This window comes from Elephas maximus, chromosome 14, assembly GCF_024166365.1.
Source record: "Elephas maximus indicus isolate mEleMax1 chromosome 14, mEleMax1 primary haplotype, whole genome shotgun sequence".
NCBI classification, from domain to species: Eukaryota; Metazoa; Chordata; class Mammalia; order Proboscidea; family Elephantidae; genus Elephas; species Elephas maximus.
The window spans coordinates 15,559,774-15,630,008 of record NC_064832.1 but is presented as its reverse complement, the minus strand read 5'-3'; positions in this window follow the sequence as shown (position 1 = coordinate 15,630,008).

Genomic DNA, 70,235 nt, shown 5'->3' with positions numbered 1-70,235 from the left:
CGTCACGGTGCAGGGATCCTTCCAGAGGAGCAACGACATAGTTTTAGCCGGAAGGGCTTGGCAGAGCAGCCGGGGAGAAAAGGCCTCTTGCTATTCTCTTTTCTTTCTGCCCGAATGCGGTCAATTGGCACTTGCCAAAGCAAGGTTTCCCAGCACAAACTACAAAGCAGCAGCTCTCTCCTGGCAGAGGAAATCCCATGCAGTGTTGCCCTGGCGAGATAGTGTTGCTACAGTGAGGCCCAGGGAAAACACACTGCCTAGAGAAATCCTAGCAAAGCCCTGTGTTTCCCCACAGGAATGTATGTCCGTTTCAGTTCTTTGCCAGCAACGGAGCTCAGAGGCAACGTCAGATTGTGTGTATCTCAGTGAGAGAAAGAACACTGTGACTTCCCCCGTTCCTCTGACGAAAGCAGTTAGAGGGAGAAAAGCGTCCTTTGCTTTCGCTTTCCCGCAATGAGCTCGACAGATCTGCCCTTCGCGAAGGGCCGTTTTCCCCCGGAGAACTGCCTCGCGGTAGCCCTGTTCTGGAAGTGGAACGAGTATGCAGTGTTAGCGTTCAGCTAATGTGAAGGCTCGCTTTGGCCCAGGGCAAACGAAGCGCCGGGGGAAATCTTAGCAGAGCCCGGCCCCTTTCCACGGTTCAAAGCGTGGAACTGCAGACTCTTTTGCAAAGAAGAGAGCGCCCAGGCAACAGCAGCCTGCAATTTCTCAGTGAAAGGGTGAACTCCCTGACTTCATCCAGTCCTCTGAGCAAAGCAGGCAGAAGGAGAGAAACTTTCTTTCCTTCCTCTTTCCTGCAACGAATTCCTCTATTGCTCTTGCAAACGCAAGGCTTCTTCTGAAAAACTACGTCACGGTGCAGGGATTCTTCCAGAGGAGCAACGACATAGTTTTAGCTGGAAGGGCTTGGCAGAGCAGCCGGGGAGAAAAGGCCTCTTGCTATTCTCTTTTCTTTCTGCCCGAATGCGGTCAATTGGCACTTGCCAAAGCAAGGTTTCCCAGCACAAACTACAAAGCAGCAGCTCTCTCCTGGCAGAGGAAATCCCATGCAGTGTTGCCCTGGCGAGATAGTGTTGCTACAGTGAGGCCCAGGGAAAACACACTGCCTAGAGAAATCCTAGCAAAGCCCTGTGTTTCCCCACAGGAATGTATGTCCGTTTCAGTTCTTTGCCAGCAACGGAGCTCAGAGGCAACGTCAGATTGTGTGTATCTCAGTGAGAGAAAGAACACTGTGACTTCCCCCGTTCCTCTGACGAAAGCAGTTAGAGGGAGAAAAGCGTCCTTTGCTTTCGCTTTCCCGCAATGAGCTCGACAGATCTGCCCTTCGCGAAGGGCCGTTTTCCCCCGGAGAACTGCCTCGCGGTAGCCCTGTTCTGGAAGTGGAACGAGTATGCAGTGTTAGCGTTCAGCTAATGTGAAGGCTCGCTTTGGCCCAGGGCAAACGAAGCGCTGGGGAAATCTTAGCAGAGCCCGGCGCCTTTCCAAGGTTCAAAGCGTGGAACTGCAGACTCTTTTGCAAAGAAGAGAGCGCCCAGGCAACAGCAGCCTGCACGTTTCTCAGTGAAAGGGAGAACTCCCTGACTTCATCCAGTCCTCTGAGCAAAGCAGGCAGAAGGAGAGAAACTTTCTTTCCTTCCTCTTTCCTGCAACGAATTCCTCTATTGCTCTTGCAAACGCAAGGCTTCTTCTGAAAAACTACGTCACGGTGCAGGGATTCTTCCAGAGGAGCAACGACATAGTTTTAGCTGGAAGGGCTTGGCAGAGCAGCCGGGGAGAAAAGGCCTCTTGCTATTCTCTTTTCTTTCTGCCCGAATGCGGTCAATTGGCACTTGCCAAAGCAAGGTTTCCCAGCACAAACTACAAAGCAGCAGCTCTCTCCTGGCAGAGGAAATCCCATGCAGTGTTGCCCTGGCGAGATAGTGTTGCTACAGTGAGGCCCAGGGAAAACACACTGCCTAGAGAAATCCTAGCAAAGCCCTGTGTTTCCCCACAGGAATGTATGTCCGTTTCAGTTCTTTGCCAGCAACGGAGCTCAGAGGCAACGTCAGATTGTGTGTATCTCAGTGAGAGAAAGAACACTGTGACTTCCCCCGTTCCTCTGACGAAAGCAGTTAGAGGGAGAAAAGCGTCCTTTGCTTTCGCTTTCCCGCAATGAGCTCCACAGATCTGCCCTTCGCGAAGGGCCGTTTTCCCCCGGAGAACTGCCTCGCGGTAGCCCTGTTCTGGAAGTGGAACGAGTATGCAGTGTTAGCGTTCAGCTAATGTGAAGGCTCGCTTTGGCCCAGGGCAAACGAAGCGCCGGGGGAAATCTTAGCAGAGCCCGGCCCCTTTCCACGGTTCAAAGCGTGGAACTGCAGACTCTTTTGCAAAGAAGAGAGCGCCCAGGCAACAGCAGCCTGCAATTTCTCAGTGAAAGGGTGAACTCCCTGACTTCATCCAGTCCTCTGAGCAAAGCAGGCAGAAGGAGAGAAACTTTCTTTCCTTCCTCTTTCCTGCAACGAATTCCTCATTTGCTCTTGCAAACGCAAGGCTTCTTCTGAAAAACTACGTCACGGTGCAGGGATCCTTCCAGAGGAGCAACGACATAGTTTTAGCTGGAAGGGCTTGGCAGAGCAGCCGGGGAGAAAAGGCCTCTTGCTATTCTCTTTTCTTTCTGCCCGAATGCGGTCAATTGGCACTTGCCAAAGCAAGGTTTCCCAGCACAAACTACAAAGCAGCAGCTCTCTCCTGGCAGAGGAAATCCCATGCAGTGTTGCCCTGGCGAGATAGTGTTGCTACAGTGAGGCCCAGGGAAAACACACTGCCTAGAGAAATCCTAGCAAAGCCCTGTGTTTCCCCACAGGAATGTATGTCCGTTTCAGTTCTTTGCCAGCAACGGAGCTCAGAGGCAACGTCAGATTGTGTGTATCTCAGTGAGAGAAAGAACACTGTGACTTCCCCCGTTCCTCTGACGAAAGCAGTTAGAGGGAGAAAAGCGTCCTTTGCTTTCGCTTTCCCGCAATGAGCTCGACAGATCTGCCCTTCGCGAAGGGCCGTTTTCCCCCGGAGAACTGCCTCGCGGTAGCCCTGTTCTGGAAGTGGAACGAGTATGCAGTGTTAGCGTTCAGCTAATGTGAAGGCTCGCTTTGGCCCAGGGCAAACGAAGCGCCGGGGGAAATCTTAGCAGAGCCCGGCGCCTTTCCACGGTTCAAAGCGTGGAACTGCAGACTCTTTTGCAAAGAAGAGAGCGCCCAGGCAACAGCAGCCTGCAATTTCTCAGTGAAAGGGTGAACTCCCTGACTTCATCCAGTCCTCTGAGCAAAGCAGGCAGAAGGAGAGAAACTTTCTTTCCTTCCTCTTTCCTGCAACGAATTCCTCATTTGCTCTTGCAAACGCAAGGCTTCTTCTGAAAAACTACGTCACGGTGCAGGGATCCTTCCAGAGGAGCAACGACATAGTTTTAGCTGGAAGGGCTTGGCAGAGCAGCCGGGGAGAAAAGGCCTCTTGCTATTCTCTTTTCTTTCTGCCCGAATGCGGTCAATTGGCACTTGCCAAAGCAAGGTTTCCCAGCACAAACTACAAAGCAGCAGCTCTCTCCTGGCAGAGGAAATCCCATGCAGTGTTGCCCTGGCGAGATAGTGTTGCTACAGTGAGGCCCAGGGAAAACACACTGCCTAGAGAAATCCTAGCAAAGCCCTGTGTTTCCCCACAGGAATGTATGTCCGTTTCAGTTCTTTGCCAGCAACGGAGCTCAGAGGCAACGTCAGATTGTGTGTATCTCAGTGAGAGAAAGAACACTGTGACTTCCCCCGTTCCTCTGACGAAAGCAGTTAGAGGGAGAAAAGCGTCCTTTGCTTTCGCTTTCCCGCAATGAGCTCGACAGATCTGCCCTTCGCGAAGGGCCGTTTTCCCCCGGAGAACTGCCTCGCGGTAGCCCTGTTCTGGAAGTGGAACGAGTATGCAGTGTTAGCGTTCAGCTAATGTGAAGGCTCGCTTTGGCCCAGGGCAAACGAAGCGCCGGGGGAAATCTTAGCAGAGCCCGGCCCCTTTCCACGGTTCAAAGCGTGGAACTGCAGACTCTTTTGCAAAGAAGAGAGCGCCCAGGCAACAGCAGCCTGCAATTTCTCAGTGAAAGGGTGAACTCCCTGACTTCATCCAGTCCTCTGAGCAAAGCAGGCAGAAGGAGAGAAACTTTCTTTCCTTCCTCTTTCCTGCAACGAATTCCTCATTTGCTCTTGCAAACGCAAGGCTTCTTCTGAAAAACTACGTCACGGTGCAGGGATCCTTCCAGAGGAGCAACGACATAGTTTGAGCCGGAAGGGCTTGGCAGAGCAGCCGGGGAGAAAAGGCCTCTTGCTATTCTCTTTTGTTTCTGCCCGAATGCGGTCAATTGGCACTTGCCAAAGCAAGGTTTCCCAGCACAAACTACAAAGCAGCAGCTCTCTCCTGGCAGAGGAAATCCCATGCAGTGTTGCCCTGGCGAGATAGTGTTGCTACAGTGAGGCCCAGGGAAAACACACTGCCTAGAGAAATCCTAGCAAAGCCCTGTGTTTCCCCACAGGAATGTATGTCCGTTTCAGTTCTTTGCCAGCAACGGAGCTCAGAGGCAACGTCAGATTGTGTGTATCTCAGTGAGAGAAAGAACACTGTGACTTCCCCCGTTCCTCTGACGAAAGCAGTTAGAGGGAGAAAAGCGTCCTTTGCTTTCGCTTTCCCGCAATGAGCTCGACAGATCTGCCCTTCGCGAAGGGCCGTTTTCCCCCGGAGAACTGCCTCGCGGTAGCCCTGTTCTGGAAGTGGAACGAGTATGCAGTGTTAGCGTTCAGCTAATGTGAAGGCTCGCTTTGGCCCAGGGCAAACGAAGCGCCGGGGGAAATCTTAGCAGAGCCCGGCGCCTTTCCACGGTTCAAAGCGTGGAACTGCAGACTCTTTTGCAAAGAAGAGAGCGCCCAGGCAACAGCAGCCTGCACGTTTCTCAGTGAAAGGGAGAACTCCCTGACTTCATCCAGTCCTCTGAGCAAAGCAGGCAGAAGGAGAGAAACTTTCTTTCCTTCCTCTTTCCTGCAACGAATTCCTCATTTGCTCTTGCAAACGCAAGGCTTCTTCTGAAAAACTACGTCACGGTGCAGGGATCCTTCCAGAGGAGCAACGACATAGTTTTAGCCGGAAGGGCTTGGCAGAGCAGCCGGGGAGAAAAGGCCTCTTGCTATTCTCTTTTCTTTCTGCCCGAATGCGGTCAATTGGCACTTGCCAAAGCAAGGTTTCCCAGCACAAACTACAAAGCAGCAGCTCTCTCCTGGCAGAGGAAATCCCATGCAGTGTTGCCCTGGCGAGATAGTGTTGCTACAGTGAGGCCCAGGGAAAACACACTGCCTAGAGAAATCCTAGCAAAGCCCTGTGTTTCCCCACAGGAATGTATGTCCGTTTCAGTTCTTTGCCAGCAACGGAGCTCAGAGGCAACGTCAGATTGTGTGTATCTCAGTGAGAGAAAGAACACTGTGACTTCCCCCGTTCCTCTGACGAAAGCAGTTAGAGGGAGAAAAGCGTCCTTTGCTTTCGCTTTCCCGCAATGAGCTCGACAGATCTGCCCTTCGCGAAGGGCCGTTTTCCCCCGGAGAACTGCCTCGCGGTAGCCCTGTTCTGGAAGTGGAACGAGTATGCAGTGTTAGCGTTCAGCTAATGTGAAGGCTCGCTTTGGCCCAGGGCAAACGAAGCGCCGGGGGAAATCTTAGCAGAGCCCGGCCCCTTTCCACGGTTCAAAGCGTGGAACTGCAGACTCTTTTGCAAAGAAGAGAGCGCCCAGGCAACAGCAGCCTGCAATTTCTCAGTGAAAGGGTGAACTCCCTGACTTCATCCAGTCCTCTGAGCAAAGCAGGCAGAAGGAGAGAAACTTTCTTTCCTTCCTCTTTCCTGCAACGAATTCCTCTATTGCTCTTGCAAACGCAAGGCTTCTTCTGAAAAACTACGTCACGGTGCAGGGATTCTTCCAGAGGAGCAACGACATAGTTTTAGCTGGAAGGGCTTGGCAGAGCAGCCGGGGAGAAAAGGCCTCTTGCTATTCTCTTTTCTTTCTGCCCGAATGCGGTCAATTGGCACTTGCCAAAGCAAGGTTTCCCAGCACAAACTACAAAGCAGCAGCTCTCTCCTGGCAGAGGAAATCCCATGCAGTGTTGCCCTGGCGAGATAGTGTTGCTACAGTGAGGCCCAGGGAAAACACACTGCCTAGAGAAATCCTAGCAAAGCCCTGTGTTTCCCCACAGGAATGTATGTCCGTTTCAGTTCTTTGCCAGCAACGGAGCTCAGAGGCAACGTCAGATTGTGTGTATCTCAGTGAGAGAAAGAACACTGTGACTTCCCCCGTTCCTCTGACGAAAGCAGTTAGAGGGAGAAAAGCGTCCTTTGCTTTCGCTTTCCCGCAATGAGCTCGACAGATCTGCCCTTCGCGAAGGGCCGTTTTCCCCCGGAGAACTGCCTCGCGGTAGCCCTGTTCTGGAAGTGGAACGAGTATGCAGTGTTAGCGTTCAGCTAATGTGAAGGCTCGCTTTGGCCCAGGGCAAACGAAGCGCTGGGGAAATCTTAGCAGAGCCCGGCGCCTTTCCAAGGTTCAAAGCGTGGAACTGCAGACTCTTTTGCAAAGAAGAGAGCGCCCAGGCAACAGCAGCCTGCACGTTTCTCAGTGAAAGGGAGAACTCCCTGACTTCATCCAGTCCTCTGAGCAAAGCAGGCAGAAGGAGAGAAACTTTCTTTCCTTCCTCTTTCCTGCAACGAATTCCTCTATTGCTCTTGCAAACGCAAGGCTTCTTCTGAAAAACTACGTCACGGTGCAGGGATTCTTCCAGAGGAGCAACGACATAGTTTTAGCTGGAAGGGCTTGGCAGAGCAGCCGGGGAGAAAAGGCCTCTTGCTATTCTCTTTTCTTTCTGCCCGAATGCGGTCAATTGGCACTTGCCAAAGCAAGGTTTCCCAGCACAAACTACAAAGCAGCAGCTCTCTCCTGGCAGAGGAAATCCCATGCAGTGTTGCCCTGGCGAGATAGTGTTGCTACAGTGAGGCCCAGGGAAAACACACTGCCTAGAGAAATCCTAGCAAAGCCCTGTGTTTCCCCACAGGAATGTATGTCCGTTTCAGTTCTTTGCCAGCAACGGAGCTCAGAGGCAACGTCAGATTGTGTGTATCTCAGTGAGAGAAAGAACACTGTGACTTCCCCCGTTCCTCTGACGAAAGCAGTTAGAGGGAGAAAAGCGTCCTTTGCTTTCGCTTTCCCGCAATGAGCTCCACAGATCTGCCCTTCGCGAAGGGCCGTTTTCCCCCGGAGAACTGCCTCGCGGTAGCCCTGTTCTGGAAGTGGAACGAGTATGCAGTGTTAGCGTTCAGCTAATGTGAAGGCTCGCTTTGGCCCAGGGCAAACGAAGCGCCGGGGGAAATCTTAGCAGAGCCCGGCCCCTTTCCACGGTTCAAAGCGTGGAACTGCAGACTCTTTTGCAAAGAAGAGAGCGCCCAGGCAACAGCAGCCTGCAATTTCTCAGTGAAAGGGTGAACTCCCTGACTTCATCCAGTCCTCTGAGCAAAGCAGGCAGAAGGAGAGAAACTTTCTTTCCTTCCTCTTTCCTGCAACGAATTCCTCATTTGCTCTTGCAAACGCAAGGCTTCTTCTGAAAAACTACGTCACGGTGCAGGGATCCTTCCAGAGGAGCAACGACATAGTTTTAGCTGGAAGGGCTTGGCAGAGCAGCCGGGGAGAAAAGGCCTCTTGCTATTCTCTTTTCTTTCTGCCCGAATGCGGTCAATTGGCACTTGCCAAAGCAAGGTTTCCCAGCACAAACTACAAAGCAGCAGCTCTCTCCTGGCAGAGGAAATCCCATGCAGTGTTGCCCTGGCGAGATAGTGTTGCTACAGTGAGGCCCAGGGAAAACACACTGCCTAGAGAAATCCTAGCAAAGCCCTGTGTTTCCCCACAGGAATGTATGTCCGTTTCAGTTCTTTGCCAGCAACGGAGCTCAGAGGCAACGTCAGATTGTGTGTATCTCAGTGAGAGAAAGAACACTGTGACTTCCCCCGTTCCTCTGACGAAAGCAGTTAGAGGGAGAAAAGCGTCCTTTGCTTTCGCTTTCCCGCAATGAGCTCCACAGATCTGCCCTTCGCGAAGGGCCGTTTTCCCCCGGAGAACTGCCTCGCGGTAGCCCTGTTCTGGAAGTGGAACGAGTATGCAGTGTTAGCGTTCAGCTAATGTGAAGGCTCGCTTTGGCCCAGGGCAAACGAAGCGCTGGGGAAATCTTAGCAGAGCCCGGCGCCTTTCCACGGTTCAAAGCGTGGAACTGCAGACTCTTTTGCAAAGAAGAGAGCGCCCAGGCAACAGCAGCCTGCACGTTTCTCAGTGAAAGGGAGAACTCCCTGACTTCATCCAGTCCTCTGAGCAAAGCAGGCAGAAGGAGAGAAACTTTCTTTCCTTCCTCTTTCCTGCAACGAATTCCTCTATTGCTCTTGCAAACGCAAGGCTTCTTCTGAAAAACTACGTCACGGTGCAGGGATTCTTCCAGAGGAGCAACGACATAGTTTTAGCTGGAAGGGCTTGGCAGAGCAGCCGGGGAGAAAAGGCCTCTTGCTATTCTCTTTTCTTTCTGCCCGAATGCGGTCAATTGGCACTTGCCAAAGCAAGGTTTCCCAGCACAAACTACAAAGCAGCAGCTCTCTCCTGGCAGAGGAAATCCCATGCAGTGTTGCCCTGGCGAGATAGTGTTGCTACAGTGAGGCCCAGGGAAAACACACTGCCTAGAGAAATCCTAGCAAAGCCCTGTGTTTCCCCACAGGAATGTATGTCCGTTTCAGTTCTTTGCCAGCAACGGAGCTCAGAGGCAACGTCAGATTGTGTGTATCTCAGTGAGAGAAAGAACACTGTGACTTCCCCCGTTCCTCTGACGAAAGCAGTTAGAGGGAGAAAAGCGTCCTTTGCTTTCGCTTTCCCGCAATGAGCTCGACAGATCTGCCCTTCGCGAAGGGCCGTTTTCCCCCGGAGAACTGCCTCGCGGTAGCCCTGTTCTGGAAGTGGAACGAGTATGCAGTGTTAGCGTTCAGCTAATGTGAAGGCTCGCTTTGGCCCAGGGCAAACGAAGCGCCGGGGGAAATCTTAGCAGAGCCCGGCCCCTTTCCACGGTTCAAAGCGTGGAACTGCAGACTCTTTTGCAAAGAAGAGAGCGCCCAGGCAACAGCAGCCTGCAATTTCTCAGTGAAAGGGTGAACTCCCTGACTTCATCCAGTCCTCTGAGCAAAGCAGGCAGAAGGAGAGAAACTTTCTTTCCTTCCTCTTTCCTGCAACGAATTCCTCATTTGCTCTTGCAAACGCAAGGCTTCTTCTGAAAAACTACGTCACGGTGCAGGGATCCTTCCAGAGGAGCAACGACATAGTTTTAGCCGGAAGGGCTTGGCAGAGCAGCCGGGGAGAAAAGGCCTCTTGCTATTCTCTTTTGTTTCTGCCCGAATGCGGTCAATTGGCACTTGCCAAAGCAAGGTTTCCCAGCACAAACTACAAAGCAGCAGCTCTCTCCTGGCAGAGGAAATCCCATGCAGTGTTGCCCTGGCGAGATAGTGTTGCTACAGTGAGGCCCAGGGAAAACACACTGCCTAGAGAAATCCTAGCAAAGCCCTGTGTTTCCCCACAGGAATGTATGTCCGTTTCAGTTCTTTGCCAGCAACGGAGCTCAGAGGCAACGTCAGATTGTGTGTATCTCAGTGAGAGAAAGAACACTGTGACTTCCCCCGTTCCTCTGACGAAAGCAGTTAGAGGGAGAAAAGCGTCCTTTGCTTTCGCTTTCCCGCAATGAGCTCGACAGATCTGCCCTTCGCGAAGGGCCGTTTTCCCCCGGAGAACTGCCTCGCGGTAGCCCTGTTCTGGAAGTGGAACGAGTATGCAGTGTTAGCGTTCAGCTAATGTGAAGGCTCGCTTTGGCCCAGGGCAAACGAAGCGCCGGGGGAAATCTTAGCAGAGCCCGGCGCCTTTCCACGGTTCAAAGCGTGGAACTGCAGACTCTTTTGCAAAGAAGAGAGCGCCCAGGCAACAGCAGCCTGCAATTTCTCAGTGAAAGGGTGAACTCCCTGACTTCATCCAGTCCTCTGAGCAAAGCAGGCAGAAGGAGAGAAACTTTCTTTCCTTCCTCTTTCCTGCAACGAATTCCTCATTTGCTCTTGCAAACGCAAGGCTTCTTCTGAAAAACTACGTCACGGTGCAGGGATCCTTCCAGAGGAGCAACGACATAGTTTTAGCTGGAAGGGCTTGGCAGAGCAGCCGGGGAGAAAAGGCCTCTTGCTATTCTCTTTTCTTTCTGCCCGAATGCGGTCAATTGGCACTTGCCAAAGCAAGGTTTCCCAGCACAAACTACAAAGCAGCAGCTCTCTCCTGGCAGAGGAAATCCCATGCAGTGTTGCCCTGGCGAGATAGTGTTGCTACAGTGAGGCCCAGGGAAAACACACTGCCTAGAGAAATCCTAGCAAAGCCCTGTGTTTCCCCACAGGAATGTATGTCCGTTTCAGTTCTTTGCCAGCAACGGAGCTCAGAGGCAACGTCAGATTGTGTGTATCTCAGTGAGAGAAAGAACACTGTGACTTCCCCCGTTCCTCTGACGAAAGCAGTTAGAGGGAGAAAAGCGTCCTTTGCTTTCGCTTTCCCGCAATGAGCTCGACAGATCTGCCCTTCGCGAAGGGCCGTTTTCCCCCGGAGAACTGCCTCGCGGTAGCCCTGTTCTGGAAGTGGAACGAGTATGCAGTGTTAGCGTTCAGCTAATGTGAAGGCTCGCTTTGGCCCAGGGCAAACGAAGCGCTGGGGAAATCTTAGCAGAGCCCGGCGCCTTTCCAAGGTTCAAAGCGTGGAACTGCAGACTCTTTTGCAAAGAAGAGAGCGCCCAGGCAACAGCAGCCTGCACGTTTCTCAGTGAAAGGGAGAACTCCCTGACTTCATCCAGTCCTCTGAGCAAAGCAGGCAGAAGGAGAGAAACTTTCTTTCCTTCCTCTTTCCTGCAACGAATTCCTCTATTGCTCTTGCAAACGCAAGGCTTCTTCTGAAAAACTACGTCACGGTGCAGGGATTCTTCCAGAGGAGCAACGACATAGTTTTAGCTGGAAGGGCTTGGCAGAGCAGCCGGGGAGAAAAGGCCTCTTGCTATTCTCTTTTCTTTCTGCCCGAATGCGGTCAATTGGCACTTGCCAAAGCAAGGTTTCCCAGCACAAACTACAAAGCAGCAGCTCTCTCCTGGCAGAGGAAATCCCATGCAGTGTTGCCCTGGCGAGATAGTGTTGCTACAGTGAGGCCCAGGGAAAACACACTGCCTAGAGAAATCCTAGCAAAGCCCTGTGTTTCCCCACAGGAATGTATGTCCGTTTCAGTTCTTTGCCAGCAACGGAGCTCAGAGGCAACGTCAGATTGTGTGTATCTCAGTGAGAGAAAGAACACTGTGACTTCCCCCGTTCCTCTGACGAAAGCAGTTAGAGGGAGAAAAGCGTCCTTTGCTTTCGCTTTCCCGCAATGAGCTCGACAGATCTGCCCTTCGCGAAGGGCCGTTTTCCCCCGGAGAACTGCCTCGCGGTAGCCCTGTTCTGGAAGTGGAACGAGTATGCAGTGTTAGCGTTCAGCTAATGTGAAGGCTCGCTTTGGCCCAGGGCAAACGAAGCGCCGGGGGAAATCTTAGCAGAGCCCGGCCCCTTTCCACGGTTCAAAGCGTGGAACTGCAGACTCTTTTGCAAAGAAGAGAGCGCCCAGGCAACAGCAGCCTGCAATTTCTCAGTGAAAGGGTGAACTCCCTGACTTCATCCAGTCCTCTGAGCAAAGCAGGCAGAAGGAGAGAAACTTTCTTTCCTTCCTCTTTCCTGCAACGAATTCCTCATTTGCTCTTGCAAACGCAAGGCTTCTTCTGAAAAACTACGTCACGGTGCAGGGATCCTTCCAGAGGAGCAACGACATAGTTTTAGCCGGAAGGGCTTGGCAGAGCAGCCGGGGAGAAAAGGCCTCTTGCTATTCTCTTTTGTTTCTGCCCGAATGCGGTCAATTGGCACTTGCCAAAGCAAGGTTTCCCAGCACAAACTACAAAGCAGCAGCTCTCTCCTGGCAGAGGAAATCCCATGCAGTGTTGCCCTGGCGAGATAGTGTTGCTACAGTGAGGCCCAGGGAAAACACACTGCCTAGAGAAATCCTAGCAAAGCCCTGTGTTTCCCCACAGGAATGTATGTCCGTTTCAGTTCTTTGCCAGCAACGGAGCTCAGAGGCAACGTCAGATTGTGTGTATCTCAGTGAGAGAAAGAACACTGTGACTTCCCCCGTTCCTCTGACCAAAGCAGTTAGAGGGAGAAAAGCGTCCTTTGCTTTCGCTTTCCCGCAATGAGCTCGACAGATCTGCCCTTCGCGAAGGGCCGTTTTCCCCCGGAGAACTGCCTCGCGGTAGCCCTGTTCTGGAAGTGGAACGAGTATGCAGTGTTAGCGTTCAGCTAATGTGAAGGCTCGCTTTGGCCCAGGGCAAACGAAGCGCCGGGGGAAATCTTAGCAGAGCCCGGCGCCTTTCCACGGTTCAAAGCGTGGAACTGCAGACTCTTTTGCAAAGAAGAGAGCGCCCAGGCAACAGCAGCCTGCACGTTTCTCAGTGAAAGGGAGAACTCCCTGACTTCATCCAGTCCTCTGAGCAAAGCAGGCAGAAGGAGAGAAACTTTCTTTCCTTCCTCTTTCCTGCAACGAATTCCTCATTTGCTCTTGCAAACGCAAGGCTTCTTCTGAAAAACTACGTCACGGTGCAGGGATCCTTCCAGAGGAGCAACGACATAGTTTTAGCCGGAAGGGCTTGGCAGAGCAGCCGGGGAGAAAAGGCCTCTTGCTATTCTCTTTTGTTTCTGCCCGAATGCGGTCAATTGGCACTTGCCAAAGCAAGGTTTCCCAGCACAAACTACAAAGCAGCAGCTCTCTCCTGGCAGAGGAAATCCCATGCAGTGTTGCCCTGGCGAGATAGTGTTGCTACAGTGAGGCCCAGGGAAAACACACTGCCTAGAGAAATCCTAGCAAAGCCCTGTGTTTCCCCACAGGAATGTATGTCCGTTTCAGTTCTTTGCCAGCAACGGAGCTCAGAGGCAACGTCAGATTGTGTGTATCTCAGTGAGAGAAAGAACACTGTGACTTCCCCCGTTCCTCTGACGAAAGCAGTTAGAGGGAGAAAAGCGTCCTTTGCTTTCGCTTTCCCGCAATGAGCTCGACAGATCTGCCCTTCGCGAAGGGCCGTTTTCCCCCGGAGAACTGCCTCGCGGTAGCCCTGTTCTGGAAGTGGAACGAGTATGCAGTGTTAGCGTTCAGCTAATGTGAAGGCTCGCTTTGGCCCAGGGCAAACGAAGCGCTGGGGAAATCTTAGCAGAGCCCGGCGCCTTTCCAAGGTTCAAAGCGTGGAACTGCAGACTCTTTTGCAAAGAAGAGAGCGCCCAGGCAACAGCAGCCTGCACGTTTCTCAGTGAAAGGGTGAACTCCCTGACTTCATCCAGTCCTCTGAGCAAAGCAGGCAGAAGGAGAGAAACTTTCTTTCCTTCCTCTTTCCTGCAACGAATTCCTCATTTGCTCTTGCAAACGCAAGGCTTCTTCTGAAAAACTACGTCACGGTGCAGGGATCCTTCCAGAGGAGCAACGACATAGTTTTAGCTGGAAGGGCTTGGCAGAGCAGCCGGGGAGAAAAGGCCTCTTGCTATTCTCTTTTCTTTCTGCCCGAATGCGGTCAATTGGCACTTGCCAAAGCAAGGTTTCCCAGCACAAACTACAAAGCAGCAGCTCTCTCCTGGCAGAGGAAATCCCATGCAGTGTTGCCCTGGCGAGATAGTGTTGCTACAGTGAGGCCCAGGGAAAACACACTGCCTAGAGAAATCCTAGCAAAGCCCTGTGTTTCCCCACAGGAATGTATGTCCGTTTCAGTTCTTTGCCAGCAACGGAGCTCAGAGGCAACGTCAGATTGTGTGTATCTCAGTGAGAGAAAGAACACTGTGACTTCCCCCGTTCCTCTGACGAAAGCAGTTAGAGGGAGAAAAGCGTCCTTTGCTTTCGCTTTCCCGCAATGAGCTCGACAGATCTGCCCTTCGCGAAGGGCCGTTTTCCCCCGGAGAACTGCCTCGCGGTAGCCCTGTTCTGGAAGTGGAACGAGTATGCAGTGTTAGCGTTCAGCTAATGTGAAGGCTCGCTTTGGCCCAGGGCAAACGAAGCGCCGGGGGAAATCTTAGCAGAGCCCGGCCCCTTTCCACGGTTCAAAGCGTGGAACTGCAGACTCTTTTGCAAAGAAGAGAGCGCCCAGGCAACAGCAGCCTGCAATTTCTCAGTGAAAGGGTGAACTCCCTGACTTCATCCAGTCCTCTGAGCAAAGCAGGCAGAAGGAGAGAAACTTTCTTTCCTTCCTCTTTCCTGCAACGAATTCCTCATTTGCTCTTGCAAACGCAAGGCTTCTTCTGAAAAACTACGTCACGGTGCAGGGATCCTTCCAGAGGAGCAACGACATAGTTTTAGCCGGAAGGGCTTGGCAGAGCAGCCGGGGAGAAAAGGCCTCTTGCTATTCTCTTTTCTTTCTGCCCGAATGCGGTCAATTGGCACTTGCCAAAGCAAGGTTTCCCAGCACAAACTACAAAGCAGCAGCTCTCTCCTGGCAGAGGAAATCCCATGCAGTGTTGCCCTGGCGAGATAGTGTTGCTACAGTGAGGCCCAGGGAAAACACACTGCCTAGAGAAATCCTAGCAAAGCCCTGTGTTTCCCCACAGGAATGTATGTCCGTTTCAGTTCTTTGCCAGCAACGGAGCTCAGAGGCAACGTCAGATTGTGTGTATCTCAGTGAGAGAAAGAACACTGTGACTTCCCCCGTTCCTCTGACGAAAGCAGTTAGAGGGAGAAAAGCGTCCTTTGCTTTCGCTTTCCCGCAATGAGCTCGACAGATCTGCCCTTCGCGAAGGGCCGTTTTCCCCCGGAGAACTGCCTCGCGGTAGCCCTGTTCTGGAAGTGGAACGAGTATGCAGTGTTAGCGTTCAGCTAATGTGAAGGCTCGCTTTGGCCCAGGGCAAACGAAGCGCCGGGGGAAATCTTAGCAGAGCCCGGCGCCTTTCCACGGTTCAAAGCGTGGAACTGCAGACTCTTTTGCAAAGAAGAGAGTGCCCAGGCAACAGCAGCCTGCACGTTTCTCAGTGAAAGGGAGAACTCCCTGACTTCATCCAGTCCTCTGAGCAAAGCAGGCAGAAGGAGAGAAACTTTCTTTCCTTCCTCTTTCCTGCAACGAATTCCTCATTTGCTCTTGCAAACGCAAGGCTTCTTCTGAAAAACTACGTCACGGTGCAGGGATCCTTCCAGAGGAGCAACGACATAGTTTTAGCCGGAAGGGCTTGGCAGAGCAGCCGGGGAGAAAAGGCCTCTTGCTATTCTCTTTTCTTTCTGCCCGAATGCGGTCAATTGGCACTTGCCAAAGCAAGGTTTCCCAGCACAAACTACAAAGCAGCAGCTCTCTCCTGGCAGAGGAAATCCCATGCAGTGTTGCCCTGGCGAGATAGTGTTGCTACAGTGAGGCCCAGGGAAAACACACTGCCTAGAGAAATCCTAGCAAAGCCCTGTGTTTCCCCACAGGAATGTATGTCCGTTTCAGTTCTTTGCCAGCAACGGAGCTCAGAGGCAACGTCAGATTGTGTGTATCTCAGTGAGAGAAAGAACACTGTGACTTCCCCCGTTCCTCTGACGAAAGCAGTTAGAGGGAGAAAAGCGTCCTTTGCTTTCGCTTTCCCGCAATGAGCTCGACAGATCTGCCCTTCGCGAAGGGCCGTTTTCCCCCGGAGAACTGCCTCGCGGTAGCCCTGTTCTGGAAGTGGAACGAGTATGCAGTGTTAGCGTTCAGCTAATGTGAAGGCTCGCTTTGGCCCAGGGCAAACGAAGCGCTGGGGAAATCTTAGCAGAGCCCGGCGCCTTTCCAAGGTTCAAAGCGTGGAACTGCAGACTCTTTTGCAAAGAAGAGAGCGCCCAGGCAACAGCAGCCTGCACGTTTCTCAGTGAAAGGGTGAACTCCCTGACTTCATCCAGTCCTCTGAGCAAAGCAGGCAGAAGGAGAGAAACTTTCTTTCCTTCCTCTTTCCTGCAACGAATTCCTCATTTGCTCTTGCAAACGCAAGGCTTCTTCTGAAAAACTACGTCACGGTGCAGGGATTCTTCCAGAGGAGCAACGACATAGTTTTAGCTGGAAGGGCTTGGCAGAGCAGCCGGGGAGAAAAGGCCTCTTGCTATTCTCTTTTCTTTCTGCCCGAATGCGGTCAATTGGCACTTGCCAAAGCAAGGTTTCCCAGCACAAACTACAAAGCAGCAGCTCTCTCCTGGCAGAGGAAATCCCATGCAGTGTTGCCCTGGCGAGATAGTGTTGCTACAGTGAGGCCCAGGGAAAACACACTGCCTAGAGAAATCCTAGCAAAGCCCTGTGTTTCCCCACAGGAATGTATGTCCGTTTCAGTTCTTTGCCAGCAACGGAGCTCAGAGGCAACGTCAGATTGTGTGTATCTCAGTGAGAGAAAGAACACTGTGACTTCCCCCGTTCCTCTGACGAAAGCAGTTAGAGGGAGAAAAGCGTCCTTTGCTTTCGCTTTCCCGCAATGAGCTCGACAGATCTGCCCTTCGCGAAGGGCCGTTTTCCCCCGGAGAACTGCCTCGCGGTAGCCCTGTTCTGGAAGTGGAACGAGTATGCAGTGTTAGCGTTCAGCTAATGTGAAGGCTCGCTTTGGCCCAGGGCAAACGAAGCGCCGGGGGAAATCTTAGCAGAGCCCGGCCCCTTTCCACGGTTCAAAGCGTGGAACTGCAGACTCTTTTGCAAAGAAGAGAGCGCCCAGGCAACAGCAGCCTGCAATTTCTCAGTGAAAGGGTGAACTCCCTGACTTCATCCAGTCCTCTGAGCAAAGCAGGCAGAAGGAGAGAAACTTTCTTTCCTTCCTCTTTCCTGCAACGAATTCCTCATTTGCTCTTGCAAACGCAAGGCTTCTTCTGAAAAACTACGTCACGGTGCAGGGATCCTTCCAGAGGAGCAACGACATAGTTTTAGCCGGAAGGGCTTGGCAGAGCAGCCGGGGAGAAAAGGCCTCTTGCTATTCTCTTTTGTTTCTGCCCGAATGCGGTCAATTGGCACTTGCCAAAGCAAGGTTTCCCAGCACAAACTACAAAGCAGCAGCTCTCTCCTGGCAGAGGAAATCCCATGCAGTGTTGCCCTGGCGAGATAGTGTTGCTACAGTGAGGCCCAGGGAAAACACACTGCCTAGAGAAATCCTAGCAAAGCCCTGTGTTTCCCCACAGGAATGTATGTCCGTTTCAGTTCTTTGCCAGCAACGGAGCTCAGAGGCAACGTCAGATTGTGTGTATCTCAGTGAGAGAAAGAACACTGTGACTTCCCCCGTTCCTCTGACGAAAGCAGTTAGAGGGAGAAAAGCGTCCTTTGCTTTCGCTTTCCCGCAATGAGCTCCACAGATCTGCCCTTCGCGAAGGGCCGTTTTCCCCCGGAGAACTGCCTCGCGGTAGCCCTGTTCTGGAAGTGGAACGAGTATGCAGTGTTAGCGTTCAGCTAATGTGAAGGCTCGCTTTGGCCCAGGGCAAACGAAGCGCCGGGGGAAATCTTAGCAGAGCCCGGCGCCTTTCCACGGTTCAAAGCGTGGAACTGCAGACTCTTTTGCAAAGAAGAGAGCGCCCAGGCAACAGCAGCCTGCACGTTTCTCAGTGAAAGGGAGAACTCCCTGACTTCATCCAGTCCTCTGAGCAAAGCAGGCAGAAGGAGAGAAACTTTCTTTCCTTCCTCTTTCCTGCAACGAATTCCTCATTTGCTCTTGCAAACGCAAGGCTTCTTCTGAAAAACTACGTCACGGTGCAGGGATCCTTCCAGAGGAGCAACGACATAGTTTTAGCCGGAAGGGCTTGGCAGAGCAGCCGGGGAGAAAAGGCCTCTTGCTATTCTCTTTTCTTTCTGCCCGAATGCGGTCAATTGGCACTTGCCAAAGCAAGGTTTCCCAGCACAAACTACAAAGCAGCAGCTCTCTCCTGGCAGAGGAAATCCCATGCAGTGTTGCCCTGGCGAGATAGTGTTGCTACAGTGAGGCCCAGGGAAAACACACTGCCTAGAGAAATCCTAGCAAAGCCCTGTGTTTCCCCACAGGAATGTATGTCCGTTTCAGTTCTTTGCCAGCAACGGAGCTCAGAGGCAACGTCAGATTGTGTGTATCTCAGTGAGAGAAAGAACACTGTGACTTCCCCCGTTCCTCTGACGAAAGCAGTTAGAGGGAGAAAAGCGTCCTTTGCTTTCGCTTTCCCGCAATGAGCTCGACAGATCTGCCCTTCGCGAAGGGCCGTTTTCCCCCGGAGAACTGCCTCGCGGTAGCCCTGTTCTGGAAGTGGAACGAGTATGCAGTGTTAGCGTTCAGCTAATGTGAAGGCTCGCTTTGGCCCAGGGCAAACGAAGCGCTGGGGAAATCTTAGCAGAGCCCGGCGCCTTTCCAAGGTTCAAAGCGTGGAACTGCAGACTCTTTTGCAAAGAAGAGAGCGCCCAGGCAACAGCAGCCTGCACGTTTCTCAGTGAAAGGGTGAACTCCCTGACTTCATCCAGTCCTCTGAGCAAAGCAGGCAGAAGGAGAGAAACTTTCTTTCCTTCCTCTTTCCTGCAACGAATTCCTCATTTGCTCTTGCAAACGCAAGGCTTCTTCTGAAAAACTACGTCACGGTGCAGGGATCCTTCCAGAGGAGCAACGACATAGTTTTAGCTGGAAGGGCTTGGCAGAGCAGCCGGGGAGAAAAGGCCTCTTGCTATTCTCTTTTCTTTCTGCCCGAATGCGGTCAATTGGCACTTGCCAAAGCAAGGTTTCCCAGCACAAACTACAAAGCAGCAGCTCTCTCCTGGCAGAGGAAATCCCATGCAGTGTTGCCCTGGCGAGATAGTGTTGCTACAGTGAGGCCCAGGGAAAACACACTGCCTAGAGAAATCCTAGCAAAGCCCTGTGTTTCCCCACAGGAATGTATGTCCGTTTCAGTTCTTTGCCAGCAACGGAGCTCAGAGGCAACGTCAGATTGTGTGTATCTCAGTGAGAGAAAGAACACTGTGACTTCCCCCGTTCCTCTGACGAAAGCAGTTAGAGGGAGAAAAGCGTCCTTTGCTTTCGCTTTCCCGCAATGAGCTCCACAGATCTGCCCTTCGCGAAGGGCCGTTTTCCCCCGGAGAACTGCCTCGCGGTAGCCCTGTTCTGGAAGTGGAACGAGTATGCAGTGTTAGCGTTCAGCTAATGTGAAGGCTCGCTTTGGCCCAGGGCAAACGAAGCGCCGGGGGAAATCTTAGCAGAGCCCGGCCCCTTTCCACGGTTCAAAGCGTGGAACTGCAGACTCTTTTGCAAAGAAGAGAGCGCCCAGGCAACAGCAGCCTGCAATTTCTCAGTGAAAGGGTGAACTCCCTGACTTCATCCAGTCCTCTGAGCAAAGCAGGCAGAAGGAGAGAAACTTTCTTTCCTTCCTCTTTCCTGCAACGAATTCCTCATTTGCTCTTGCAAACGCAAGGCTTCTTCTGAAAAACTACGTCACGGTGCAGGGATCCTTCCAGAGGAGCAACGACATAGTTTTAGCCGGAAGGGCTTGGCAGAGCAGCCGGGGAGAAAAGGCCTCTTGCTATTCTCTTTTGTTTCTGCCCGAATGCGGTCAATTGGCACTTGCCAAAGCAAGGTTTCCCAGCACAAACTACAAAGCAGCAGCTCTCTCCTGGCAGAGGAAATCCCATGCAGTGTTGCCCTGGCGAGATAGTGTTGCTACAGTGAGGCCCAGGGAAAACACACTGCCTAGAGAAATCCTAGCAAAGCCCTGTGTTTCCCCACAGGAATGTATGTCCGTTTCAGTTCTTTGCCAGCAACGGAGCTCAGAGGCAACGTCAGATTGTGTGTATCTCAGTGAGAGAAAGAACACTGTGACTTCCCCCGTTCCTCTGACGAAAGCAGTTAGAGGGAGAAAAGCGTCCTTTGCTTTCGCTTTCCCGCAATGAGCTCGACAGATCTGCCCTTCGCGAAGGGCCGTTTTCCCCCGGAGAACTGCCTCGCGGTAGCCCTGTTCTGGAAGTGGAACGAGTATGCAGTGTTAGCGTTCAGCTAATGTGAAGGCTCGCTTTGGCCCAGGGCAAACGAAGCGCCGGGGGAAATCTTAGCAGAGCCCGGCGCCTTTCCACGGTTCAAAGCGTGGAACTGCAGACTCTTTTGCAAAGAAGAGAGCGCCCAGGCAACAGCAGCCTGCACGTTTCTCAGTGAAAGGGAGAACTCCCTGACTTCATCCAGTCCTCTGAGCAAAGCAGGCAGAAGGAGAGAAACTTTCTTTCCTTCCTCTTTCCTGCAACGAATTCCTCATTTGCTCTTGCAAACGCAAGGCTTCTTCTGAAAAACTACGTCACGGTGCAGGGATCCTTCCAGAGGAGCAACGACATAGTTTTAGCCGGAAGGGCTTGGCAGAGCAGCCGGGGAGAAAAGGCCTCTTGCTATTCTCTTTTGTTTCTGCCCGAATGCGGTCAATTGGCACTTGCCAAAGCAAGGTTTCCCAGCACAAACTACAAAGCAGCAGCTCTCTCCTGGCAGAGGAAATCCCATGCAGTGTTGCCCTGGCGAGATAGTGTTGCTACAGTGAGGCCCAGGGAAAACACACTGCCTAGAGAAATCCTAGCAAAGCCCTGTGTTTCCCCACAGGAATGTATGTCCGTTTCAGTTCTTTGCCAGCAACGGAGCTCAGAGGCAACGTCAGATTGTGTGTATCTCAGTGAGAGAAAGAACACTGTGACTTCCCCCGTTCCTCTGACGAAAGCAGTTAGAGGGAGAAAAGCGTCCTTTGCTTTCGCTTTCCCGCAATGAGCTCGACAGATCTGCCCTTCGCGAAGGGCCGTTTTCCCCCGGAGAACTGCCTCGCGGTAGCCCTGTTCTGGAAGTGGAACGAGTATGCAGTGTTAGCGTTCAGCTAATGTGAAGGCTCGCTTTGGCCCAGGGCAAACGAAGCGCCGGGGGAAATCTTAGCAGAGCCCGGCCCCTTTCCACGGTTCAAAGCGTGGAACTGCAGACTCTTTTGCAAAGAAGAGAGCGCCCAGGCAACAGCAGCCTGCACGTTTCTCAGTGAAAGGGAGAACTCCCTGACTTCATCCAGTTCTTTGAGCAAAGCAGGCAGAGGGAGAGAAACTTTCTTTCCTTCCTCTTTCCTGCAACGAATTCCTCATTTGCTCTTGCAAACGCAGGGCTTCTTCTGAGAAACTACGTCGTGGTGCAGGGATCCTTCCAGAGGAGCAACGACATAGTTTTAGCTGGCAGGGCTTGGGAAAGCAGCCGGGGAGAAAAGGCCTCTTGCTATTCTCTTTTCTTTCTACCGCAAACCCTAACGCAAACCCTAAAACATAACACCAAAACCTAACCTAAACCTTAACACTGTCCCTCACCCTAACTCTAACACTAACCCGAAACCTAATCATAAACCTAACCCTAACTCTGAACCAAACTTAACCATGACCAGAACCACAATGCCTAACCGAAACCCTCACCCAAACCCTAACCCTAAACTACACCTCTAAACCCTAACACCTTACCATAACCATAATCCTAACTCTACGCAACCCTAACCATAAACCTAACACTCACCCCAACCACAATGCCTAACACAAATCGTAACCCTAACTGTTACACTTAACTTAACCCTAACCTGAAATCTAACCCTAACCCTAAAACTAAACAGAACCCATAAACTTAACGCTAACCCTAAACATAAACTTAACACTAACCTGAAAACTCAAGCAAACCTTAGCCATATCCCTAACCCTCACCCTACTTTACTTCACCCTATCCCTAACCTAAAGCTAACCCTAACTTTAACCCTAATCCTACCCCTAAACCTAACCCTAACCTTAACCTTGGCCCATCTGTAACCCTAAACCTAACCCTTATAATAACTCTGACACTAACCCTCGCCCGAAACCTAATTCTAATCCTAACCCTGACCCTAACCCTAACCTAACCTTAACCCTAACTTTGAGCCTACCATAAACTTAACCTAAACCTAACCCCTAACCCAACTCTAACCCTAAAGCTAGCCCTAACCCTAACCGTAACAGTTACGCAAAACCCTCACCTTAACTGTAAACGTAAATCTAACTCTTACCGTAACCCTAAACTTAACCCTAATTATAACCCTATCCTAAACCTAACTGAAACACTAACCACTAACCCTAACTCTAACCCTAATGCTTAGCCTAAACCTAACCTTAACCCTAAACCTAACCTTAACCACTAACCCTAACTCTAACCCTAACCCGAAACTAAACCCTCACACTTAACCAAAATTTCAACCTAACCATAACCCTAAACCTACCCTAACTTCATTCAAACCCTAACCCTAAGCTAAACTAACACTAAACCTAACCCTAACCCTAAACCTAAATCTAACCCTAACCCTGAATCTAACCTGAACTCTAAACCAAAACCCTAAACCTGACCCTAACATTAATCCAAACACCTACCCCAACCCTAACCCTCATCCTTAACCTAAATTCCACCCTAAACCTAAACCTAAAGCACTGTCACCATACTCTAGCCCTAACTCTAAACCTAACCTAACTCTAACCCTAAACCTTACTGTAACACCCAAAAACATCAGCTTAATGTAAACCTAACAGTAATCCTCACACGAAACCCTAACCCTTTCCCTAACCCTAACCCTATCCCTCATCCTAACCCTAAACCTGACGTAAACCTAACTCTTACCCTAACCTTAAACTTAACCTTAACCTTAACTCTACCCTAACCTTAACCGTAAACCTAACAATAACTCTAAACCTGACCTTAACCCTAACCCTAAACCCTAGCACTAACTCTAAACCTAACCCTAACCTAGCCTTACACTTTACCGTAAACCTAGTCTTAACCCTAACCTGACCGCTACCTTAACCCTAACCTAAACCTAACCCTAACACTAACCTTAACCCTAAATCTAACATTAACCCTGAACCCCACTATTAACTGAAACTTCACCATGACCCTAACTCTAACCCTAACCATAACAATTACCCTAAACCCTCACCTTAACTGTAAACCTAAACCTAACCCTCACCATATCCCCAACCCTCACCCTAACCCCTAACTATATTCCTAACCCTAAACCTAATGCTATCCCTAACCCTAACTGTAACCCTAACACGAACAGTAACCCTAATCTAACACTAACCCTAACATTAACCCTAAACTTAAACCTACCCTAACCATAAACCTAAAACTAGCAGCCTAAACCTAACGTCTAACACTAACCCTAATCCTAACCCTAAGCCTAACTCTCACCCTTAACCTAAACTTCACACTAACCCTAAACCTAAAACTAACCCTAACACTAAACCTAACCCCTAACCCTAAACTGGACCCTAAATCTAACCATAACACTAACCTGAACACAAACCCAAACTCTAGCCCTAACCCTAGAAGTAACCCTCAGCCTATGCTAAACTTCAACCAAATCCTAACCCTAACCATAACCGTAAACGTAAACCTAGCCCAAACCCTAACCTTAAACCTAACTCTAACCGTAAAGCTAGTCCATCTGTAACCCTAAACCTAAGCCTTACAATAGCTCTGAACCTAACCCTAATCCTAAGCCCAACAATAGACCTAATCCTAAACCTAACCCGAACTCTAAACTTGACCCTAAATAGAACACTAACTCTAACCCTAAACCAGGACTTAAACCTAAAACTTACCCTGCACCTAACCCTAAACCTAACCCTAAGTCTAACTCTAACCTTAATCCTAACACTTGCCCTAAAACCTAACCTTAACTGCAATACTAACTGTAACCCTCACCTAACCCCTAACCGTACCCCCAAAAGCTAACCCTAATGCTATCCCTAACCCTAACCCTAACACTCACCTGAAAACCTAAGCCCTAATGATAACCCTAACCCTAACCCAAAACCTAACCCCTAGCACCAAAGCCTAACCCTAACTCTAACACTAACCCTAAACCTAATCATAAAACTAACCCTAAACCAAACCTAACCATGACCAGAACCACAATGCCTAACCGGAACCCTCACCCAAGCCCTAACCCAAAACTACTCCTCTAATCCCTAACACCTTACCATAACCATAATCCTAACCCTACCCAACCCTAATCCTAAACCTAATCCTCACACCAACCACAATGCCTAACACAAACCGTAAACCTAACCCTAACCGTAACACTGAACTTAACCCTAACCTAAAATCTACCCCAACCCTAACCCATAAACTTATTCCTAACCCTAAACATAACCTTAACACTAACCTGAAAACTCAAGCAAACCTTAGCCATAACCCTAACCCTCACCCTATCTTAAACTTCACCCTATCCCTAATCTAAAGCACACCCTAACTTTAACCCTGACCCTAACCTTAACCATGACCCACCTGTAACCCCAAACCTAACCCTTACAATAACTCTGACCCTAACCCTCACCCTAAACCTAATCCTAATCCTAACCCTGACCCTAACCCTAACCAAACCTTAACCCTAACTTTACCCTACCATAAACTTGAACCTAACCCTAACCGGTAACCCGAAATCTAAACCTAACCCTAGCCCTAGCCCTAAACCTAACCCTAACCCTAAATGTAACACTTACCCAAAACCCTCACCTTAACTGTAAACATAAATCTAACTCTTAACCTAACCCTAAATATAACCCTACCCTAAACCTAACCGAAACACTAACACCTAACTCGAAATCAAATCCTGATCTTTAGCCTAAACCTAACCTTAACCCTAAGCCTAACCCTAACCACTAACCCTAATTCTAATCCTAACCCTAAGCCTGATCCTAAACCGAACCCTAACCCTTACCCTAAACCTGACCCTAACATTAACCGAAACACCTAACCCTAACCCAAACCCTAAACCTAACCCGAACCTTAACCCAAACACCTAACCCTAACGCTAACCCTAACCCTCATCCTTAACATAAATTTCAAGATAAACCTAAGCCTAACCTTAACCCTAAAACTAAACCTAACCCTAAACTATCCCCTAAATATAGCCCTAAACTTAAACCTCATCCTAACCCTAACTACAACCCTGACCTAACCGTAACACTGTAAACCATCAGCTTAAGTGTAAACCTAACACTAACCCTCCCACGAACACCTAACCCTTTCCCTAACCCTAACCCTATCCCTAATCCTAACCTTAACCCTGACCTAAACCTAACACTTACCCTAACGCTAAGCTTAACCTTAACTCCACCCTAAAACTAACAAAAACTCTAAACCTGACCCTACCTCTTACCCTAAACCCTAGTACTAGCTCTAACTCTAAACCTAACCCTAACCTAGCCCTACCCTTTACCGTAAACCTAGCCTTAACCCTAACCTTACCCCTACCCTAACCCTAACCCTAACACTAAACTTAACCCTAACTGTAATCTTAACCCTAACGCTTACCCTGACCCTGACTATTAACCGAAACTTCACCCTAAACCTAACCCAAACTGGAACTCGAACCCTAACTATAACACTTACCCTAAACCCTCACCTTAACTGTAAACCTAACCCTAACCCACACCCTAACCACAACCCTCACCCTAACCCCTAACCGTATCCCCAACCCTAAACCTAATGCTATCCCTAACCCTATCCCTAACCCAAACACGAACATTAAACCTAATCTAACCCTAACTCTAACATTAACCCAACCCTAACCATAAACCTAACGTTAGCATCCTAAATCTAACCTCTAACACTAACTATAATCCTAACCCTAATTCTAACGCTTATCCGAACCCTCACCCTTAACCTAAACTTCACACTAACCCTAAACCAAAACATAACCCTAACCCTAAACATAACCCCTAACCCTAACCTGAACACAAACCCAAACTCTAGCCCTAACCATAAAAATAACCCTCACCCTATCCTAAACTTCATCCAAACTCTAACACTACCTTAAACCTAAACCTAACCCAAGCCCTAACCTTAAACCTACCTCTAACCATAGCGCTAGTCCATCTGTAACCCTAAACCTAACCCTTACAATAGCCCTGAAATTAACCCTAAACCTAATCCTAGCCCTAGACCTAATCCTAACCTAACCCTAACTGCACCCTTGACCCTAAAGAGAACACTAACTCTAACCCTAAACCTGGACCTAAACCTAAATCTTCCCCTACACCTAACCCTAAACCTAAAAATAACTCCAACTCTAACCCTAATCATAACACTTATCCTAAACCCACACTTTAACTGTAAAACTAACCGTAACCCTCACCCTAACCCTTAACCGTATCCCCCAAACCTAACCCTAATGCAATCCCTAACCTTAACCCTAAAACTAACCTGAAACCCCTGAGCCCTAACGATAACCCTAACTCTAACACAAACCCTAACCCCTAACACCAAAGCCTAACCCAAACCTTAACCCTAACTTTCACCCTAACTCTAACACTAACCCGAAACCTAATCATAAACCTAAACCAAACCCAACCATGACCAGAACCACAATTCCTAACCGGAACCCTCACCCAAACCCTAACCCTAAACTACACCTCTAACCACTAACACCTTACCATAAACCTAATCCTAACCTTTATCCTAACCCTCACCCTTAACCTAAACTTCACACTAACCCTAAACCAAAGCGTAACCCAAACCCTAAACATAACCCCTAACCCAAAACCGAACCCTAAACCTAACCTTAACACTAAGCTGAACACAAAACCAAACTTTGCCCAAACCATAAAAATAACCCTCACCCTATCCTAAACTTCATCCAAACCCTAATCCTAATCTTAAGTGTAAACCTAAACCTAACCCAAACCCTAACCTTAAACCTAACTCTAAGTATAATGCTAGTCCACCTGTAACCCTAAACCTAAGCATTTCAATAGCCCTGAACTTAACCCTAAAACTAATCCTAATCCTAACCCTAGACCGAATCCTAAACCTAACTCTAACCTTGACCCTAAATAGAACACTACCTCTCACCCTGAACCTGAAAGTAAACCTAAATCTTACCCTACATCTAAACCTAACCCTAAACCTAACCGTAACTCTAACTCTAACCCTAATCATAAGACTTGCCCTAAACCCTCACCTTAACTGTAAAACTAACCGTAACCCTCACCAGAACCCCTAAACGTATCCCCCAACACTAACCCTAATGCTAGCCCTAACACTAACCTGAAACCCTAAGCCCTAACGATAACCCTAACCCAAACCAAACCCCTAACACCAAAGCCTAACCCAAACCTTAAACCAAACACTCACCCTAAATCTAACACTAACCCGAAACCTAATCATAAACCTAACCCTAACCCTAAACCAAACCTAACCATGACCAGAACCAAAATGCCTAACCAGAACTCTCACCGAAACCCTAACCATAAACTACACCTCTAACCCCTAACGCCTTATCATAACCATAATCCTAAGCCTGCTCAACCCTGACGCTAAAATTAACCTTCAACCCAACCACAACGCCTAAAACAAACCGTAACCCTAACCATAACCGTAACACTAAACTTAACCCTAACCTAAAATCTAACCCTAACCCAGAACTAAACATAACCCATAAACTTAACCCTAACCCTAAACGTAACCTTAACAATAACCTGAAAACTTACCCAAACCTTTAGCCATAACCCTCACCCTAACCCACACCCTATCTTAAACTTCACCCTATCCCTAACCTAAAGCTAACCCTAACTTTAACCCTAACCCTACCCCTAAACCTAACACTAACCTTAACCTTGGCCCACCAGTCACCCTACACCTAACCCTTACGATAACTCTGACCCTAAACCTCACCCTAAACCTAATCCTAATCCTAACCCTACCCTAACTCTAACCTAACCTTAACCTTAACTTTAACCCTACCATAAAATTAAACCTAACCCTAAACCCTAATCCTACCTCTAACCCTAACCCTAACCGTAAAACACATACCCAAAACCTTCACCTTAACTGTAAACGTAACTCTAATTCTTACCCTAACCCTAAATAAAACCCTACCCTAAACCTAACCAAAACACCCCTAACCCTAACTCTAACCCTAATCCTTAGCCCAGACCTAACCATAACCCTAAACCTACCCTAACTTTATTCAAACCCTAACCTTAAACAAAACTAAAACAAACCCTAAACCTATCCCTAACCCTACCCCTGACACTAATCTGAACAATAACCCCTAGCCCTAACCCTAACCCGCACGCTTAACATCAACTTCACCCTAACCCTATCCTAAAACTAAACATAACACTAAATCTCCCCCAACCATGAACCTAACCCAATCCTAAGCATAAAACTAACCCTAAACTTAACCCTAACCCTGACCCTGACCCTGACTTTAACCTTAATCCTAACCATAAAAATTACCCTACACACTCAGCTTAAATGGAAACCTACCACTAACCCACACCCTAACATCTAAACCTAAACCCAACCCTTAACCTAACCCTATCTCTAACCTTATCCTAGCCCTACACCTAAACATGACTTAATCCTAACACTTACCCTAAACCTGACCCTAAACCTAACCTTAACCTTAAACCTAATCCTAACCTGAACCCTAACCCCTACCCCAAACCCTAAGCTCAACCCTCACCCTTAAATTAAACTTCACCCTATCCCGAACTCCAACTTTAAACCAAAACCTAATCCTAACTCTAAACCTAACCCTAAACCTGACTCTAACATTAACCCAAACACCTAACCCTAACAGTAAGCCTAACCCTAACCCTAACCTGACCCTAACCTTAACCCAAACACCTAACCCTAACACTAAACCTAACCCTCATCCTTAACCTAAACTTCACCCTAACCCTGACCCTGAAACTAAACATAACACTAAATCTCCCCCTAACCCTGACCGTAACCCAAATCCTAACCATAAACCTAACCCTAACCCTAACCCTGACCCTAACTCTAACCCTAATCCAACCCTAAAACTTACCCTACAAACTCAACTTAAATGGAAACCTAGCACTAACCCTCACCCTAACATCTAAACCTAACCCCAACCCTTAACCTGACCCTATCTCTAACCTTAACCATGCCCTAGCCTAACCATGATTTAACCCTAACACTTACCTTAAACCTAACCCTAAACCTAATCTTAAACCTAAACCTAAAACTAACCTTAACCCTAACCCTAACCCCTAACCCTAAGCTCAACCCTCACTCTTAACTTAAATTTCACCCAAACACTAACCCTAAAACGAACCCAACACTAACCCTAAACGCAAACATAAACCTGACCCTAACGTTAACCCAAACACCTAACCCGAACCCTAACGCTAACCCGAACTCTAAACCGAACCCTAAACTGACCCTAACCTTAACCCAAACACCTAACCCTAACACTAACCCTAAACATAACTCTCATCCTTAACCTAAACTTCACCCTAAACCTAAGCCTAAGCCTAACCCTAAAACTAAACCTAACCCTAAACTATCACCTAACTCTAGCCCGAACACTAAACCTAACAATGACCCTAACCATAACACCCTAAAACATCAGCTTAACTGTAAACCTAACACTTACCCTCAGACGAACCCCTAACCCTTTCACAAACCCTAACCCAATCCCTAATCCTAAACCTAACGCTGACGTAAACCTAACCCTTCCCCAAACCTAAACTTAAACCTAACCTTAACTCTACCTATACCTAAACCAAACAATAACTCGAATCCTGACCCTAACCCTAACCCTAAACTCAGCACTAAGTATAATTCTAAACCTAACCCTAACCCTAACCCAGCCCAACCCTTTACCGTAAACCTAGTCTTAACCCTAACCTTACCTACCCTAAACCTAACACTAACGCTAACCTTAACCCTAACTCTAACATTAACCCTAACTTTTAGCGTAACCCTCACTATTAACTGAAACTTCACCCGAACCCTAACCCTAACTCTAACCATAACCATAACACTTACCCTGAACACTCACCTTAACTGTAAAACTAACCATAACCCTCAACCTAACCCCTAACTGTATCCCGAACCCTAACCCTAAAGCTATCCCTAAGCCTAACCCTAACACTCACCTGAACCTTTAAGCCCTAAGGATAACCCGAACCTGAAATCAAACCCTAACGCATAACACCAAAGCATAACCCAAACCTTAACCCTAACTCTCACCCTAACTCTAACACTAACCCGAAACCGAATCATAAATCTAACCCTAACCCTAAACCAAACCTAACCATGACCAGAACCACAATGCCTAACCAAAACCCTCACCCAAACCCTAACCCTAAACTACACCTCTAACTCCTAACACATTACCATAACCATAATCCTAACCCTAACCAAACCTAACCCTAAACCTAACCCTCATCCCAACCACAACGCCTGACACAAACCATAACCCTAACCCTAACAGTAACACTGCAAATAACCCTAACCTAAAATCTAAACCTGACCCTAAAACTAAACAGAACCCGTAAACTTAACCCTAACCCTAAACATAACCTTAACAATAACCTGAAAACTAACGCAAACCTTAGCCATAACCCTAAACCTAACCCGCACCCTATCTTAAACTTCACCCTATCTCTATCCTAAAGCTAACCCTAACTTTAACCCTAAACCTAACCCTAACCTTAACCTTGGCCAACCTGTAACCCTCATCCAAACCCTTACAATAACTCTGACCCTATCCTTCGCCCTAAACCTAATGCTAATCCTAACCCTAACCTAACCTTAACCCTACCATAATCTTAAACCAAACCCTAACTCCTAACCCTAACTCTAACCCTAACCCTAGCACTAAGCCTAACCCTAACACTTACCCAAAACCCTCATCTTAACTGTAAACGTAACTCTAACTCTTACCCTAACCCTAATCTTAACCCTAAATATAACTCTACCGTAAACCAAACTGAAACACTAACCCCTAACCCTAACTCTAACCCTAATCCTTAGCCTAAGCCTACCCTTAAACGTAAACCTAACCCTAACCCTAAACCGAACCCTCACTCTTAACCAAAATTCACCCTAACCATGACCCTAAACCTCCCCTAACTTCATTCAAACCCTAACCTTAACCAAAAATAAAACTAAACTTAAACCTAACCCTAAATGTAAACCTAACCCTAACCCGGACCATAACCTGAACCCTAACCCCTAACCCTAACCCTCACGCTTAACATAAACTTCGCCCTAACTCTAACCCTAAAACTAAATATAACACTAAATCTCCGCCTAACCCTGACCCTAACCCTAATCCTAACCATAAACCTAACCCAAACCTGAACCTAACTCTAACCCTAACCCTAATCCTAACCCTAAAACTTACCCTACACACTCAGCTTAAATGGAAACCTAGAACTAACCCTCACCCTAACATCTAAACCTAACCCCAACCCTTAACCTAACCCTATCTCTAACCTTAACCTAGCCCTAAACCTAACAATGACTTAACCCTAACATGTACTCTAAACCTAAGCATAAACCTAAACTTAACCCTAAACCTAATCCTAACCTTAACCCTAACCCTAACACCTAACGCTAACGTGAGCTCAACACTCGCCCTTAACTTTAAATGCACCCTAACACTAACCCTAAACTGAACCCTAACCCTAACCCTAAACCTAAGCCTAAACCTGACCCTAGCATTAACCCAAACACGTAAACCTGACCCTCATACTAACCCTAAATCTAACCTTAACCTTAACGCAAACACGTAACGCTAACACTAGTCCTAACCCTCATCCTTAAAGTATGCTTCACCCTAAACGTAAGCCTAAGCCTAACCTGAAACTAAACCTAACCCTAAACTATCCCCTCAGTCTAGCCCTAACCCTAAACCTAACCCTAACCCTAACTCTAACCATACCCCTAACCATAACACTCTAAAACATCAGCTAAACTGTAAACCTAACACTAACCATCACATGAATCGCTAACCCTTTCCCTAATCCTACCCCTATCCCTAATCCTAACCTTAACCTTGACCTAATCCTAACCCTTACCCTAACCCTAAACTTAACACTAACCTTAACTCGAACTTAACCCTAATCCTCACAATAACTCTAAACCTGACCCTAACCCTAAGCCTAAACCCTAGCACTAACTCTAACTCTAAACCTAACCCTAACCCTAACCTAGCCCTACCCTTTACCGTAAACCTAGCCTAAACCCTAACCTTACCCCTACCTTAAACCTAACCCTGACACTAACCTTAAGCATAACTCTAACCTTAACCCTAACCCTGACTATTAACTGAAACTTCACCCTAACCATAAGCCTAACTCTAACTCTAACCCTAACCATAACAATTACCCTAAACCTTCACCTTCAATGTAAACCTAAACCTAACCCTTAACCGTATCCCCAACCCTAAACCTAATGCTATCTATCCCTCACATTATCCCTAACCCTAACCCGAAGACGAACAGTAACCCTAATCTAACGCTAACCCTAACATTAACCCTAAACTTAACCCTTCCCTAACCATAAACCTAACCCTAACACCCTAAACCTAAACTCTAACACTAACTAGAATCCAAACCCTAATGCAAACCCTTATCCTAACCCTCACCCTTAACCTAAACTTCACACTAACCCTAAACCTAAACCTAATCTGAACATAACCACTAACCCTAACCTGAACCCTAAACCTAACCTTAGCACTAACATGAACACAAACCCAAAGTCTAGCCCTAACCCTAAAAATAACCCTCACCCTATCCTAAACTTCATCCAAACCCTAACGCTAACCTTAGTCCTAAACCTAAACCTAAACCTAACCCAACCCCTAACATTAAATCTAACTCTAACCATAATGTTAGTCCACCTGTAACCCTAAACCTAACCCTTAAAATACCCCTCAACCTAACCCTAAACCTAATCCTAACCCTAGACCTAATCCTTACCCTAACCCGAACTCTAACCTTGACCCTAAATAGAACACTAACTCTACCCCTAAACCTGAAACTAAAGCTAAATCTTACCCTACACCTAACCCTAAACGTAAACCTACCCCTAACTCTATGTCTAACGATAATCGGGACACTTATCCTAAACCCTCGCCTTAAATGTAAAACTAACCGTAACACTCACTCTAACCCCTAACGGTATCCCACAACCCTTACCCTAATGCTATCCCTAACCCTAACACTAACCTGAACACCTAAGCCCTAATGATAACCCTAACCCTAACCCCAAACCTAACCCATAACACCAAAACCTAACCCTAACCTTAAAGGTAGCTCTCACCCTAACTCTAACTCTAACACTAACCCGAAACCTAATCATAAACCTAACCCTAACCCTAAACCAATCCTAACCATGACCAGAACCACAATGCCTAACCGGAACCCTCACCCAAACCCTAACCCTAAACTACACCTCTAACACCTAACACCTTACCGTAACCATAATCCTAACCCTACCCAACCCTAACCCTAAACCTCACCCCAACCACAACGCCTAACACAAAACGTAACCCTAACCCTAACTGTAACACTAAACTTAACCTTAACCTTAAACATAACCCAAACCCTAAAACTAAACAGAACCCGTAAACTTAACCCTAACACGAAACACAACCTTAACACGAACCTGAAAACTAACCCAAACCTTAGCCATAACCCTAACCCTAACCCTCACCCTAACTTAAACTTCACCCTATCCCTAACCTAAAGCTCACCCTAATTCTAATTATGTTTAGTTTTAGGGCTAGGGTTAGGGTGAAGTTTATGTTAACCTAATTCTAAACCTATCCCTACCCCTAAACCTAACCCTAACCTTAACCTTGGCCCACCTGTAACCCTAAAACTAACCCTTACAATAACTCGGACCCTAACCGTCACCCTAAACCTAATCCTAATCCTAACCCTGACCATAACTCTAACCTAACCTTAACCCTAACTTTAACCCTACGATAAACTCAAACCTAACCCTAACCCCGAACAATAACTCTAACCAAAATTTCACCCTACCCATAACCCTAAACCTACCCTAACTTCATTCAAATCCTAACCCTAACCAAAACTAAAGCTAACCCTAAACCTAACGCAAACCCTAACCCTGACCCTAACCTGAACCCTTACCCCTAACCCTAACCCTAACCCTCACGCTTAACATAAACTTCACCCTAACCCTAGCCCTAAAACTAAACATAATACTAAATCTCCCCAACCCTGACCCTAACCCTAATCCTAACCATATACCTAACCCTAACCTTAAACATAATCCTAACCCTGACCCTAAATCTATCTCTAACCCTAATCCTAACCCTAAAACTTACCCTACACACTCAGCTTAAATGGAAACCTAGCACTAACCCTCACACTAACATCTAAACCTAAACCCTACCCTTAACCTAATCTTATCTCTAACCTTTACCTAGCCCTAAACCTAACCATGACTTAACCGTAACACTTACCCTAATCCTAAAACTAATCTTAACCCTAATCCTAATCCTAACCTTAACCCTAACCCTAACCCTAACCCCTAACACTAACCCTAAGCTCAACCCTCACACTTAACTTAAACTGCACCCTGACCCTAACCTTAAACTAAACCCTAACCCTAAAGCTAACCCTAACATTAACCCAAACACCAAAACCTAACCCTGACACTAACACTAACCCTAAACTTAACCCTAACCTGATCCTAACCTTAACCCAAACACCTAACTCTAATATTTACCCTAACGCTAATCTTAACTTAACTTTCACCCTATACATAAGCATAACCCTAAAATTAAACCTAACCCTAAACTATCCCCTCAGTCTAGCCCTAACCCTAACTCTAACTCTAACCCTGACCCTAACCGTAACACTGTAAAACATCAGCTTAACTGTAAATCTAACACTAACCCTCACACGAACCCTAACCCTTTCCCTAAACCTAACCCTATCCCTAACCCTAACCCTAACCCTGACCTAAACATAACCCTTACCCTAACCCTAAACTTAACCCTAACCTTAACTCTACCCTAACCCTAACACTAACAAAAACTCTAAACCTGACCCGAACCCTACCCCTAAACCCTAGCACTAACTCTAACTCTACACCTAATCCTAACCCTAACCTAGACGTACCCTTGACCATAAACCTAGCCTTAACCCTAACCTTACCCCTATCCTATCCCTAACCCTAAACCTAACCCTAACACTAATCTTAATCCTAACTCTAACCTTAACCCTAACCCTTACCTAACCCTCACTATGAACTGAAAATTCACCCTAACCCTAACCCTAACTCTAACTCTAACCCTAACCATAACACTTACCCTAAACCCTCACCTTAACTGTAAACCTAACACTAAACCTCACCCGAACCCCTAACCGAATCCCCAACCCTAAACCTGCCGCTATCCCTAAACTTATCCCTAACCCTAACCCAAACACGAACAGTAACACTAATCTAATACTAACCCTTACATTAACCCTAAACTTAACCCTACCCTAACCATAAACCTAACCCTAACACCCTAAACGTAAACTCTAACACTAAGTATAATCCTCACCGTAATCCTAACCCTTACCTTGACCCTCACTATGAACCTAAACATCACTCTAACCCTGAACCTAAACCTAACACTAACCCTAAACGTAACTCCTAACACTAACCAGAACCCTAAAACTAACCTTAACACTAACCTGAACACAAAATCAAACTTCAGCCCTAATCATAAGAATAACCCTCACCCCGTCCTAAGGTTCATCCAACACTAACCCTAACCTTCACCCTAAACCTAAACCTAACCCAAACCCTAACCTTAAACCAAACTCTAACCATAACACTACTCCACCTGTAACCCTAAAACTAAGCCTTACATTAGCCCTGAACCTAACCCTAGACCTAACCCTAATCCTAACCCTAACCCTAACTCTAAGCTTGATCCTAAATAGAACACTAACTCTAATTCTAAACCTGAACCTAAACCGAAATCTTACCCTACACCTAACCCTAACCCTGAACCTAACCCTAACTCTAACCCTAAGAATAACACTTACCCTAAACCCTCACCTTAACTGTAAAACTAACCGCAACCCTCACCCTAACCCCTAACCGTATCCCCCAACCCTAACCCTAATGCTATTCCTAACCCTAACACTAACGTGAACCCCTAAGCCCTAACGATAACCCTAACCCCTAACCCAAACCCTAACCCCTAACACCAAAGCCTAACCCAAACCTTAACCCTAAGTCTCACCCTAACTCTAACTCTAACATTAACCTGAAACCTAATAATAAACCTAACCCTAACCCTAAACCAAACCTAACCATGACCAGAACCACAATGACTAACCGGAACCCTCACCCAAACCCTAACCCTAAACTAAAACTCTAACCCTTAACACCTTACCATAACCATAATCCTAACCCTACCCAACCCGAACCCTAAACCTAACCCTCACCCAAACGACAAAGACTAACACAAACCGTGACCCTAATCCTAACCATAACACTAAACTTAACCCTAACCTAAAATTTAACCCTAACCCTAAAACTAAAAAGAACCCCTAAACTTAACCCTAACCCTAAACATAACCTTAACGCTAACCTGAAACCAAACTCAAACCTTAACCATAACCCTAAAACTAACCCTCAGCCTATCTTAAACTTCACCCTATCCCTAAGCTAAAGCTCACCCTAACTTTAACCCTAACCCTACCCCTAAATCAAACCCTAAACTTAACCTTGGCCCACCTGTAGTACCCTAAACCTAACCCTTACAATAACTCTGACCCTAACCCTCACCCTTACCCTAACCCTAACTGTAACCCTCACCCTTAACCTAAACTTCACACTAACCCTAAATCTAAACATAACCCTACCCCAAACATAACCCCTAACCCTAATCCAAACGCTAAACCTAACCTTAACACTAACCTGAACACGAACCCAAACTCTAGCCCTAACCTTAAAAATAACACTCACCATATTGTAAACTTCATCCAAACCCTAACCCTAAATCTAAACCTAACCCAAACCCTAAACTTAAACTTTAATCATAACGCTAGTCCACCTGTAACCCTAAACCTAACCCTTACAATAGCCCTGAACCTAACAATAACCCTTACCCAAAACCCTAACCCAAATCCTAACCCGAAGCCTAAACCGAAGCCTAACGTGAACCCAAACCCGAACCCTAAACACAAACCATATCACTAGCCCTAGCCCTAGGCCCTAGCCCAAGTCCTAGCCCTAGCCCTAGCCCTAACCCTAACACTAACTCGAACCCTAAAACCTAACCCTAAACATTAACCCTAACCCTGAACACTAACCCTAACACTAACCGCTAACCCTAAACCCAAACCCTAAAAACTAACCCTAACCCTGAACACTAACCCTAACACTAACTGCTAACCCTAAACCCTAACCCTAACCCTAAACCCTAACACTAACCCTAACACTAACCATGAACCCTAACCCTAAACTCTAACCATCAGCCTAACCCAAAACCCTAACCCTAACCCTAAACTCTAGCCCTAAAACCCTAGCCCTAGACCTAGCCCTAACACCAAGCCCTAGCCCTAGCCCTAACCCTAACCCTAACCTCTAACCTCTAAAACTAACCCTAGCCCTAACCCTAAACCCTAAATCCTAACCCTAAACCCAAACTCTAAACCTAACCCTGACTCTAACCCCTAACCCTGACCCAGACCCTGACCCTAAACCGTGACAATGACCCTAAACCCTGACCATGACCCTAACCCTGACCGTGACCCTAACCCTGACCCTAAACTCTGACCCTGACACTAAACACTGACTCTGACCCTGACCCTAAACTCTATCACTAAACACTAAACCCTAACCCCTAGCCCTAACACATAGCCCTAACCTTACCCCAACCCTAATCCTAAACCCTAAACCCTAACCATAAAAACAAACCCTAAACCTAACCCTGACCCTAACCCCTAACCCTGACCCTGACCCTAAACCCTGACCATAAACCCTGACCCTGACACTAAAAACTGACCCTGACCCTAAACTCGAACACTAAACCCTAAAACCTAACCTTAACCCCTAAACCCGATCCCGAACCATAACCCTAACACTAAACTAAACCCTAAACCCTAACCTGTGTAGGGAGTGAGGAGGTGGGAGGGACTAGGCTGGGCACTGTGAAGGGAGTCAGGAGGTGGGAGAGACCATGCAGGGCCCTGTATAGAGAGTGAGAGACCAGGCAGGGCACTGTATAGGGAGTAAGATGGTGGGACAAAAGAGACAGAAACCTGTGTAGGGAGTGAAGAGCTGAGAGACCAGACAGAGACCTTTGTAGGGAGTGAGGAGGTGGGTGAGACCAGGCAGGGCCCTGAGTAGGGAGAGAGGAGATGGAAGAGACCAGGCAGGGACAGGTGTAGGAAGTGAGGAGGTGGGAGGGACCAGGAAGGGCCCTGTGTAAGGAGTGAGGATGTGGAAGAGAACAGGCAGAGAACTCTGTAGGGAGTAAGGAGGTGGGACAGACCAGGCAGAGACCTTTACAGGGATGGAGGAGGTGGGAGAGAAAAGGCGGGGCCCTGAGTAGGGAGTGAGGAGCTGGGAGCAACCAGGCACGGCCATGTCTAGGGAGTGAGGAGGTGGGAGAGGTCAGGCAGGGACCTGTGTAGGGAGTTAGGCCTTAGGAGAGACCAGGCAGAGACCTGCATAGGGAGTGAGGAGGTGAGAGAGACCAGGTAGGATGCTGTGTAAAGAGTGAGGATGTAGGAGAGACCAGGCAGGGCCCTGTGTAAGGAGTGATGAGGTGGGAGAGACGAAGCAGGGACCTGTGTAGGGAGTGAGGAAGTGGGAGAGGCCAGGCAGAGACCTGTGTAGGGAGTGAGGAGGTGGGAGAGAATAGGGCAGAAACCTGTGTAGGGATTGAGAAGATGGTAGACAGCAGGCAGGGCCCTGTGTAGGGAGTGAAGAGGTGGGAGAACCATTCAGAGACCTGCATAGGGAGTGAGGAGATGGGAGAGACCAGGAAGGGCCCTCCGTAGGGAGTGAGTTGGCCAGAGATCAGGCATGTCCCTGTATGGAGTAAGGATATGGGAGAGACCAGGCAGGGCCCTGTGCAGGGAGTTAGGAGGTGGGAGAGAACAGGCAGAGAAGAGTGTAGGGAGTGAGGAGGTGGGACAGACCAGGCAGGGCTCTGTGCATAGAGAAGATGGGAGACACCAGACAGGGCCCTGTGTAGGGAGTGAAGAAGAGGGAGACCCAGGCAGAGTCCTGCTTAGGGAGTGAGGAGATGGGAGAGACCAGGCAGAGCCAAGTACAGGGAGTGAGGATATGGGAGCGACCAGGCAGGCCCTGTGTAAGGAGTGATGAGGTGGGAGAGACCAAGCAGGACCCTGTGCAGGGTGTGAGGGGGAGGGAGCATCCAGGCAGGGCCCTGTGGAGGGAGTGAGGTGTTGGGAGAGACCACACAGGTCCTGTGTAGGGAGTGAGAATGTGCCAGAGATCAGGCAGGGCCCTGTGTAGAGAGTGAGGAGGTGGGAGAGAACAGACAGAGACATATGTAGGGAGTAAGCAGAAGGGAGACACCAGGCAGGGCCCTCTGTAGGGAGTGAGGAGGAGGGACATACCAGGCAGGGCCCTGTGTAAGGAGTGAGGAGGTGGGAGAATCCAGGCAGACACCTGTGTAGGGAGTGAGGAGCTGGAAGAGACCAGGCAGGGACCTGTGTAGGTCCTGAGGAGGTGGGAGAGGCCAGGCAGCGTCCTGTGTAGGGAGTGAGAAGGTGGGAGAGACCAGGCAGGGCCCTATGTTGGGAGTGAGGATGCAGGAGAGAAGAGGCAGAGATGTGGGAGAGACCAGGCAAAGACCTGTGAAGGGACTGAGGAGGTGGGAGAGACCTGGCAGGGCCCAGTGTAGGGAGTGAGTATCTTGGAGAGAAGAGGCAGAGACCTGTGTAGGGATTGAGAAGAAGGAGAGACCAGGCCGGGCCCTGTGTAGGGAGTGAGGAGGTGGGAGAGGCCAGGCAGAGCCCTGTGTAGGGAGTGAGGTGTTAGGAGAGACCAGGCAGGGCCCTGTGTAGGGAGTGATGAGGTGAGAGAGACCAGGTAGGACCCTGTGTACAGAGTGAGGATGTGGAAGAGAACAGGCAAGGCTGTGTGTAGGAAGTAAGGTGGTGGAGATACCAGTCAGGGACCTGTGTAGGGATTGAGGAAGTGGGAGAGACCAGGCAGGACCCTGTGTAGGGAGTGAGGAGGTGGGAGAGACCATCAGGGCCCTGTGTAGGGAGTGAGGAGGTGATAGAGAACAGGTAAGGCCCTGCATACACAGTGAGGAGTTGGGAGAGACCACCCAGATACCTGAGTAGGGAGTCAGGATGTGGGAGAGATCAGGCAGAGCCCTGTGTAGGAAGTGAGGTGTTAGGAGAGACCAGGCAGGGCCCTGTGTAGGGAGTGAGGAGGTGGGAGAGACCAGGTAGGACCCTGTGTACAGAGTGAGGATGTGGGAGAGACCAGGCAGGTCTGTGTGTAGGGAGTAAGGAGGTGGAGATGCCAGGCAGGGCCCTGTGTAGGGAGTGAGGATGTAGGAGAGATCATCAGGGCCCTGTGCAGGGAGTGAGCAGATGGGATACACCAGGCAGGGCCCTGTATAGGGAGTGAGGAGATGGGAGAGAACAAGCACAGCCCTGTGTAGGGAGTGAGAAGAAGGGAGATAACAGCCAGAAACACAGTGCAGGGACTGAGGAGGTGGGAGAGGTAAGGCAGGACCCTGTGTAGGGAGTGAGGGGGTGATAGAGACCAGGCAGAGCCCTGTGTAGGGAGTGAGGAGGTGGGAGAGGCCAGGCATGGCCCTGTGTAGGGAGTGAGGAGGTGGGAGAGACCAGGCAGGGCCCTGTGGAGGGAGTAAGGAGGTGGAGAGACCAGGCAGTGGCTTGTTTAGGGAGTGAGCAGGTGCGAGAGAACATCAGGGCCCTGTGTAGGGAGTGAGGAGGAGGGAGAAAACAGGCTAACACCTGTGTATGTAGTAAGGAGGTGGGAAAGACCACCCAGAGACCTGTGTAGGGATTGAGGAATGGGAGGGAACAGGCAGAGAACTGTGTAGGGAGTGAGGAGGTAGGAGAGACCAGGCAAGGCCCTGTGTAGGGAGCGAAGAGGTGGAGAACCAGGCAGAGTCCTGCATAGGGAGTGAGAAGGCGAGAGAGGACAGGCAGAGCCCTGCGTAGGGAGTGAGGAGGTGGGATTGACTAGGCAGGACCCTGGGTAGGGTGTGAGGAGGTGGGAGATTCCAGGCAGGGCCCTTTGTAGGGAGTGAGGTGTTGGGAGAGACCAGGCAGAGTCCTGTGTAGGGAGTGAGGATTTGGGAGAGACCAGGCAGGGCCCTGTGTATGGCCTGAGGAGGTTAGAAATACCAGGCAGGGCCCTGAGTAGGGAGTGAGGAAGTGGGAGAGAAGAGGCAGGGCCCTGTCTAGGGATTGAAGAGGTGGGAGAGAACAGGCAGAGACCCTTGTAGGGAATGGGGAGGTGGGAGAACCATGCAGAGACCTGTGTAGGGATGGAGAAGGTGGGAGGGACCAGTTAGGGCCCTGTGTGTGCAGTCAGGATGTGAGAGAGAGGAGGCAGGGCCCTGTGTGAATTGAGGATGGGGGAGAGGCCAGGCAGGGCCCTGTTTAGGGAGTGAGGAGGTGGGAGAGATCATCAGGGCCCTGTAAAGGGAGTGAGGAGGTGAGAGAGGCCAGTCAGGGACCTGTGTAGGGAGTTAGGCGTTAGGAGAGACCAGGCAGGGCCCTGTGTAGGGAGTGAGGAGGTGGGAGAGACCAGGCAGAGACCTGCATAGGGAGTGAGGAGGTGAGAGAGACCAGGTAGGATGCTGTATAAAGAGTGAGGATGTAGGAGAGACTAGCCAGAGCCCTGTGTAGGGAGTAAGGAGGTGGAGAGACTAGGCAGGGTCCTGTTTAGGGAGTGAGGAGGTGGGAGAGACCACCCAGATACCTGTGTAGGGACTGAGGAGGTGGGAGAGAAAAGACAGAGCCCTGTGTAGGGAGTGAGGAGGTGGGAGATACCAGGCAGGGCCCTGTGTAGGGAGTGAGGAGGTGGCAGGGAGCAGTCAGAGACCTGTGTAGGGAGTGAGGAGGTGGCAGAGACCAGGCAGGGCCCTGTCTAGGGAGTGAGGAGTTGGAAGAGACCAGGCAGAGACCTGTGTACTGAGTCAGGAGGTGGGAAAGAACAGGCAGGACTGTGTTTAGCAAGTGAGGGGGTGAGAGAGAATAGGCAGAAACTTGTGCAGAGAGTGAGAAGATGGAAGACAGCAGGCAGGGCCCTGTGTAGGGAGTGAAGAGGTGGGAGAAACATTCAGAGACCTGAATAGGGAGTGAGGAGTTGGGAGAGACCAGGCAGGGCTCTGTGCAGGGAGTGAGGAGGCCAGAGATCAGGCAAGTCCCTTTGTATGGAGTAAGGATGTGGGAGAGACCAGGCAGGGCCCTGTGCAGGGAGTGAGGAGGTAGGAGAGATCAGGCAGGGACTGGTGTAGGGTGTGAGGAGGTGGGAGAGACCAGGCAGGGCCCCGTGTAGGAAGTGAGGAAGTGGGAAAGAACAGGCAGAAACCTGTGTATGGAGTGAGAAGATGGGAGACACTAGCCAGGGCCCTGTGTAGGGAGTGAAGAGGTGGGAGAACAAGGCAGAGTCCTGCATAGAGAGTGAGGAGGTGGGAGAGGACAGGCAGAGCCCTGCTTAGGGAGTGAGGATGTGGGAGAGACAAAGCAGGGCTCTTTGTAAGGAGTGATGAGGTGGGAGAGACTAGGCAGGACCCTGCTAGGGGTTATTGATATTGTAAGGGTTAGGTTTAGGGTTAGGGTAGGGGTAAGTTAGGGTTAAGGCTAGCTTTACTGTAAAGGGTGGGGCCAGGTTAGGGTTAGGGTTAGGTTTAGAGTTAGAGTTAGATCTAGGGTTTAGGGTTAGGGTTAGGGTCCGGTTTAGAGTTATTGTTAGGTTTAGGGTTAGGGTTAGGGTAGAGTTAAGGTTAGGGTTAAGTTTAGGGTTAGGGTAAGGATTAAGTTTAGGTCAGGGTTAGGGTTAGGATGAGTGATAGGGTTAGGGAAAGGGTTAGGGGTTCGTGTGACGGTTAGTGTTACATTTACAGTTAAGCTGATGTTTTAGGGTGTTACTGCCAGGGTTAGGGTTAGAGTTAGGGTTAGGGTTAGGGCGAGAGTTAGAGGATAGTTTAGGGTTAGGTGTAATTTTAGGGTTAGGGTTAGGCTTAGGTTTAGGGTGAAGTTTAGGTTAAGGATGAGGGTTAGGATTAGGCTTTGGTGTTTAGGTTAAGGTTAGCGTTACATTTAGGGTTAGGCTTAGTGTTAGGTTTTGCGTTAAGTGTTTGGGTTAATGTTAGGGTCAGGTTTAAGGTTAGGTTTAGGGTTAGGGTTAGTGTTTGGTTTAGGGTTAGGGTTAGGGTGAAGTTTAAGTTAAGGGTGAGTGTTGAGCTTAGGGTTAGTGTTGGGGTTAGGGTTAGGGTTAAGGTTAGAATTAAGTTTAGGGTTAAGGTCAGGTTTAGAGTTAGGGTAAGTGTTAGGGTTAAGTCATAGTTAGGTTTAGGACTAGTTTTTAGTTAGAGATAGGGTTGGGTTCAGGGTTGGGGTTAGGTTTAGATGTTAGGGTGAGGGATAGTGCTAGGTTTCCATTCAAACTGAGTGTGTAGGGTAAGTTTTAGGGTTAAAGTTAGAGTTAGAGTCAGGGTTAGGTTTAAGTTTAGTGTTGGGATTATGTTTATGGTTAGGGTCAGGGTTGGGGAGATTTAGTGTTTAGGGTTACAGTGAATTTATGTTCTGCGAGAGGGTTAGGGTTAGGGGTTTGGGTTCAGGTTAGAGTCAGGGTTAGGGTTAGGTTTAGGGTTAAGGTTAGGTTTAGTGTTAGTGTTAGTTTTGCTTAGGGTTAGGGTTTGAATGAAGTTAGGGTAGGCTTAGCGTTATGCTTAGGGTGAAATTTTGGTTAAGGGTGAGGGTTCGGCTTAGGCTTAGGGTTAGAGTTAGGGTCAGTGGTTAGGGTTAGGTTTAGGGTTAAGGTTAGGTTTAGGCTAAGGATTAGGGTTAGAGTTACGGTTAAGGGTTAGCATTTCAGTTAGGTTTAGGTTAGGGTTATAATTAGGGATAAGTTTAGGGTTAGGGTAAGAGTGAGAGTTACATTTACAGTTAAGATGAGGGTTTTGGGTAAGTGTTACAGTTAAGATTAGGGTTAGGGCTAGGGTTAGGGTTAGAGTTAGGTTTAAGATTATGGTAGGCTTAAAGATAGGGTTAAGGTTAGGTTAGGGTTAGGGTCAGGGTTAGGATTAGAATTAGGTTTAGGGTGAGGATTAGGGTCAGAGTTATTGTAAGGGTTAGGTTTAGGGTTACAGGTGGGCCAAGGTTAAGGTGAGGGTTAGGTTTAGGGGTAGGGTTAGGGTTAAAGTTAGGGCAAGTTTTAGGTTAGGAATAGGGTGAAGTTTAAGACAGGGTGAGGGTTAGGGTTATGGCTAAGGTTTGGGCTTGTTTTCAGGTTAGTGTTAAGGTTATGTTCAGGGTTAGGGTTAAGTTCATGGGTTGTGTTTAGTTTTAGGGTTAGGGTTAGATTTAAGGTTAGGGTTAAGTTTAGTGTTACGGTTAGGGTAAGGGTTATGGTTGTGTTAGGCGTTGTGGTTGGGGTGAGGGTTAGGTATAGGGTTAGGGTTGGGTAGGGTTTGGATTATGGTTATGGTAAGGTGTTAGAGTTAGAGGTGTAGTTTAGGATTAGGTTTTGGGTGAGGGTTCCGGTTAGACCTTGTGGTTCTGGTCATGGTTAGGTTTGGTTTAGGGTTAGGGTTAGGTTCATGATTAGGTTTCGGGTTAGTGTTAGAGTTAGGGTGAGAGTTAGGGTTAAGGTTTTTGCTAGGCTTTCGCTTTGGTGTTAGGGTTTGGGTTAGGGTTAGGGTTATCATTAGGGCTCAGGGGTTTCAGGTTAGTGTTAGGGTTAGGGTTAGGGATAGCATTAGGGTTAGCGTTGTGGGATACGGTTAGGGGTTAGGGTGAGGGTTACGGTTAGTTTTACAGTTAAGGTGAGGGTTTAGGGTAAGTGTTATGATTAGGGTTAGAGTTAGAGTTAGGGTTAGGTTTAGGGTTAGGGTTACGTGTAGGGTAAGATTTAGGTTTAGGTCCAAGTTGAGGGTTAGACTTAGTGTTCTATTTAGGGTCAAGGTTAGAGTTAGGGTTAGGGTTAGGATTAGGTCTAGGTTTAGGATTAGGATTAAGTTTAGGGTTAGGTTCAGGGCTATTGTAAGTGTTTGGTTTAGGGTTACAGATGGACTAGCGTTATTCTTAGAGTTAGGTTTAAGGTTAGGGTTTGGGTTAGGTCTAGGTTTAGGGTAAAGGTTATGGTTAGTGTTTGGATGAAGTTCAGGATAGGGTGAGGGTTATTTTTATGGTGAGGACTAGGGTTTGGGTTTGTGTTCAGGTTAGTGTTAAGGATAGGTTTAGGGTTCGGTGAGGGTCAGCGTTAGGTTAGGTTTAGGGTTAGTGTGAAGTTTAGGTTAAGGGTGAGGGTTATGGTAAGTGTTAGGATTATACACGGTGTTAGACGTTAGGTATAGGGTGTTAGGGTTAGGTTTATGGTTAGGGTAGATTTAAGTTTAGGTTTAATATTAGGGTTAGGGTTAGATTTGGGTTACTGTTCGTATTAGGGTTAGGGTTAGGGATAAGTTTGGGGATAGCGTTAGGTTTAGGGTTGGGGATACGGTTAAGGATTAGGGTGAGGGTTAGGGTTAGGTTTACAGTTAAGGCGAGGGTTTAGGGTAATTGTTATGGTTAGGGTTAGAGTTAGAGTTAGGCTTAGGGTTATGGTGAAGTTTCAGTTAGTAGTCAGGGTTAGGCTTAAGGTTAGAGTAGGGTTAAGGTTAGTGTTCGGGTTAGGTATAGCGTTAGGGTATGGGTAGGGGTAAGGTTAGGGTTAAGGCTAGGTTTACGGTAAAGGGTAGGGCTAGCTTAGGGTTAGATTTAGAGTTGGAGTTAGTGCTAGGGTTTAGGATTATGGTTATGGTCAGGTTTAGAGTTATTGTTAGGGTTAGGGTAGAGTTAAGGTTACGGTTAATTTAGGGTTAGAGAAAGGGTTAGGTTTAGGTCTGGGTTAGGTGTAGGATGCGGGGTAGGGTCAGGGTTAGGGGTTCATGGGAGGGTTAGTGTTAAGTTTACATTAAGCTGATGTTCTAGGGTGTTACTGTTAGGGCTAGGACTAGCATTAGGTTTAGGGTCAGGGCTAGAGTTAGGGGATAGTTAAGGGTTAGCTTTACTTTCAGGGTTAGGATTAGCCTTAGGTTTAGGGTGAAGTTTAGGTTAAGGATGAGGGTTAGGGTTAGGCATTTGGGTTAAGGTTAGGGTTAGGTTTAGGATTAGGCTTAGGGTTAGGGTTAGGTGTTTGGGTTAATGTTAGGGTCAGGTTTAGGGTTCGGCTTAGGGTTAGGGCTACAGCTGGGGTAAAGTTTAATTGAAGGGTGAGGGTTGAGCTTAGGGTTAGCGTTAGGGGTTAGGGTTAGAGCTTAGGTTAGGATTCAGTTTAGGGTTAAGGTTAGGTTTAGATTTAGGGTTAGGGTTAGTGTTAGGGTTAAGTCATGTTTAGGTTTAGGGCTAGCTGAAGGTTATAGATAGGGTTAGGTTAAGGGTTGAGGTTAGGTTTAGATGGTAAGATGAGGGTTAGTGCTAGGTTTCCATTTAAGCTGAGTGTGTAGGGTAAGTTTTAGGGTTAGGATTAGGGTTAGAGTTAGAGTTAGGGTCAGGGTTAGTTTTGAGTTTAGAGTTAGGGTTACGTTTATGGTACGGTCAGGGTTAGGGGAGATTTAGTGTTACGTTTAGTTTTAGGGTTAGGGTTACAGAGAAGTTTATGTTAAGCGAGAGGGTTGGGGTTAGGGGTTTGGGTTCAGGTCAGAGTCAGGGTTAGGGTTAGGTTTAGGGTTAGGGTTACGTGTAGTGTTAGTGTTAGTTTAGCTTAGGGTTCGGGTTTGAATGAAGTTAGGGTACGCTTAGCGTTATGCTTAGGGTGAAATTCTGGTTAAGGGTGAGGGTTCGGCTTAGGGTTAGGGTTAGAGTTAGGGTCAGTGGTTAGGGTTAGGTTTAGGGTTAAGGTTAGTTTTAGGCTGAGGATTAGGATTAGAGTTAGGGTTAAGGGTTAGCATTTCAGTTAGGTTTAGGTTAAGGTTCTAATTAGGGTTAAGTTTAGGGTTAGGGTAAGAGTTAGAGTTACATTGACAGTTAAGGTGAGGGTTTTGGGTAAGTGTTACCGTTAAGGTTAGGGTTAGGGCTAGGGTTAGGGTTAGAGTTAAGGTTAAGGGTTAGGGTTAGGTTTAAGTTTATGGTAGGCTTAAAGATAGGGTTAAGGTTAGGTTAGGGTTAGGGTCAGGGTTAGAATTAGAATTAGGTTTAGGGAGAGGATTAGGGCCAGAGTTATTGTAAGGGTTAGGTTTCGGGTTACAGGTGGGCCAAGGTTAAGGTGAGGGTTAGGTTTAGGGGTAGGGTTAGGGTTAAAGTCAGGGTGAGTTTTAGGTTAGGGATAGGGTGAAGTTTAAGATAGGGTGAGGGTTAGGGTTATGGCTAAGGTTTGGGCTTGTTTTCAGGTTAGTGTTAAGGTTATGTTTAGGGTTAGGGTTACGTTCAGGGGTTGTGTTTAGTTTTAGGGTTAGGGTTAGATTTAAGGTTAGGGTTAAGTTTAGTGTTACGTTTAGGGTTAGGGTCATGGTTGTGTTAGGCTCTGTGGTTGGGGTGAGGGTGAGTTTTAGGGTTAGGGTTGGTTAGGGTTAGGATTATCGTTATGATAAGGCGTTAGGGGTTAGAGGTGTAGTTTAGGGTTAGGGTTTGGGTGAGGGTTCCTGTTAGGCCTTGCGGTTCTGGTCATGGATAGGTTTGGTTTAGGCTTAGGGTTAGGTTCATGATTCGGTTTCGGGTTAGTGTTAGAGTTAGGGTGAGAGTTAGGGTTAAGGTTTTTGCTAGGCTTTGGTGTTAGGGTTAGGGTTTGTGTTAGGGTTAGGTTTATCATTAGGGCTCAGGGGTTTCAGGTTAATGTTAGGGTTAGGGTTAGGGATAGCATTAGGGCTAGGGTTGTGGGATACGGTTAGGATTTAGGGTGAGGGTTACGGTTAGTTTTACAGTTAAGGTGAGGGTTTAGGGTAATTGTTATGATTAGGGTTATAGTCAGAGTTAGGGTTTGGTTTAGGATTAGGGTTAAGTGTAGGGTAAGAATTAGGTTTAGGTCCATGTTGAGGGTTAGACTTAGTGTTCTATTTAGGGTAAAGGTTAGGGGTAGGGTTAGGATTAGGTCTAGGGTTAGGATTAGGATTATTTTAGGGTTAGGTTCAGGGCTATTGTAAGTGTTCAGTTTAGGGTTACAGATGGACTAGCGTTATTCTTAGAGTTAGGTTTAAGGTTACGGTTTGGGTTAGGTCTAGGTTTAGGGTTAAGGTTATGGTTAGTGTTTGGATGAAGTTCAGGATAGGGTGAGGGTTATTTTTCTGGTGAGGGCTAGGGTTTGGGTTTGTGTTCAGGTTAGTGTTAAGGATAGGTTTAGGGTTCGGTGAGGGTCAGCGTTAGGTTAGGTTTAGGGTTAGTGTGAAGTTTAGGTTAAGGGTGAGGGTTATGGTAAGGGTTAGGATTATAGACGGTGTTAGACGTTAGGTTTAGGGTGTTAGGGTTAGGTTTATGGTTAGGGTAGATTTAAGTTTGGGTTTAATATTAGGGTTAGGGTTAGATTTGGGTTACTGTTCGTATTAGGGTTAGGGTTAGGGATAAGTTTGGGGATAGCGTTAGGTTTAGGGTTGGGGATACGGTTAAGGATTAGGGTGAGGGTTAGGGTTAGGTTTACAGTTAAGGCGAGGGTTTAGGGTAATTGTTATGGTTAGGGTTAGAGTTAGAGTTAGGCTTAGGGTTAGGGTGAAGTTTCAGTTAGTAGTCAGGGTTAGGCTTAAGGTTAGAGTAGGGTTAAGGTTAGTGTTCGGGTTAGGTATAGCGTTAGGGTTTGGGTAGGGGTAAGGTTAGGGTTAAGGCTAGGTTTACGGTAAAGGGTAGGGCTAGCTTAGGGTTAGATTTAGAGTTAGAGTTAGTGCTAGGGTTTAGGATTATGGTTATGGTCAGGTTTAGAGTTATTGTTAGGGTTAGGGTAGAGTTAAGGTTAGGGTTAATTTAGGGTTAGAGAAAGGGTTAGGTTTAGGTCTGGGTTAGGTGTAGGATGCGGGGTAGGGTTAGGGTTAGGGGTTCATGGGAGGGTTAGTGTTAAGTTTACATTAAGCTGATGTTTTAGGGTGTTACTGTTAGGGCTAGGGTTAGCATTAGGTTTAGGGTCAGGGCTAGAGTTAGGGGATAGTTAAGGGTTAGCTTTACTTTCAGGGTTAGGGTTAGCCTTAGGTTTAGGGTGAAGTTTAGGTTAAGGATGAGGGTTAGGGTTAGGCTTAGGCATTTGGGTTAAGGTTAGGGTTAGGTTTAGGACTAGGCTTAGGGTTAGGGTTAGGTGTTTGGGTTAATGTTAGGGTCAGGTTTAGGGTTCGGCTTAGGGTTAGGGCTACAGCTGGGGTAAAGTTTAATTGAAGGGTGAGGGTTGAGCTTAGGGTTAGCGTTAGGGGTTAGGGTTAGAGCTTAGGTTAGGATTCAGTTTAGGGTTAAGGTTAGGTTTAGATTTAGGGTTAGGGTTAGTGTTAGGGTTAAGTCATGTTTAGGTTTAGGGCTAGGTGAAGGTTATAGATAGGGTTAGGTTAAGGGTTGAGGTTAGGTTTAGATGGTAAGATGAGGGTTAGTGCTAGGTTTCCATTGAAGCTGAGTGTGGAGGGTAAGTTTTAGGGTTAGGATTAGGGTTAGAGTTAGAGTTAGGGTCAGGGTTAGTTTTGAGTTTAGAGTTAGGGTTACGTTTATGGTACGGTCAGGGTTAGGGGAGATTTAGTGTTACGTTTAGTTTTAGGGTTAGGGTTACAGAGAAGTTTATGTTAAGCGAGAGGGTTGGGGTTAGGGGTTTGGGTTCAGGTCAGAGTCAGGGTTAGGGTTAGGCTTAGGGTTAGGGTTACGTGTAGTGTTAGTGTTAGTTTTGCTTAGGGTTCGGGTTTGAATGAAGTTAGGGTACGCTTAGCGTTATGCTTAGGGTGAAATTCTGGTTAAGGGTGAGGGTTCGGCTTAGGGTTAGGGTTAGAGTTAGGGTCAGGGGTTAGGGTTAGGTTTAGGGTTAAGGTTAGTTTTAGGCTAAGGATTAGGATGAGAGTTAGGGTTAAGGGTTACTGTTTCAGTTAGGTTTAGGTTAAGGTTATAATTAGGGTTAAGTTTAGGGTTAGGGTAAGAGTTAGAGTTGCATTTACAGTTAAGGTGAGGGTTCTGGGTAAGTGTTACCGTTAAGGTTAGGGTTAGGGCTAGGGTTAGGGTTAGAGTTAAGGTTAAGGGTTAGGGTTAGGTTTAAGTTTATGGTAGGCTTAAAGATAGGGTTGAGGTTAGGTTAGGGTTAGGGTCAGGGTTAGAATTAGAATTAGGTTTAGGGCGAGGATTAGGGTCAGAGTTATTGTAAGGGTTAGGTTTCGGGTTACAGGTGGGCCAAGGTTAAGGTGAGGGTTAGGTTTATGGGGAGGGTTAGGGTTAAAGTCAGGGTGAGTTTTAGGTTAGGGATAGGGTGAAGTTTAAGATAGGGTGAGGGTTAGGGTTATGGCTAAGGTTGGGGCTTGTTTTCAGGTTAGTGTTAAGGTTATGTTCAGGGTTAGGGTTACGTTCAGGGGTTGTGTTCAGTTTTAGGGTTAGGGTTAGATTAAAGGTTAGGGTTAAGTTTAGTGTTACGTTTAGGGTTAGGGTCATGGTTGTGTTAGGCTTTGTGGTTGGGGTGAGGGTTAGTTTTAGGGTTAGGGTTGGTTAGGGTTAGGATTATCGTTATGATAAGGCGTTAGGGGTTAGAGGTGTAGTTTAGGGTTAGGGTTTGGGTGAGGGTTCCGGTTAGGCCTTGCGGTTCTGGTCATGGTTAGGTTTGGTTCAGGCTTAGGGTTAGGTTCATGATTCGGTTTCGGGTTAGTGTTAGCGTTAGGGTGAGAGTTAGGGTTAAGGTTTTTGCTAGGCTTTGGTGTTAGGGTTAGGGTTTGTGTTAGGGTTAGGTTTATCATTAGGGCTCAGGGGTTTCAGGTTAATGTTAGGGTTAGGGTTAGGGATCGCATTACGGTTAGGGTTGTGGGATACGGTTAGGATTTAGGGTGCGGGTTACGGTTAGTTTTACAGTTAAGGTGAGGGTTTAGGGTAATTGTTATGATTAGGGTTATAGTCAGAGTTAGGGTTTGGTTTAGGATTAGGGTTAGGTGTAGGGTAAGAATTAGGTTTAGGTCCATGTTGAGGGTTAGACTTAGTGTTCTATTTAGGGTAAAGGTGAGGGGTAGGGTTAGGATTAGGTCTAGGGTTCGGATTAGGATTATTTTAGGGTTAGGTTCAGGGCTATTGTAAGTGTTCGGTTTAGGGTTACAGATGGACTAGCGTTATTCTTAGAGTTAGGTTTAAGGTTAGGGTTTGGGTTAGGTCTAGGTTTAGGGTTAAGGTTATGGTTAGTGTTTGGATGAAGTTCAGGATAGGGTGAGGGTTATTTTTCTGGTGAGGGCTAGGGTTTGGGTTTGTGTTCAGGTTAGTGTTAAGGATAGGTTTAGGGTTCGGTGAGGGTCAGCGTTAGGTTAGGTTTAGGGTTAGTGTGAAGTTTAGGTTAAGGGTGAGGGTTATGGTAAGGGTTAGGATTATAGACGGTGTTAGACGTTAGGTTTAGGGTGTTAGGGTTAGGTTTATGGTTAGGGTAGATTTAAGTTTGGGTTTAATATTAGGGTTAGGGTTAGATTTGGGTTACTGTTCGTATTAGGGTTAGGGTTAGGGATAAGTTTGGGGATAGCGTTAGGTTTAGGGTTGGGGATATGGTTAAGGATTAGGGTGAGGGTTAGGGTTAGGTTTACAGTTAAGGCGAGGGTTTAGGGTAATTGTTATGGTTAGGGTTAGAGTTAGAGTTAGGCTTAGGGTTAGGGTGAAGTTTCAGTTAGTAGTCAGGGTTAGGCTTAAGGTTAGAGTAGGGTTAAGGTTAGTGTTCGGGTTAGGTATAGCGTTAGGGTTTGGGTAGGGGTAAGGTTAGGGTTAAGGCTAGGTTTACGGTAAAGGGTAGGGCTAGCTTAGGGTTAGATTTAGAGTTAGAGTTAGTGCTAGGGTTTAGGATTATGGTTATGGTCAGGTTTAGAGTTATTGTTAGGGTTAGGGTAGAGTTAAGGTTAGGGTTAATTTAGGGTTAGAGAAAGGGTTAGGTTTAGGTCTGGGTTAGGTGTAGGATGCGGGGTAGGGTTAGGGTTAGGGGTTCATGGGAGGGTTAGTGTTAAGTTTACATTAAGCTGATGTTTTAGGGTGTTACTGTTAGGGCTAGGGTTAGCATTAGGTTTAGGGTCAGGGCTAGAGTTAGGGGATAGTTAAGGGTTAGCTTTACTTTCAGGGTTAGGGTTAGCCTTAGGTTTAGGGTGAAGTTTAGGTTAAGGATGAGGGTTAGGGTTAGGCTTAGGCATTTGGGTTAAGGTTAGGGTTAGGTTTAGGACTAGGCTTAGGGTTAGGGTTAGGTGTTTGGGTTAATGTTAGGGTCAGGTTTAGGGTTCGGCTTAGGGTTAGGGCTACAGCTGGGGTAAAGTTTAATTGAAGGGTGAGGGTTGAGCTTAGGGTTAGCGTTAGGGGTTAGGGTTAGAGCTTAGGTTAGGATTCAGTTTAGGGTTAAGGTTAGGTTTAGATTTAGGGTTAGGGTTAGTGTTAGGGTTAAGTCATGTTTAGGTTTAGGGCTAGGTGAAGGTTATAGATAGGGTTAGGTTAAGGGTTGAGGTTAGGTTTAGATGGTAAGATGAGGGTTAGTGCTAGGTTTCCATTGAAGCTGAGTGTGGAGGGTAAGTTTTAGGGTTAGGATTAGGGTTAGAGTTAGAGTTAGGGTCAGGGTTAGTTTTGAGTTTAGAGTTAGGGTTACGTTTATGGTACGGTCAGGGTTAGGGGAGATTTAGTGTTACGTTTAGTTTTAGGGTTAGGGTTACAGAGAAGTTTATGTTAAGCGAGAGGGTTGGGGTTAGGGGTTTGGGTTCAGGTCAGAGTCAGGGTTAGGGTTAGGCTTAGGGTTAGGGTTACGTGTAGTGTTAGTGTTAGTTTTGCTTAGGGTTCGGGTTTGAATGAAGTTAGGGTACGCTTAGCGTTATGCTTAGGGTGAAATTCTGGTTAAGGGTGAGGGTTCGGCTTAGGGTTAGGGTTAGAGTTAGGGTCAGGGGTTAGGGTTAGGTTTAGGGTTAAGGTTAGTTTTAGGCTAAGGATTAGGATGAGAGTTAGGGTTAAGGGTTACTGTTTCAGTTAGGTTTAGGTTAAGGTTATAATTAGGGTTAAGTTTAGGGTTAGGGTAAGAGTTAGAGTTGCATTTACAGTTAAGGTGAGGGTTCTGGGTAAGTGTTACCGTTAAGGTTAGGGTTAGGGCTAGGGTTAGGGTTAGAGTTAAGGTTAAGGGTTAGGGTTAGGTTTAAGTTTATGGTAGGCTTAAAGATAGGGTTGAGGTTAGGTTAGGGTTAGGGTCAGGGTTAGAATTAGAATTAGGTTTAGGGCGAGGATTAGGGTCAGAGTTATTGTAAGGGTTAGGTTTCGGGTTACAGGTGGGCCAAGGTTAAGGTGAGGGTTAGGTTTATGGGGAGGGTTAGGGTTAAAGTCAGGGTGAGTTTTAGGTTAGGGATAGGGTGAAGTTTAAGATAGGGTGAGGGTTAGGGTTATGGCTAAGGTTGGGGCTTGTTTTCAGGTTAGTGTTAAGGTTATGTTCAGGGTTAGGGTTACGTTCAGGGGTTGTGTTCAGTTTTAGGGTTAGGGTTAGATTAAAGGTTAGGGTTAAGTTTAGTGTTACGTTTAGGGTTAGGGTCATGGTTGTGTTAGGCTTTGTGGTTGGGGTGAGGGTTAGTTTTAGGGTTAGGGTTGGTTAGGGTTAGGATTATCGTTATGATAAGGCGTTAGGGGTTAGAGGTGTAGTTTAGGGTTAGGGTTTGGGTGAGGGTTCCGGTTAGGCCTTGCGGTTCTGGTCATGGTTAGGTTTGGTTCAGGCTTAGGGTTAGGTTCATGATTCGGTTTCGGGTTAGTGTTAGCGTTAGGGTGAGAGTTAGGGTTAAGGTTTTTGCTAGGCTTTGGTGTTAGGGTTAGGGTTTGTGTTAGGGTTAGGTTTATCATTAGGGCTCAGGGGTTTCAGGTTAATGTTAGGGTTAGGGTTAGGGATCGCATTACGGTTAGGGTTGTGGGATACGGTTAGGATTTAGGGTGCGGGTTACGGTTAGTTTTACAGTTAAGGTGAGGGTTTAGGGTAATTGTTATGATTAGGGTTATAGTCAGAGTTAGGGTTTGGTTTAGGATTAGGGTTAGGTGTAGGGTAAGAATTAGGTTTAGGTCCATGTTGAGGGTTAGACTTAGTGTTCTATTTAGGGTAAAGGTGAGGGGTAGGGTTAGGATTAGGTCTAGGGTTCGGATTAGGATTATTTTAGGGTTAGGTTCAGGGCTATTGTAAGTGTTCGGTTTAGGGTTACAGATGGACTAGCGTTATTCTTAGAGTTAGGTTTAAGGTTAGGGTTTGGGTTAGGTCTAGGTTTAGGGTTAAGGTTATGGTTAGTGTTTGGATGAAGTTCAGGATAGGGTGAGGGTTATTTTTATGGTGAGGGCTAGGGTTTGGGTTTGTGTTCAGGTTAGTGTTAAGGATAGGTTTAGGGTTCGGTTAGGGTTAGGCGTTATGTCTAGGGTCAGCGTTAGGTTAGGTTTAGGGTTAGTGTGAAGTTTAGGTTAAGGGTGAGGGTTATGGTAAGGGTTAGGATTATAGACGGTGTTAGACGTTAGGTTTAGGGTGTTAGGGTTAGGTTTATGGTTAGGGTAGATTTAAGTTTAGGTTTAATATTAGGGTTAGGGTTAGATTTGGGTTACTGTTCGTATTAGGGTTAGGGTTAGGGTTAGGGACAAGTTTGGGGATAGCGTTAGGTTTAGGGTTGGGGATACGGTTAAGGCTTAGGGTGAGGGTTAGGGTTAGGTTTACAGTTAAGGCGAGGGTTTAGGGTAATTGTTATGGTTAGGGTTAGAGTTAGAGTTAGGCTTAGGGTTAGGGTGAAGTTTCAGTTAATAGTCAGGGTTAGGCTTAAGGTTAGAGTAGGGTTAAGGTTAGTGTTCGGGTTAGGTATAGCGTTAGGGTTTGGGTAGGGGTAAGGTTAGGGTTAAGGCTAGGTTTACGGTAAAGGGTAGGGCTAGCTTAGGGTTAGATTTAGAGTTAGAGTTAGTGCTAGGGTCTAGGATTATGGTTATGGTCAGGTTTAGAGTTATTGTTAGGGTTAGGGTAGAGTTAAGGTTAGGGTTAATTTAGGGTTAGAGAAAGGGTTAGGTTTAGGTCTGGGTTAGGTGTAGGATGCGGGGTAAGGTTAGGGTTAGGGGTTCATGGGAGGGTTAGTGTTAAGTTTACATTAAGCTGATGTTTTAGGGTGTTACTGTTAGGGCTAGGGTTAGCATTAGGTTTAGGGTCAGGGCTAGAGTTAGGGGATAGTTAAGGGTTAGCTTTACTTTCAGGGTTAGGGTTAGCCTTAGGTTTAGGGTGAAGTTTAGGTTAAGGATGAGGGTTAGGGTTAGGCTTAGGCATTTGGGTTAAGGTTAGGGTTAGGTTTAGGATTAGGCTTAGGGTTAGGTGTTTGGGTTAATGTTAGGGTCAGGTTTAGGGTTCGGCTTAGGGTTAGGGCTACAGCTGGGGTAAAGTTTAATTGAAGGGTGAGGGTTGAGCTTAGGGTTAGCGTTAGGGGTTAGGGTTAGAGCTTAGGTTAGGATTCAGTTTAGGGTTAAGGTTAGGTTTAGATTTAGGGTTAGGGTTAGTGTTAGGGTTAAGTCATGTTTAGGTTTAGGGCTAGGTGAAGGTTATAGATAGGGTTAGGTTAAGGGTTGAGGTTAGGTTTAGATGGTAAGATGAGGGTTAGTGCTAGGTTTCCATTGAAGCTGAGTGTGGAGGGTAAGTTTTAGGGTTAGGATTAGGGTTAGAGTTAGAGTTAGGGTCAGGGTTAGTTTTGAGTTTAGAGTTAGGGTTACGTTTATGGTACGGTCAGGGTTAGGGGAGATTTAGTGTTACGTTTAGTTTTAGGGTTAGGGTTACAGAGAAGTTTATGTTAAGCGAGAGGGTTGGGGTTAGGGGTTTGGGTTCAGGTCAGAGTCAGGGTTAGGGTTAGGCTTAGGGTTAGGGTTACGTGTAGTGTTAGTGTTAGTTTTGCTTAGGGTTCGGGTTTGAATGAAGTTAGGGTACGCTTAGCGTTATGCTTAGGGTGAAATTCTGGTTAAGGGTGAGGGTTCGGCTTAGGGTTAGGGTTAGAGTTAGGGTCAGGGGTTAGGGTTAGGTTTAGGGTTAAGGTTAGTTTTAGGCTAAGGATTAGGATGAGAGTTAGGGTTAAGGGTTACTGTTTCAGTTAGGTTTAGGTTAAGGTTATAATTAGGGTTAAGTTTAGGGTTAGGGTAAGAGTTAGAGTTGCATTTACAGTTAAGGTGAGGGTTCTGGGTAAGTGTTACCGTTAAGGTTAGGGTTAGGGCTAGGGTTAGGGTTAGAGTTAAGGTTAAGGGTTAGGGTTAGGTTTAAGTTTATGGTAGGCTTAAAGATAGGGTTGAGGTTAGGTTAGGGTTAGGGTCAGGGTTAGAATTAGAATTAGGTTTAGGGCGAGGATTAGGGTCAGAGTTATTGTAAGGGTTAGGTTTCGGGTTACAGGTGGGCCAAGGTTAAGGTGAGGGTTAGGTTTATGGGGAGGGTTAGGGTTAAAGTCAGGGTGAGTTTTAGGTTAGGGATAGGGTGAAGTTTAAGATAGGGTGAGGGTTAGGGTTATGGCTAAGGTTGGGGCTTGTTTTCAGGTTAGTGTTAAGGTTATGTTCAGGGTTAGGGTTACGTTCAGGGGTTGTGTTCAGTTTTAGGGTTAGGGTTAGATTAAAGGTTAGGGTTAAGTTTAGTGTTACGTTTAGGGTTAGGGTCATGGTTGTGTTAGGCTTTGTGGTTGGGGTGAGGGTTAGTTTTAGGGTTAGGGTTGGTTAGGGTTAGGATTATCGTTATGATAAGGCGTTAGGGGTTAGAGGTGTAGTTTAGGGTTAGGGTTTGGGTGAGGGTTCCGGTTAGGCCTTGCGGTTCTGGTCATGGTTAGGTTTGGTTCAGGCTTAGGGTTAGGTTCATGATTCGGTTTCGGGTTAGTGTTAGCGTTAGGGTGAGAGTTAGGGTTAAGGTTTTTGCTAGGCTTTGGTGTTAGGGTTAGGGTTTGTGTTAGGGTTAGGTTTATCATTAGGGCTCAGGGGTTTCAGGTTAATGTTAGGGTTAGGGTTAGGGATCGCATTACGGTTAGGGTTGTGGGATACGGTTAGGATTTAGGGTGCGGGTTACGGTTAGTTTTACAGTTAAGGTGAGGGTTTAGGGTAATTGTTATGATTAGGGTTATAGTCAGAGTTAGGGTTTGGTTTAGGATTAGGGTTAGGTGTAGGGTAAGAATTAGGTTTAGGTCCATGTTGAGGGTTAGACTTAGTGTTCTATTTAGGGTAAAGGTGAGGGGTAGGGTTAGGATTAGGTCTAGGGTTCGGATTAGGATTATTTTAGGGTTAGGTTCAGGGCTATTGTAAGTGTTCGGTTTAGGGTTACAGATGGACTAGCGTTATTCTTAGAGTTAGGTTTAAGGTTAGGGTTTGGGTTAGGTCTAGGTTTAGGGTTAAGGTTATGGTTAGTGTTTGGATGAAGTTCAGGATAGGGTGAGGGTTATTTTTATGGTGAGGGCTAGGGTTTGGGTTTGTGTTCAGGTTAGTGTTAAGGATAGGTTTAGGGTTCGGTTAGGGTTAGGCGTTATGTCTAGGGTCAGCGTTAGGTTAGGTTTAGGGTTAGTGTGAAGTTTAGGTTAAGGGTGAGGGTTATGGTAAGGGTTAGGATTATAGACGGTGTTAGACGTTAGGTTTAGGGTGTTAGGGTTAGGTTTATGGTTAGGGTAGATTTAAGTTTAGGTTTAATATTAGGGTTAGGGTTAGATTTGGGTTACTGTTCGTATTAGGGTTAGGGTTAGGGTTAGGGACAAGTTTGGGGATAGCGTTAGGTTTAGGGTTGGGGATACGGTTAAGGCTTAGGGTGAGGGTTAGGGTTAGGTTTACAGTTAAGGCGAGGGTTTAGGGTAATTGTTATGGTTAGGGTTAGAGTTAGAGTTAGGCTTAGGGTTAGGGTGAAGTTTCAGTTAATAGTCAGGGTTAGGCTTAAGGTTAGAGTAGGATTAAGGTTAGTGTTCGGGTTAGGTATAGCGTTAGGGTTTGGGTAGGGGTAAGGTTAGGGTTAAGGCTAGGTTTACGGTAAAGGGTAGGGCTAGCTTAGGGTTAGATTTAGAGTTAGAGTTAGTGCTAGGGTCTAGGATTATGGTTATGGTCAGGTTTAGAGTTATTGTTAGGGTTAGGGTAGAGTTAAGGTTAGGGTTAATTTAGGGTTAGAGAAAGGGTTAGGTTTAGGTCTGGGTTAGGTGTAGGATGCGGGGTAAGGTTAGGGTTAGGGGTTCATGGGAGGGTTAGTGTTAAGTTTACATTAAGCTGATGTTTTAGGGTGTTACTGTTAGGGCTAGGGTTAGCATTAGGTTTAGGGTCAGGGCTAGAGTTAGGGGATAGTTAAGGGTTAGCTTTACTTTCAGGGTTAGGGTTAGCCTTAGGTTTAGGGTGAAGTTTAGGTTAAGGATGAGGGTTAGGGTTAGGCTTAGGCATTTGGGTTAAGGTTAGGGTTAGGTTTAGGATTAGGCTTAGGGTTAGGTGTTTGGGTTAATGTTAGGGTCAGGTTTAGGGTTCGGCTTAGGGTTAGGGCTACAGCTGGGGTAAAGTTTAATTGAAGGGTGAGGGTTGAGCTTAGGGTTAGCGTTAGGGGTTAGGGTTAGAGCTTAGGTTAGGATTCAGTTTAGGGTTAAGGTTAGGTTTAGATTTAGGGTTAGGGTTAGTGTTAGGGTTAAGTCATGTTTAGGTTTAGGGCTAGGTGAAGGTTATAGATAGGGTTAGGTTAAGGGTTGAGGTTAGGTTTAGATGGTAAGATGAGGGTTAGTGCTAGGTTTCCATTGAAGCTGAGTGTGGAGGGTAAGTTTTAGGGTTAGGATTAGGGTTAGAGTTAGAGTTAGGGTCAGGGTTAGTTTTGAGTTTAGAGTTAGGGTTACGTTTATGGTACGGTCAGGGTTAGGGGAGATTTAGTGTTACGTTTAGTTTTAGGGTTAGGGTTACAGAGAAGTTTATGTTAAGCGAGAGGGTTGGGGTTAGGGGTTTGGGTTCAGGTCAGAGTCAGGGTTAGGGTTAGGCTTAGGGTTAGGGTTACGTGTAGTGTTAGTGTTAGTTTTGCTTAGGGTTCGGGTTTGAATGAAGTTAGGGTACGCTTAGCGTTATGCTTAGGGTGAAATTCTGGTTAAGGGTGAGGGTTCGGCTTAGGGTTAGGGTTAGAGTTAGGGTCAGGGGTTAGGGTTAGGTTTAGGGTTAAGGTTAGTTTTAGGCTAAGGATTAGGATGAGAGTTAGGGTTAAGGGTTACTGTTTCAGTTAGGTTTAGGTTAAGGTTATAATTAGGGTTAAGTTTAGGGTTAGGGTAAGAGTTAGAGTTGCATTTACAGTTAAGGTGAGGGTTCTGGGTAAGTGTTACCGTTAAGGTTAGGGTTAGGGCTAGGGTTAGGGTTAGAGTTAAGGTTAAGGGTTAGGGTTAGGTTTAAGTTTATGGTAGGCTTAAAGATAGGGTTGAGGTTAGGTTAGGGTTAGGGTCAGGGTTAGAATTAGAATTAGGTTTAGGGCGAGGATTAGGGTCAGAGTTATTGTAAGGGTTAGGTTTCGGGTTACAGGTGGGCCAAGGTTAAGGTGAGGGTTAGGTTTATGGGGAGGGTTAGGGTTAAAGTCAGGGTGAGTTTTAGGTTAGGGATAGGGTGAAGTTTAAGATAGGGTGAGGGTTAGGGTTATGGCTAAGGTTGGGGCTTGTTTTCAGGTTAGTGTTAAGGTTATGTTCAGGGTTAGGGTTACGTTCAGGGGTTGTGTTCAGTTTTAGGGTTAGGGTTAGATTAAAGGTTAGGGTTAAGTTTAGTGTTACGTTTAGGGTTAGGGTCATGGTTGTGTTAGGCTTTGTGGTTGGGGTGAGGGTTAGTTTTAGGGTTAGGGTTGGTTAGGGTTAGGATTATCGTTATGATAAGGCGTTAGGGGTTAGAGGTGTAGTTTAGGGTTAGGGTTTGGGTGAGGGTTCCGGTTAGGCCTTGCGGTTCTGGTCATGGTTAGGTTTGGTTCAGGCTTAGGGTTAGGTTCATGATTCGGTTTCGGGTTAGTGTTAGCGTTAGGGTGAGAGTTAGGGTTAAGGTTTTTGCTAGGCTTTGGTGTTAGGGTTAGGGTTTGTGTTAGGGTTAGGTTTATCATTAGGGCTCAGGGGTTTCAGGTTAATGTTAGGGTTAGGGTTAGGGATCGCATTACGGTTAGGGTTGTGGGATACGGTTAGGATTTAGGGTGCGGGTTACGGTTAGTTTTACAGTTAAGGTGAGGGTTTAGGGTAATTGTTATGATTAGGGTTATAGTCAGAGTTAGGGTTTGGTTTAGGATTAGGGTTAGGTGTAGGGTAAGAATTAGGTTTAGGTCCATGTTGAGGGTTAGACTTAGTGTTCTATTTAGGGTAAAGGTGAGGGGTAGGGTTAGGATTAGGTCTAGGGTTCGGATTAGGATTATTTTAGGGTTAGGTTCAGGGCTATTGTAAGTGTTCGGTTTAGGGTTACAGATGGACTAGCGTTATTCTTAGAGTTAGGTTTAAGGTTAGGGTTTGGGTTAGGTCTAGGTTTAGGGTTAAGGTTATGGTTAGTGTTTGGATGAAGTTCAGGATAGGGTGAGGGTTATTTTTATGGTGAGGGCTAGGGTTTGGGTTTGTGTTCAGGTTAGTGTTAAGGATAGGTTTAGGGTTCGGTTAGGGTTAGGCGTTATGTCTAGGGTCAGCGTTAGGTTAGGTTTAGGGTTAGTGTGAAGTTTAGGTTAAGGGTGAGGGTTATGGTAAGGGTTAGGATTATAGACGGTGTTAGACGTTAGGTTTAGGGTGTTAGGGTTAGGTTTATGGTTAGGGTAGATTTAAGTTTAGGTTTAATATTAGGGTTAGGGTTAGATTTGGGTTACTGTTCGTATTAGGGTTAGGGTTAGGGTTAGGGACAAGTTTGGGGATAGCGTTAGGTTTAGGGTTGGGGATACGGTTAAGGCTTAGGGTGAGGGTTAGGGTTAGGTTTACAGTTAAGGCGAGGGTTTAGGGTAATTGTTATGGTTAGGGTTAGAGTTAGAGTTAGGCTTAGGGTTAGGGTGAAGTTTCAGTTAATAGTCAGGGTGAGGCTTAAGGTTAGAGTAGGGTTAAGGTTAGTGTTCGGGTTAGGTATAGCGTTAGGGTTTGGGTAGGGGTAAGGTTAGGGTTAAGGCTAGGTTTACGGTAAAGGGTAGGGCTAGCTTAGGGTTAGATTTAGAGTTAGAGTTAGTGCTAGGGTCTAGGATTATGGTTATGGTCAGGTTTAGAGTTATTGTTAGGGTTAGGGTAGAGTTAAGGTTAGGGTTAATTTAGGGTTAGAGAAAGGGTTAGGTTTAGGTCTGGGTTAGGTGTAGGATGCGGGGTAAGGTTAGGGTTAGGGGTTCATGGGAGGGTTAGTGTTAAGTTTACATTAAGCTGATGTTTTAGGGTGTTACTGTTAGGGCTAGGGTTAGCATTAGGTTTAGGGTCAGGGCTAGAGTTAGGGGATAGTTAAGGGTTAGCTTTACTTTCAGGGTTAGGGTTAGCCTTAGGTTTAGGGTGAAGTTTAGGTTAAGGATGAGGGTTAGGGTTAGGCTTAGGCATTTGGGTTAAGGTTAGGGTTAGGTTTAGGATTAGGCTTAGGGTTAGGTGTTTGGGTTAATGTTAGGGTCAGGTTTAGGGTTCGGCTTAGGGTTAGGGCTACAGCTGGGGTAAAGTTTAATTGAAGGGTGAGGGTTGAGCTTAGGGTTAGCGTTAGGGGTTAGGGTTAGAGCTTAGGTTAGGATTCAGTTTAGGGTTAAGGTTAGGTTTAGATTTAGGGTTAGGGTTAGTGTTAGGGTTAAGTCATGTTTAGGTTTAGGGCTAGGTGAAGGTTATAGATAGGGTTAGGTTAAGGGTTGAGGTTAGGTTTAGATGGTAAGATGAGGGTTAGTGCTAGGTTTCCATTGAAGCTGAGTGTGGAGGGTAAGTTTTAGGGTTAGGATTAGGGTTAGAGTTAGAGTTAGGGTCAGGGTTAGTTTTGAGTTTAGAGTTAGGGTTACGTTTATGGTACGGTCAGGGTTAGGGGAGATTTAGTGTTACGTTTAGTTTTAGGGTTAGGGTTACAGAGAAGTTTATGTTAAGCGAGAGGGTTGGGGTTAGGGGTTTGGGTTCAGGTCAGAGTCAGGGTTAGGGTTAGGCTTAGGGTTAGGGTTACGTGTAGTGTTAGTGTTAGTTTTGCTTAGGGTTCGGGTTTGAATGAAGTTAGGGTACGCTTAGCGTTATGCTTAGGGTGAAATTCTGGTTAAGGGTGAGGGTTCGGCTTAGGGTTAGGGTTAGAGTTAGGGTCAGGGGTTAGGGTTAGGTTTAGGGTTAAGGTTAGTTTTAGGCTAAGGATTAGGATGAGAGTTAGGGTTAAGGGTTACTGTTTCAGTTAGGTTTAGGTTAAGGTTATAATTAGGGTTAAGTTTAGGGTTAGGGTAAGAGTTAGAGTTGCATTTACAGTTAAGGTGAGGGTTCTGGGTAAGTGTTACCGTTAAGGTTAGGGTTAGGGCTAGGGTTAGGGTTAGAGTTAAGGTTAAGGGTTAGGGTTAGGTTTAAGTTTATGGTAGGCTTAAAGATAGGGTTGAGGTTAGGTTAGGGTTAGGGTCAGGGTTAGAATTAGAATTAGGTTTAGGGCGAGGATTAGGGTCAGAGTTATTGTAAGGGTTAGGTTTCGGGTTACAGGTGGGCCAAGGTTAAGGTGAGGGTTAGGTTTATGGGGAGGGTTAGGGTTAAAGTCAGGGTGAGTTTTAGGTTAGGGATAGGGTGAAGTTTAAGATAGGGTGAGGGTTAGGGTTATGGCTAAGGTTGGGGCTTGTTTTCAGGTTAGTGTTAAGGTTATGTTCAGGGTTAGGGTTACGTTCAGGGGTTGTGTTCAGTTTTAGGGTTAGGGTTAGATTAAAGGTTAGGGTTAAGTTTAGTGTTACGTTTAGGGTTAGGGTCATGGTTGTGTTAGGCTTTGTGGTTGGGGTGAGGGTTAGTTTTAGGGTTAGGGTTGGTTAGGGTTAGGATTATCGTTATGATAAGGCGTTAGGGGTTAGAGGTGTAGTTTAGGGTTAGGGTTTGGGTGAGGGTTCCGGTTAGGCCTTGCGGTTCTGGTCATGGTTAGGTTTGGTTCAGGCTTAGGGTTAGGTTCATGATTCGGTTTCGGGTTAGTGTTAGCGTTAGGGTGAGAGTTAGGGTTAAGGTTTTTGCTAGGCTTTGGTGTTAGGGTTAGGGTTTGTGTTAGGGTTAGGTTTATCATTAGGGCTCAGGGGTTTCAGGTTAATGTTAGGGTTAGGGTTAGGGATCGCATTACGGTTAGGGTTGTGGGATACGGTTAGGATTTAGGGTGCGGGTTACGGTTAGTTTTACAGTTAAGGTGAGGGTTTAGGGTAATTGTTATGATTAGGGTTATAGTCAGAGTTAGGGTTTGGTTTAGGATTAGGGTTAGGTGTAGGGTAAGAATTAGGTTTAGGTCCATGTTGAGGGTTAGACTTAGTGTTCTATTTAGGGTAAAGGTGAGGGGTAGGGTTAGGATTAGGTCTAGGGTTCGGATTAGGATTATTTTAGGGTTAGGTTCAGGGCTATTGTAAGTGTTCGGTTTAGGGTTACAGATGGACTAGCGTTATTCTTAGAGTTAGGTTTAAGGTTAGGGTTTGGGTTAGGTCTAGGTTTAGGGTTAAGGTTATGGTTAGTGTTTGGATGAAGTTCAGGATAGGGTGAGGGTTATTTTTATGGTGAGGGCTAGGGTTTGGGTTTGTGTTCAGGTTAGTGTTAAGGATAGGTTTAGGGTTCGGTTAGGGTTAGGCGTTATGTCTAGGGTCAGCGTTAGGTTAGGTTTAGGGTTAGTGTGAAGTTTAGGTTAAGGGTGAGGGTTATGGTAAGGGTTAGGATTATAGACGGTGTTAGACGTTAGGTTTAGGGTGTTAGGGTTAGGTTTATGGTTAGGGTAGATTTAAGTTTAGGTTTAATATTAGGGTTAGGGTTAGATTTGGGTTACTGTTCGTATTAGGGTTAGGGTTAGGGTTAGGGACAAGTTTGGGGATAGCGTTAGGTTTAGGGTTGGGGATACGGTTAAGGCTTAGGGTGAGGGTTAGGGTTAGGTTTACAGTTAAGGCGAGGGTTTAGGGTAATTGTTATGGTTAGGGTTAGAGTTAGAGTTAGGCTTAGGGTTAGGGTGAAGTTTCAGTTAATAGTCAGGGTGAGGCTTAAGGTTAGAGTAGGGTTAAGGTTAGTGTTCGGGTTAGGTATAGCGTTAGGGTTTGGGTAGGGGTAAGGTTAGGGTTAAGGCTAGGTTTACGGTAAAGGGTAGGGCTAGCTTAGGGTTAGATTTAGAGTTAGAGTTAGTGCTAGGGTCTAGGATTATGGTTATGGTCAGGTTTAGAGTTATTGTTAGGGTTAGGGTAGAGTTAAGGTTAGGGTTAATTTAGGGTTAGAGAAAGGGTTAGGTTTAGGTCTGGGTTAGGTGTAGGATGCGGGGTAAGGTTAGGGTTAGGGGTTCATGGGAGGGTTAGTGTTAAGTTTACATTAAGCTGATGTTTTAGGGTGTTACTGTTAGGGCTAGGGTTAGCATTAGGTTTAGGGTCAGGGCTAGAGTTAGGGGATAGTTAAGGGTTAGCTTTACTTTCAGGGTTAGGGTTAGCCTTAGGTTTAGGGTGAAGTTTAGGTTAAGGATGAGGGTTAGGGTTAGGCTTAGGCATTTGGGTTAAGGTTAGGGTTAGGTTTAGGATTAGGCTTAGGGTTAGGTGTTTGGGTTAATGTTAGGGTCAGGTTTAGGGTTCGGCTTAGGGTTAGGGCTACAGCTGGGGTAAAGTTTAATTGAAGGGTGAGGGTTGAGCTTAGGGTTAGCGTTAGGGGTTAGGGTTAGAGCTTAGGTTAGGATTCAGTTTAGGGTTAAGGTTAGGTTTAGATTTAGGGTTAGGGTTAGTGTTAGGGTTAAGTCATGTTTAGGTTTAGGGCTAGGTGAAGGTTATAGATAGGGTTAGGTTAAGGGTTGAGGTTAGGTTTAGATGGTAAGATGAGGGTTAGTGCTAGGTTTCCATTGAAGCTGAGTGTGGAGGGTAAGTTTTAGGGTTAGGATTAGGGTTAGAGTTAGAGTTAGGGTCAGGGTTAGTTTTGAGTTTAGAGTTAGGGTTACGTTTATGGTACGGTCAGGGTTAGGGGAGATTTAGTGTTACGTTTAGTTTTAGGGTTAGGGTTACAGAGAAGTTTATGTTAAGCGAGAGGGTTGGGGTTAGGGGTTTGGGTTCAGGTCAGAGTCAGGGTTAGGGTTAGGCTTAGGGTTAGGGTTACGTGTAGTGTTAGTGTTAGTTTTGCTTAGGGTTCGGGTTTGAATGAAGTTAGGGTACGCTTAGCGTTATGCTTAGGGTGAAATTCTGGTTAAGGGTGAGGGTTCGGCTTAGGGTTAGGGTTAGAGTTAGGGTCAGGGGTTAGGGTTAGGTTTAGGGTTAAGGTTAGTTTTAGGCTAAGGATTAGGATGAGAGTTAGGGTTAAGGGTTACTGTTTCAGTTAGGTTTAGGTTAAGGTTATAATTAGGGTTAAGTTTAGGGTTAGGGTAAGAGTTAGAGTTGCATTTACAGTTAAGGTGAGGGTTCTGGGTAAGTGTTACCGTTAAGGTTAGGGTTAGGGCTAGGGTTAGGGTTAGAGTTAAGGTTAAGGGTTAGGGTTAGGTTTAAGTTTATGGTAGGCTTAAAGATAGGGTTGAGGTTAGGTTAGGGTTAGGGTCAGGGTTAGAATTAGAATTAGGTTTAGGGCGAGGATTAGGGTCAGAGTTATTGTAAGGGTTAGGTTTCGGGTTACAGGTGGGCCAAGGTTAAGGTGAGGGTTAGGTTTATGGGGAGGGTTAGGGTTAAAGTCAGGGTGAGTTTTAGGTTAGGGATAGGGTGAAGTTTAAGATAGGGTGAGGGTTAGGGTTATGGCTAAGGTTGGGGCTTGTTTTCAGGTTAGTGTTAAGGTTATGTTCAGGGTTAGGGTTACGTTCAGGGGTTGTGTTCAGTTTTAGGGTTAGGGTTAGATTAAAGGTTAGGGTTAAGTTTAGTGTTACGTTTAGGGTTAGGGTCATGGTTGTGTTAGGCTTTGTGGTTGGGGTGAGGGTTAGTTTTAGGGTTAGGGTTGGTTAGGGTTAGGATTATCGTTATGATAAGGCGTTAGGGGTTAGAGGTGTAGTTTAGGGTTAGGGTTTGGGTGAGGGTTCCGGTTAGGCCTTGCGGTTCTGGTCATGGTTAGGTTTGGTTCAGGCTTAGGGTTAGGTTCATGATTCGGTTTCGGGTTAGTGTTAGCGTTAGGGTGAGAGTTAGGGTTAAGGTTTTTGCTAGGCTTTGGTGTTAGGGTTAGGGTTTGTGTTAGGGTTAGGTTTATCATTAGGGCTCAGGGGTTTCAGGTTAATGTTAGGGTTAGGGTTAGGGATCGCATTACGGTTAGGGTTGTGGGATACGGTTAGGATTTAGGGTGCGGGTTACGGTTAGTTTTACAGTTAAGGTGAGGGTTTAGGGTAATTGTTATGATTAGGGTTATAGTCAGAGTTAGGGTTTGGTTTAGGATTAGGGTTAGGTGTAGGGTAAGAATTAGGTTTAGGTCCATGTTGAGGGTTAGACTTAGTGTTCTATTTAGGGTAAAGGTGAGGGGTAGGGTTAGGATTAGGTCTAGGGTTCGGATTAGGATTATTTTAGGGTTAGGTTCAGGGCTATTGTAAGTGTTCGGTTTAGGGTTACAGATGGACTAGCGTTATTCTTAGAGTTAGGTTTAAGGTTAGGGTTTGGGTTAGGTCTAGGTTTAGGGTTAAGGTTATGGTTAGTGTTTGGATGAAGTTCAGGATAGGGTGAGGGTTATTTTTATGGTGAGGGCTAGGGTTTGGGTTTGTGTTCAGGTTAGTGTTAAGGATAGGTTTAGGGTTCGGTTAGGGTTAGGCGTTATGTCTAGGGTCAGCGTTAGGTTAGGTTTAGGGTTAGTGTGAAGTTTAGGTTAAGGGTGAGGGTTATGGTAAGGGTTAGGATTATAGACGGTGTTAGACGTTAGGTTTAGGGTGTTAGGGTTAGGTTTATGGTTAGGGTAGATTTAAGTTTAGGTTTAATATTAGGGTTAGGGTTAGATTTGGGTTACTGTTCGTATTAGGGTTAGGGTTAGGGTTAGGGACAAGTTTGGGGATAGCGTTAGGTTTAGGGTTGGGGATACGGTTAAGGCTTAGGGTGAGGGTTAGGGTTAGGTTTACAGTTAAGGCGAGGGTTTAGGGTAATTGTTATGGTTAGGGTTAGAGTTAGAGTTAGGCTTAGGGTTAGGGTGAAGTTTCAGTTAATAGTCAGGGTGAGGCTTAAGGTTAGAGTAGGGTTAAGGTTAGTGTTCGGGTTAGGTATAGCGTTAGGGTTTGGGTAGGGGTAAGGTTAGGGTTAAGGCTAGGTTTACGGTAAAGGGTAGGGCTAGCTTAGGGTTAGATTTAGAGTTAGAGTTAGTGCTAGGGTCTAGGATTATGGTTATGGTCAGGTTTAGAGTTATTGTTAGGGTTAGGGTAGAGTTAAGGTTAGGGTTAATTTAGGGTTAGAGAAAGGGTTAGGTTTAGGTCTGGGTTAGGTGTAGGATGCGGGGTAAGGTTAGGGTTAGGGGTTCATGGGAGGGTTAGTGTTAAGTTTACATTAAGCTGATGTTTTAGGGTGTTACTGTTAGGGCTAGGGTTAGCATTAGGTTTAGGGTCAGGGCTAGAGTTAGGGGATAGTTAAGGGTTAGCTTTACTTTCAGGGTTAGGGTTAGCCTTAGGTTTAGGGTGAAGTTTAGGTTAAGGATGAGGGTTAGGGTTAGGCTTAGGCATTTGGGTTAAGGTTAGGGTTAGGTTTAGGATTAGGCTTAGGGTTAGGTGTTTGGGTTAATGTTAGGGTCAGGTTTAGGGTTCGGCTTAGGGTTAGGGCTACAGCTGGGGTAAAGTTTAATTGAAGGGTGAGGGTTGAGCTTAGGGTTAGCGTTAGGGGTTAGGGTTAGAGCTTAGGTTAGGATTCAGTTTAGGGTTAAGGTTAGGTTTAGATTTAGGGTTAGGGTTAGTGTTAGGGTTAAGTCATGTTTAGGTTTAGGGCTAGGTGAAGGTTATAGATAGGGTTAGGTTAAGGGTTGAGGTTAGGTTTAGATGGTAAGATGAGGGTTAGTGCTAGGTTTCCATTGAAGCTGAGTGTGGAGGGTAAGTTTTAGGGTTAGGATTAGGGTTAGAGTTAGAGTTAGGGTCAGGGTTAGTTTTGAGTTTAGAGTTAGGGTTACGTTTATGGTACGGTCAGGGTTAGGGGAGATTTAGTGTTACGTTTAGTTTTAGGGTTAGGGTTACAGAGAAGTTTATGTTAAGCGAGAGGGTTGGGGTTAGGGGTTTGGGTTCAGGTCAGAGTCAGGGTTAGGGTTAGGCTTAGGGTTAGGGTTACGTGTAGTGTTAGTGTTAGTTTTGCTTAGGGTTCGGGTTTGAATGAAGTTAGGGTACGCTTAGCGTTATGCTTAGGGTGAAATTCTGGTTAAGGGTGAGGGTTCGGCTTAGGGTTAGGGTTAGAGTTAGGGTCAGGGGTTAGGGTTAGGTTTAGGGTTAAGGTTAGTTTTAGGCTAAGGATTAGGATGAGAGTTAGGGTTAAGGGTTACTGTTTCAGTTAGGTTTAGGTTAAGGTTATAATTAGGGTTAAGTTTAGGGTTAGGGTAAGAGTTAGAGTTGCATTTACAGTTAAGGTGAGGGTTCAGGGTAAGTGTTACCGTTAAGGTTAGGGTTAGGGCTAGGGTTAGGGTTAGAGTTAAGGTTAAGGGTTAGGGTTAGGTTTAAGTTTATGGTAGGCTTAAAGATAGGGTTGAGGTTAGGTTAGGGTTAGGGTCAGGGTTAGAATTAGAATTAGGTTTAGGGCGAGGATTAGGGTCAGAGTTATTGTAAGGGTTAGGTTTCGGGTTACAGGTGGGCCAAGGTTAAGGTGAGGATTAGGTTTATGGGGAGGGTTAGGGTTAAAGTCAGGGTGAGTTTTAGGTTAGGGATAGGGTGAAGTTTAAGATAGGGTGAGGGTTAGGGTTATGGCTAAGGTTGGGGCTTGTTTTCAGGTTAGTGTTAAGGTTATGTTCAGGGTTAGGGTTACGTTCAGGGGTTGTGTTCAGTTTTAGGGTTAGGGTTAGATTAAAGGTTAGGGTTAAGTTTAGTGTTACGTTTAGGGTTAGGGTCATGGTTGTGTTAGGCTTTGTGGTTGGGGTGAGGGTTAGTTTTAGGGTTAGGGTTGGTTAGGGTTAGGATTATCGTTATGATAAGGCGTTAGGGGTTAGAGGTGTAGTTTAGGGTTAGGGTTTGGGTGAGGGTTCCGGTTAGGCCTTGCGGTTCTGGTCATGGTTAGGTTTGGTTCAGGCTTAGGGTTAGGTTCATGATTCGGTTTCGGGTTAGTGTTAGCGTTAGGGTGAGAGTTAGGGTTAAGGTTTTTGCTAGGCTTTGGTGTTAGGGTTAGGGTTTGTGTTAGGGTTAGGTTTATCATTAGGGCTCAGGGGTTTCAGGTTAATGTTAGGGTTAGGGTTAGGGATCGCATTACGGTTAGGGTTGTGGGATACGGTTAGGATTTAGGGTGCGGGTTACGGTTAGTTTTACAGTTAAGGTGAGGGTTTAGGGTAATTGTTATGATTAGGGTTATAGTCAGAGTTAGGGTTTGGTTTAGGATTAGGGTTAGGTGTAGGGTAAGAATTAGGTTTAGGTCCATGTTGAGGGTTAGACTTAGTGTTCTATTTAGGGTAAAGGTGAGGGGTAGGGTTAGGATTAGGTCTAGGGTTCGGATTAGGATTATTTTAGGGTTAGGTTCAGGGCTATTGTAAGTGTTCGGTTTAGGGTTACAGATGGACTAGCGTTATTCTTAGAGTTAGGTTTAAGGTTAGGGTTTGGGTTAGGTCTAGGTTTAGGGTTAAGGTTATGGTTAGTGTTTGGATGAAGTTCAGGATAGGGTGAGGGTTATTTTTATGGTGAGGGCTAGGGTTTGGGTTTGTGTTCAGGTTAGTGTTAAGGATAGGTTTAGGGTTCGGTTAGGGTTAGGCGTTATGTCTAGGGTCAGCGTTAGGTTAGGTTTAGGGTTAGTGTGAAGTTTAGGTTAAGGGTGAGGGTTATGGTAAGGGTTAGGATTATAGACGGTGTTAGACGTTAGGTTTAGGGTGTTAGGGTTAGGTTTATGGTTAGGGT